Below are 65,752 nucleotides of genomic sequence, written 5' to 3' on the forward strand. Positions count from 1 at the left end.
AGAAATAGAGGACGTTGAGAGGAGAAAGTTTTGGGAGTTCACTTTTCTTCATAATATAAAATCATCTTCATTTGAGGAACTAAAAAATTGTATTGGAGAAAGGTTTGGGGTTTTTGTTTGGAGTGTTTACATGAATTCTTCAAAATAAATCTATGTAGTGATAATATTCTTAAAATTAAAAATATATTAATCATAAACATTAATTATCATTCTCTAAAAATTACTCTATCAAAAAATGTGAAAGATTTAACCATTTTTTCCTATATTTCCAACCTTCCATAGTCTTCCCCTCCCCTTCAAACTCTCAAACAAAACGTATGTAAACTTATTTTACAAGGCTGCACGTGAACTATGTTCACGAATACCCCTCCCACGTTGAAAAGAAAGGAACACTAAAAACTAGTGAAAAAATGGATCACAAAAAATGACCATGTAAAAATGAGTTTGAGTTTAAAAATAAAAGGAAGAAAAACACAGGAAGAAAAACATGAAAGGAATTGAGAGACAAAAAAGATGAAGAAGAGGGAGAAAGGGGTAACGGTAATGGTTGAAAATTTAAAATGACTCATGCAGGAGAAAGTTCATAAGTCTCATCCTAGAGATTTTTTTTTTCAAGGGAAGTCTCATCCTAGAGATGAAGACGTGTGACAAAGAAATGACACTTTAATTGGTGTATAATTTGAAAAATAGTATAGTTTGAATTTTTATTTTTGATAAAAGAGTAATTAAAATACTACGATGTTAAAATCAAACTTTCCTTTTATGTGTTAACCCTTTAATTTTGTAGGAGAAGGAGTCTTGATTATTCGTAGTTACACTAGAAGACAAGTAAAATTTGACAAAATAATTTGAAAAATAGTATAGTTTGAATTTTTATTTTTGATAAAAACGAGTAATTAAAATATTATGATGTTAAAATCAAACTTTCCTTTTATGTGTTAACCCTTTAATTTTGTAGGAGAAGGAGTCTTGATTATTCGTAGTTACACAGAAGACAAATAAAATTTGACAAAAAACTGTTCTCCTAAAAAATTCGTGATCACCTCACCACTTTAACAATTTGTTATAAATTCAAGCAATTCAAAGACAAAGCAAATTATAGTTTCTTATTTTATGGTATAATATAAGTTTTTCCTTTTTTTAGAGGTGGACTAATATTAATATATGTTCACTTGTGTTTATTTTGTTGTATTTTGAGAGGATTTTTTATTTTATATATCAAAAGTATCATCATCGTGTAATTCTTTTTTTTTTAACCAAAAGTAATGCAATCATCGTGTAATTCATGCAACTAATCCCTTCAAGATATTTGAAATCCATTTCAGGGGTTGACCTCAACAAACATATATTTTTTCATATGCATCGGTTACAGATTGAATCCTAAATCAAATAATTAAGAGGCTCAAGTATTTGTCATTTAATTTGTTAACTTTTATGTATTATTATGTGTTTAATTTCTTTGGATATGTGATGGAATGATAGCAGACTTGGGTTCAACAACCGGATGAGACTTCAATTTGGTTTGTAGTCTAATCTAGATCAAGTAAGGATGGTTGCTCAATGTGTTCATTAAATTGCTCAATCAATCGCATTGTAACTCCAGTCATTTTTTTGTTTTAAACCCGATCGAGTCGCAACTTTCGATCAATTTATTTTCAAAAATATAAAATAAAAAAATATTTTATTATTTCCTTTTATTTTTCAATCTTAAAAAAAATTGAGAAAAGGAAAATATTTTTACTTTCTACTATCGTATCATTAAAGACAGATTTAAATATCATTTTTAATATAAATTCAAAAAAGTAAATTAATTTTGAATCACATAATATAATATTAAAAAAATTGTGTAGTCGTCCTCATGAGCTTAACTCAGTTGGTATGGACAATGCATAAAATATGCAAGGTCCGAAGTTCAAACTCCGGTCATCACAAAAAAAAATTGTGTAGTCAATTCATTAGAAAAATGAAGTATTTAAGTTTTTTAAGAAATAATTTCTAAATTCGGATTTCTTTTTTTGAAAACTTAAATTCAGATTTCTTAAAAAGTGTCCTGGATACACTTATTAGCAAGTCTCAAAGGTTAAAAGTAAATTGATTGTTGAAACATAACTTTTTTCTCATATCTCAATTCAATTATGTTTAGTAGCATTTGGATGGACAATCCATGTCCATATATTTGCTCTTTTTATTGCATTAATGTGTGTGTGTATATATTACAAAATAGTAGTTTTTATAAAATTTTAATTTTATAAAACTATACTATTTTTCCAATGACTGCAACAACATAACAAATATAATGCAAAATTTTATCTTTTTGAATGATATAAACAATATAACATTATTATAAACAAAATCAAAATCATGAAATTTTTTCTAGAGGATGATACAAATATTTATTTGTTATTTTATATATACAAAAAGAAAAAACATTCAGTCATTAATATCGAGAGATTGAAAGACTGTTGTGTGTTGTTCATCCTTTGCGTGAATGAAACTCTTGACCGACTCGTTAAATTGGATGTTTTGTTTTTTCATAAGCTCATAATTATTCTTATTTGTCCATCTTCTTGCTTAGGTTCTTGTTTAGGTTGTTATTTAGTTTTTTTGGTGTTACAAGGCTAATCGAAACAAAAACAACAAAAAGAAAAGGACAAGAAAGAAACAACAACCAATCTCTAGAAAAGAAAGTTTCAGCAACATCAATCTTGAGGAGATGGAGCAGATCACAAGGAGGAGAAGCATGAAGTGAGAATTCAATGTTTGAAGAGGCTCCTAACTTGGCCATGAAATCTGCATATTGATTTCCCCCGCAAAGAGTGTGACAAACAGTGACATTTATTTACGCTATTAACTCCTTTATCTCTTGAATCAAAATCGCATAGACATGAAACTTCATGGAGGTACCTTGAATGAGATTGACGCAATGCAATGAATCAGAGTAACAAACGAGGTCAATAAAATTCAAGTATTTAGCAAGCAAAAGGCCCTTGTAAATAACATATAATTCAGCAAACAAGATGTCAGAAGAACCATGAATGTAGCTGAAAAAACCTAATAAGTAGAAACCTGCATCTTTACATAAATCTTCACTTTAACCAGCCCTAAACGAAGAGCAAGACAACTGCCATCAAAATTAAGAATGGGGCTAAAAAAATTATTATTGTTCCGCTTGATGAATCTCTCGGTTGTAGCACCTTGTCTCGTTGATGCTATGGGAACACGATTCCTTGTTATCACATCATAATGTTGGAAAGAATAAATTGAAAAAAGTTTTAAAGTTGTTTTTAAATTTATGATGAAATAAGACCCCGGTTTAAGAATAAGATAGGGTTGAGATTTTAAATTTTAGGATTATGCTAACAAGTGTCGGACACTTGTCAAAGAAACCAAAATGTCAGACACTTGTTAAGGAAACCAAAAGTAATATATTTGTATGAAATTCAACAATACTTTATCTTTTGTTTTTCTTCGAGGAAACAATATTTTAACTTTTTTTTAAGGTAATATTTTAACTTTTGAAATTCACTATTTTCCAATTCAACATTTCTATTTGTATTTTCTTAACTAATTTTACAATGAATGCCCAAAATCAAAGATTATAAAAAATAAAAAAAATAATAAACCGTAAATATCCTTTTCCTTCATTTTCGTCTACCCGTCTTCCCATAATCACACTCTAAGAATGTGTTTGGTTGGTGAGAAATAAAGAAGAGAGAAGTATTGAAGAGAGAAATAGGAGAGAAATGTCACATTTCTACTGTTTGGGAGACAGAAGAAATAGGGGAGAGAGGCTTATTTTGTGTGGGTCCCACGCTTTTTATCTTCTCTCCAAAATTGAGAAGAAAGACGAGAGAAGCTCTACTTTTCACTCTATTTCCTTTTCTACCCTTGCTTTCTTCATATGAATGGCATAGTATTCTCAAGCTCTTTGTTCACAACACTGTAGGCAATCATTTGTCCAAAAAAAGAAAAAACAAACTATAGGGAATCGTTTGGCCTCCGTGTCCGTTATACCATGAAAAGGAAGAAGACCAACCACACACTCTTGTCATGTCTATAAATTATTTCGGTGCTTGAAATTTAAGAGGGTCTCATAATTAGATATACAAAACTGCGCTTGCATGCATCAACGAGTGAGTTCAAGGAGGAGAGGTTATTTGATTTTTTAATTAAATAAAGTATATACCTGTGGTGGAGAAAGGAATGAATAATTATGGATTGAATTGGTGTTGTGTGGATGCGTCAACAGTGGTAATGGGAGTGCAATCAGCACTTTATGTTTCTTGTATTTTTTATATTATTTGGATCTAAACAAAATCAAGGGTATTTTAGTACTTTTATAAACAATCAACACTTCTTTCTCTTCAATTTCTCTCATCTCTCTCTTATACCAAACAATACATCAAATCTATTCTATTTCTCATCTATTTCTCTCTTCTCATACTCTCTCTCACCTATTTCTCTCTTCTCATTTTCTTCTCGCAACCAAACACACCCTAAAACGGAATTGGATCCATGTGCTGCCATCTATGCAGTTTCTAATCTAACGGCTGAGAAACAACATAGAAAATTAATAATAAAAGCGAGAGAGAGAACCCTCCAACCGAGTCACTCACTCGGTAACCATAACATCATCCATCGAAACTCACTCACTCCGACGAAGATGAAGACCAGCACAACCACATCCATCAAAACTTAACAAAACAACAATCTCCTCCTTCAACCACCACCACAATCCTTTACTGATTGTCCAAACTAGTTCTTCTCAAATCATAATTTCCTTGCCTCTTGCGCCAACAACAACTTGCTCTTTCATACCAAATTCATCACCGTTTTCATCGCTATTGCTGCAAAGTTGATGGCTGGTAATTGAGAAATTTGAGATTCAAAGTTGGTGATGGGTCTGTCAGTCTGCTACCTCTCATCTTAGCGTTTTTTTAATTAAGGTTAAATATGTTTTTGGTTCCTATAAATATGTTAACTTTTCGTTTTAGTCCCTCTAAAATTTTCCTTCAATATTAAGTCCCTATAAAATTTTCAATCACTACTTTTGGTCCCTATTTTTAATTTAATTTTTGTATTTTTTTAATGAAATTGTGCAGAAATGTGCAAAGTATTCTAAAAAAATTTCCTAAAAAAAATTAGAATTTTTTAACAAAACACAAATTAAATATGAATTTTTAACCGTAAAAAATATAAAAATTCATGTTTTGTTTAAAAATTCTGAATTTTTTTTTGGAGTGATCCTTGTAATATTTTGAATTTTTCTGGAAAATTTTATTAAATAATATGAATTCTACGTATGCGTTTACTTTAAAAGAGAGACCAAAAATGAAGATTGAAAATTTTATAGGGACTAAAAGTTGAAGGAAAATTTTAGAGAGACTAAAATAAAAAGTTGACATATTTATAGGGACCAAAAACATATTTAACCCTTTAATTAATTATTTACATTTGTTCTTTCCATCGTTGGATTAATCCAACGGTTTGTTTACATAGGCGCAGAACACCTCTCAAACTAGAGTAAATAGCCAAAGACCCCCCCCCCCCCCCCCCCCCCCCCCCCGAAATTGCAAGGTTCATCAATTACCCCCCTGTAGTTAACGAAACATCAATTACCCCCCGAAATTGTTAAACGTTAGTCAGTTACCCCCTCCGTTAATTTCCTCCATCCAACATGCTGATGTGGCAGTTAACTGCCCACGTGGCACTGTCACATGGTCAGAAAAGGCATGCCACGTCAAGGGGGATAATTGACTATATTTTTTAATTTTTTTTGAAAAAATTTAATTTTTTTTTTGAAAAAAAACTGATTTTTTTTTCTTTTCAAAATCAACATTTGTGCCACCCACGGACCTTGCAAATATCCCCCTGAAATTTAACATTAATGTGCAAATGCCCCCTTAAATTTAAAATTTATGTAGCAAATAGCCCATAAAATGTATAACTTATATGCTTATATCCTCTCCAAACTTAAAAATTATATGCAAATTACACCTTGAATCATAAAACTTTGATGGTAAATTAAAACTTATTCATAATCTATAATTTACTATATCTCTAATATAAAAAAAAATCACAACTTTAAAATAAAACTGACATGTGGATCATAACAGATCACCTATTAGGACTCTGGAGGCCAAGCACAACGTTTACTGTGCAATCATTGGGGAGAAAGTGTGCATGAAGATTGAAGATGGTTCATGGAGCCCAATTGGGAGGGAATGGACACTCAACAAGTGGCCATAACTATGTTGTGGACACTCAACATGCTGATGAGGAATTATGTGTTGCTTAATAGTATGCTTTTAATTATAACTCTAAACTCTAATACATGATGAAAATGCAGCTCCTTTTGTTTTGGCGGCTAGTAGGCTTTGTGGAAACAATAGCCGCTTGTTTCTCTAATGTGTAACAATAAAACAAACATGTTTGTTTTATTTTAAAGTTGTGATTTTCTCCTTTTTTATTGTAATTAGAGATATAATAAATTATATATTATGAATAAGTTTTACTTTACCATCAAAGTTTTATGATTCAAGGTGTAACTTACATATAAGTTTTAACTTTGGAGAGAATATTTGCATATAAGTTATAAATTTCATGGGGTATTTGCTACATAAATTTTAAATTTAAGGGGGTATTTCCACATTAATGTTAAATTTCAAGGGGATATTTGCAAGGTCCGTGGGTGACACAAATGTTGATTTTGAAAAGAAAAAAAAAATCAGATTTTTTTCAAAAAAAACAAAATCAGTTTTTTTTTCAAAAAAAAATCATATTTTTCAAAAAAAAAAATTAAATTTTTTCAAAAAAAATTAAAAAATATAGTCAATTACCCCCCTCTGACGTGGCATGCCTTTTCTGACCATGTGGCAGTGCCACGTGGGCAGTTAACTGTCACATCAGCATGTTGGATAGAGGAAATTAACGGAAGGGGGTAATTGACTAACGTTTAACAATTTCAGGAGGGTAATTGATGTTTCGTTAACGACAGGGGAGTAATTGATGAACCTTGCGATTTTGGGGGGTCTTTGACTATTTACTCCTCAAACTATCTCAAATTCTCAATCAAGATCTTCTTCACTCTCGCATCAATCATTCTCAAAACCCCAATTATCAAACCCTAGCGAATTCCAGGGTTTTAGCTTTTCCTAAAACCGATTAATTCATTCATCTATGGCGGCGATTTCATCTGACCTCTACCCATCAGAAGACGATCTCGTCTACGAAGAAGAACTTCTTCGCAACCCCTTCAGTCTCAAACTATGGTGGCGTTACCTAATCGCACGTTCCGATTCACCTTTCAAAAAGCGCTTCATCATCTACGAACGCGCTTTAAAAGCACTTCCTGGAAGCTATAAGCTCTGGCACGCTTACCTTCGTGAACGCCTCGAAATTGTTCGAAGTCTCCCAATCACACATTCCCAATTTGAAACGCTCAATAACACGTTTGAACGTGCTCTTGTTACTATGCATAAAATGCCTAGGGTTTGGATTATGTATCTTCAAACCCTAACTCAACAGAAGCTTGTTACGCGAACGCGAAGAACTTTTGATAGAGCTTTATGTGCACTTCCTGTGACACAGCATGATAGAATTTGGGAGTATTATTTGTTTTTCGTTAGTCAAAAGGGTATCCCGATTGAAACCTCGCTTAGGGTTTATCGTAGGTATTTGCAGTATGATCCGAATCATATTGAGGATTTTATTGAGTTTTTGATTAATTCCAGTCTTTGGCAAGAGTCTGCTGAGAGATTGGCGTCTGTTTTGAATGATGATAAATTTTATTCGATTAAGGGGAAGACGAAACATAGGCTTTGGTTGGAGTTGTGTGATTTGCTGACTAGGCATGCAAATGAGGTGTCAGGGTTGAATGTGGATGCCATTATTAGGGGTGGGATTAGGAAGTTTTCGGATGAGGTTGGTCGGTTGTGGACTTCGCTTGCTGAGTATTATATTAGGAGGGGTTTGCATGAGAAGGCTAGAGATGTGTTTGAGGAGGGTATGTCGACTGTTATTACTGTGAGGGATTTTAGTGTTATATTTGATTCGTACTTGCAATTTGAAGAGAGTATGCTTGCTTTTAAGATGGAGGATATGGATATGAGTGACGAAGAAGATGAAGAAAATGAAGATGGGATGAAGGAGAAGGAAGATGAGGAGGAGGATGTAGATGTTCGTTTCAAATTCGATGTGGATGTTGACAAGAAGGAATTTGTGAAGGAATTTAAGAAGAATGTTTTATCTGGGTTTTGGCTGAATGACAAGAATGACATTGACTTGAGATTGGCCCGGTTTGATTACCTAATGGAGAGGAGGCCTGAATTGGCTAATAGTGTGCTTTTGCGTCAAAACCCACATAATGTTGAACAGTGGCACCGGAGGGTGAAGCTTTTTGAGGGTAATCCGACTAAGCAGATTCTCACTTACACGGAGGCTGTGAGGACTGTTGATCCCATGAAGGCAGTGGGAAGACCTCATACGTTATGGGTGGCTTTTGCAAAGCTTTATGAGGAGCACAACGATCTTGCCAATGCTCGAGTTATTTTTGACAAGGCAGTGCAGGTGAACTACAAAACTGTGGACAATCTGGCTAGTGTTTGGTGTGAGTGGGCTGAAATAGAGTTGAAACATGAGAATTTCAAAGGAGCACTTGACCTAATGAGGCGGGCTACAGCAGAGCCATCAGTTGAGGTCAAACGAAAAGGTAATCTTAGTTCAACATGTTCCCATTTTATTTTTCACAATATGCTCTATTTTTTTTATTTTTTTTTGGTGTGTTTGTTGAATGGAGTTAACTGTTGAATTTATATTCTGCGTTACTTTTAGTGGCTGCTGATGGGAATCAACCAGTTCAGATGAAGTTGCATAAATCTTTGAGATTGTGGACCTTTTATGTTGATTTGGAGGAAAGTCTAGGGAGTTTGGAGTCTACTCGGGAAGTTTATGAACGGATTTTGGATTTACGAATAGCCACACCACAAATAATAATCAATTATGCATACTTTCTGGAGGTATGGAGCAACACAATTTTTTAAGTACAATATCTCTTTTGGATTTTACTCTGATGGTTTTGGCTCATTAACATATTGTTAAATGATTTTGATTTATGTAGGAACACAAATACTTTGAAGATGCTTTTAAGGTTTATGAAAGGGGAGTCAAGATATTCAAGTACCCACATGTTAAAGATATTTGGGTTACATATCTGTCTAAATTTGTGAAGAGATATGGAAGGACCAAATTGGAGAGAGCAAGAGAGCTGTTTGAGAACGCAGTTGAAACGGTATGTGCTTTTATTTTTCTTCTGTTGCTCATCTCTAAGCGTTCTTGAAGTTACTGTTTCTTTTTAAATTTTACATCGATGATCTTAGAGCTGGATTACGTTTGAAGTGCGTCAAATATAACAAATCTTATTCCTGTGATATTTTCTATATGACCCATCATCAATTTTCTGCTTTTCATTGTAATTATAATATTTTGTATGGTTGTAGTGTGCACTACTAAAGTTGATGAACCTGAAAACTTTAGTTATTTTAACATAAAGCATTGGATTAGATTGAATGAATTGATGTGGATTACATAGAGAAGTTGATGTAAGTTAATGCTGATACAGTGTCTTCTTTACTCTCCGGTTCATACAATTCAACATAATATTTTAAACGTGTTAAGCAGCATTTAGACAGTGAATATGGATGCTATCATTTTTCCTTCAACTATTCTTTGTAATTTCAATCTCACATCCTTTTTCTTATGTTAGAGCTTGAATTCTTGTGATACACATCACAACCGAGGCGAGCTCTAATCTTGATGAGTCACCATTTTGCATCACAAGCTCATTTTCCTTGGCCTTTGCATTCTGTTAGAGTAATTCCATTTTGACAGACTTCGCCATTTTACATTCATTTATAGATTCTCAATTCTGTTATAGGAAATTGACTCTAAAAGGACTAACACTGTCTCCTTTTTCACTATTCTATATGGAAATTGACTCTTGATTTCATCTTCACTACCCACATTAAATGATATAAAATCACCAAATTCAAAACTAGACAAAGCCTTGCCATTTTCAACTGCTCCATCATCAGAACTTGATAGCTCATAAACTAACAATCGCTGCTTTTCATCAGAACCTCCCATTTGATGTCCCAAATTTTCATTGTAAAACCTCAATGGATGGTGAGTTCTCATATGGTTTCCAAAAAAATCAATTTCTAAATCCTGCATATATCTTTGTGCTGCTGGTCTAAGGCATTATATTGATTTAATTATTTATGTTGACTAAGATCATGTTAAGGTATTATTAAAGGCAGTGAATTGTATTATGTAGAATTTATTGAATTGGTTTGAGAGTTAAGGGGTCTCTTTGTTCATTTCATTGTCTGTGGCATAGACATTAGACTTGATGAAATCTGGAAATAGTTATGCTTATCATAAGCTAGAAGTCTCAAGTGTCGATATACACCAGATTTCCATTAATATATTCACCTCATGATTATTTTCTTCATTTCAGTATATATTCTTTATCACAGTAAGCAGGTTTTCTCACCATACTTCTTCTATCTATATATACATATGTGGGTGTGTGTAAAAAATTAGCAAAGTATGTGCTGGTCATGCCAAAACTAAGTATAAATAACACAAGGATAGAAAGTAATAACATATATCATAACTCATCAAAACTAGTACTACTTTCTCCTGCACATTTGTTATCACCAAAATATAGGGTATAAAAACAGCATCTCTGTAAGGGTTTTGATCAAGATAATTTAATAACAAAATTGAGTTTTAAGAAGCAGATGATGGTGGTTGTTGATTATTCCTTAGGACTTGTAATGATCTATGCCCACTTGGCATATGATCCGTAAGATTAGGTAATGGAGGCTTTTATAAAGCCAAAGCTGGGTAATTGAATATATGCATAGAAACATATTGAACCAGGTTTCATCTTCTTTTTATTTGTTCTTTCTGGAGTTGCTATTACTTGAAAATAGCCTTTCTCCTTCATAGTCATATGATCATATCATAATGTTTGAGCTTGAATTCTAGCTCTAGAGAATGTTTCTCTGGTATGTTGGTATATGAATATGATGTTGAAACAATAGCAATTCGTATGATGCCTGAAATTATAGTTTCTCTTTTCTTATTTCATTCTTCATTTCACTAGATATATTGGTTAGAGTTAAAAGAAGCAAGCTTAAGAATTTCTTGGGGGTTAAAGCCATAGAGGGTTGATTGATCCCTTTGGAAGTCATAGTTCTAAGCAATATGTGATTGTGGAATCTCAATTCACTCTGTCTCTCCCCCCACGTAACATATCAATTTTTTTAAATGAGTTCTGTCTGCATTATTTTTTTCTATTAGCCAAACCTTTTCCCTCAAAAGATCTTGTCATAGAATAACTACGTGATATGTTTGATGTCTTAGCCAAGATAAAGAATTGTTCTTTGATGGGTTTTTATTTATTTGTTTATTCAAAGCTTGCCACTTGCATATTAAATACACAACTTATTCGGATGTTTGCAATCAGGTTTAGAAGCTTTGCTTGCAGTTCTGTTATTTTCAGAAGTATCCGTAGAGTTTGGTTCAATTCAGCATTTATAAGTATTCCCGTTCTTTAGTTTTAGAAGCGGTTCAGTTCCTTTAATTTTAGAAACAGTTCAATTTAGGAATATAAGATCCCATTATAGTGAGAACCAAAAGACATCACTTTGGTTTTCCTATCCGAACAGAACCATGAACAACACTTACATTAACTGTGGAACAACTTGTCTCTGTCATTGGCTATAGTAGTGGAAAACCAACATTGTCCTCTTTTGCTTTTGGTAATCCTAGAGTGTAATGTAAAATATATCATAACAGTCTTAGCATGATTATACAGCAAGTCAGAGACTTCAAAGTCTGAAATAGTAGCACTTCACACTGCTATGTTTGCAAAGCAATAAGTGCCGCACCTATTTTTGTTGTCAAAATGAAGTATTGTAGTATGACAGTAATGAAAATATTAGGAAAGATTTAGAGTTTAATGAGTTGGATCCCAATATAGATTATGATATAACATTATGGTATAATTTGATCCGTGTAGCCGACCCCACTTAGTGGGATAAGCCTTGGTTGTTGTTGTAGTATGACTATATTTGCTATTTGTGAACTAAAGTGACTTAGTCAAGTGATTGTACTGTACTGAACTTTTAATGTAATCAATAAGCATCTAGTTTGTCAAAGATCATAACTAGTATTTTCCTTGGTTCATCGTAGTATGTGAGGACATTCAACTGTTTGATAATGTGTTTGTTTGTATCTTGTAACACTTGAATTTTATTGTTGATAACGTATTATAATGCTAACACAATTTGCTTTTTGGATAATGCTTGCCAAAACAGGCCCCAGCTGATCAAGTGAAACCTCTCTATCTGCAATATGCTAAGCTGGAAGAGGACTATGGACTAGCAAAGCGAGCTATGAAGGTTTACGATCAAGCAACGAAAGCTGTTCCAAACAATGAAAAGTTAAGCATGTATGAAATATACATTGCTCGTGCTGCTGAGATATTTGGGGTACCCAAGACACGCGAGATCTATGAGCAGGCAATTGAATCTGGTCTTCCAGATAAGGATGTCAAAACTATGTGTTTGAAGTATGCTGAACTGGAAAGAAGCTTGGGAGAAATTGAACGTGCCCGTGGAGTATATGTATTTGCCTCCAAGTTTGCTGATCCGCGGTCTGATCCAGACTTTTGGAATGATTGGCATGAATTTGAGGTTCAACATGGAAATGAGGACACCTTTAGAGAAATGCTTCGAATTAAAAGGAGTGTCTCTGCAAGCTACAGCCAGGTTACTATAATGTTTCGATTTTCACTTCCTGAGCCTTATCATTGATTCGTTTGCATTTATTCTAATCTTAGTTTTATTATTTTACAGACACATTTTATACTGCCCGAGTATCTGATGCAGAAGGACCAAACAGTGAATCTTGAGGAGGCCAAAGACAAGTTAAAGGAGGCTGGGATCCCTGAGGACGAAATGGCTGCTTTGGAAAGGCAATTAGCCCCAGCAGTTGACAAAGCAGCGACAAAAGAGAGAAAAGTTGGGTTTGTAAGTGCTGGAGTGGAATCACAGTCCGATGGAGGGATAAAAACTAATGCGAACCATGAAGAAATTGAGTTACCAGAAGAAAATGACTCTGATGACGATGATATTGAGATTGCACAAAAAGATGTCCCTTCTGCTGTTTTTGGCGGTTTGGTTAGAAAAAGAGACGAGATTGAAAATAATGAAGTAGATGATGGTGCAAAAGAGAAGGATAATGAAAGTCGGCTTGGTGCCCTTGAGAGAATTAAGAAGCTGAAACGAAATTAAATGTTGGGTTAGAGTATTCCAGTTAAAAGTTTTGATAGCATGAAATTGATTTTGATGATTTCTGTTGTGTACTGTCAATCTAACCAGAGTGATTTAATTGTAATTTAACCTGTACATCTTACAGTAAATTGTAGCTCTTAAGTTGTACGCCTATTCCTTTCTATCATATTTATATTCAGCCTCGAGCTACAAAGCTGCAGCAAAATGTTTGTGCTTATTAAGTTATAGCAAGAGGAGTATATGTATTCTTATTGTTGATGCTGTCAGCTATCAAGCACAGAAGATATGTTGGATTTGGCAGTTATTAAATTAAAATTCTGCTGAAGCAAGTTAAGGTACTAGAGAATAAAACTTGTCCAATCTGATTATTTTTCTTCATTATGAAATTTGTGAAAATCGTTTTTTTTTTTTTTTTTTGTGAAAATCGTATTTTTTTTTTTTGAAGAAGCTAAATTAGCCCACCCAATTTTTTTTTTTTGAAGAAGCTAAATTAGTCCACCCAAATTGACACCGGAGAGAATTGAACCTGAGACCTCGAGGAGGAGCACACTCTCAAATCCCAAGCCAATACCACAAAATCGTATTTTTATTGTTTGAGAAGGTGCTCAATTTTATTACTTGAACAAGTCTTTAGCGCATCTTATTATTTTATTTCAGTTGATGAAATATCTTTTCCAACTACACTAACCTTCTTTTGATTCCTTCTGTGAATGTACTTGCTTCTCAAAAGCTAACACTCACACACACACGCTCACACTGATTTGCTGATATAGTCAATTGTGTGCCTGCTTCTAGTTCTACAGCTAACAAGGTCTAAAGTTGATTATGATCATAAGTTAGACAGATACATATTTTCTTTTATTACTACTAAACCGTATTGGACATCTACCTCATTAGCTTAGTGGCTGAGCCTTTACTAAACTATGTTGGTTATTTTATAAATTGTCAAAATAAGTGTTTACTAATGAGTGAATCTCTTTCAGAGTTGGTTTCTTTCTTTCAGAACTAAAATCTAAATAGATATGGATTGTCAGATGTTGTGGGAGATAAAGTTCAAAAGAGACACTGAAGGTGTTGGACACTAGAAACCAATTTCAGTTTTCTTTTTGTTCGGTTGCTTTTCATTTGTATATAATTTGAACATCATTGATGCTATTTAGAACTCTACCTTATGCTTATATGGTTTACAGAGCCTTAGCCACGGATCAATGGTACAACTTGTTGATTAATAGCTGGCTTCTATCCATGTTGAGGAAAAAGTTGGGGATTATGGAGCTGGAGCATTTGATTTATGTAGTTTGTGGTCAATAACTTTGCTTCATTGTTTGACTCATACATTTAGAGAACAAATGCTTTTATAAAGACCATTGTTTTTCTATTCCCAACGTATGAACTTCGCATAAATTTCATAATTTATTTGCTTGGACAAATGTTCATTGAAAATGGTTTGGTAATACATGTTTGGGTAATATTTAGTTGTTTTTACCTCGATAGTCCATCATGCCATTGAAATGGCTATATGGGGAATTAGGCATCTTTCAACTGTTTGTTGTACTAATTTCTTCTTTTGTTACAATTCTTAATTCTTGATCATCTGTGTGTACATTAAAACATGGCTATCTATGTTCTTGGTTGGTCTTTGGCTAGCAAAATTTAAATGTGTCAACACCTCCATCACATCCCAAATTTGCCAGAGCATATGTACATTTGTTTGCTTCACAATACGAATGATAAATTCTAACCTCTCAATCTGTTTCAAGTAACCAAAAAATTACTCTCCAACTTTTCAAAGAGTGTGCAACCACCCCGACTGAAATCTACATGTAGTTAAATATGTCTGAAACCATGAGCTCCAGCTAAATTTATACCTTCCAAAACATCCCAAAGTTCTGCCATGTAAGAATTAAGATACAAGCTCCAATAAATTTTGACAAACCACATATCCATTCTCATTCACTGCCTCTTATGAGACCACCATATATTTTAGGAGTTTCACTCACTTTTGTATTTGCAGAATTATAGTCCTTCACACCTTGAGCAATTAATAGCCATGGGTTATATGGCATGGACCACTCTTCGTTACGAGTCAACTTATTCTTCCAATACCAAAAGCTTATGACATTTCTCCATTCCACTTGATATTGGATTTTGCTGAGGTCACTGAATGCATAATCACTTTTTTCAGTTTCATTGGCATACTCATCTCTTGAAGGATCAAATTAATAAAGGAACAACTCAACATATCATAAGCCTCAGCCAAATCCACTTTGATTGCATACAAATCCATTTTGCCATTTAATCTATTCATGTTATACAACATTTCTCGAGCCACTACTATGTTTTCACGAATACTCTTCGCGGTATAAAATCAGTTTGAAAAGAGGAAACAATATGGCTAACAAACTCTTTCAATCTATTTACAATGACCTTACTCTCATAATCTTGTAGATAGAAAGTGTTACAAAGAGAGATAGGTCGGAATCGGTCCACAAATTCTGGAGAACTAACCTTCTGAATAAGATAAATGTATGTCAAATTAATCTTTGCTATTTCCTCCGGTGCATTCCAGATTTTCCGGATGAAGACTTGGCGCCTTCCACGGGTTCATGTGGAAAACTGCTTGCCTTATCTCTGTATCAGTGACCTGAACATCCATTTTAGTGATCATACAAAACACAATACATATATTCTCACTCTAAAATATCATAAATCAGAACCCGAAAATACATGAAAGATTTTTTCATTCTCAAAATAGCTCTTTTTTCTTTTTCTTTCAAAGATTAACTATGATTTAACTTAAAAAATGTTCTTAGATACTTGCAGTCGCTTCATGTTATGACTACTTTTACGACTAGTTTATATTACTATAGTTTATGTTAATGTTTAGGCATTAGCTATTAATTAATTCGTAGTATCTGGAAATTTGCTGTACGGTAAACTTAATTTCTTTTACTATACCATTTTTTGATCAAATAATTTTACAAATTAATTTTTAGACTTTATAATTTGAAATAAAATTTTCTAATTAAAACTATGAAGTGTTTTGAAAGACGGCAAGTCAAAGTTTAACTCTATTATATTCGGTGAGTTGGTCTTCTTTTTTTGAGAGATCGCAAGTCAAAGTTTAAATCTATTGTATTCGGTGAGTCGGTCTTCTTCCTTTAAGAGATGACAAGTGTAACGTCCTCCTTTTATTTAATTATTTTTTTATTAAGTTAGAATTTATTTATGTGATTTATTTATATATATGAGGTGTTAGTATTTTATTATGTGGCATTATTCTATTATTTATTAGAATATGAGAATTTTTAGTGTAAGTAGAATTGGAGGTTAGAATAGAAAGAAGAATAAGTTATTAGGCCTAAATAGATTTAGGAAGAGTGATTAGTATTATAAATAAGGAAGTTTAGGTTATAAAGAGTTTGGACGTTAAACCGCCTTTGGAAAAGAGGAGAACAAGAGAGAAGAGAAGAAAGAGAAGAACTCAGAGAGAGAACCCTAGGAACGAAGAACACTGCTTTTGATTTCAGAAAAACAATCTAATGTAAGGGTGAGACTATCTTTCACTAATATTAGGTCTGTGAATCATCAGATTGCATCTAACATGCTTTAGGATGAGTTTGTGAGATTATGAGAAATAAGGGCCGAATAAACATATGGGTAGTGAAAGGTTTTTGTTTTTCATTCTTTTTATGATCTTTTATTTAAGGAAAATGTTAACTTGTGCCCTTAAGGCACAAGTTTAGAAGCCAAATGTAAAAACTTATTTTTGAAAATTGTGCATTCAATGTCTTGAAAAGTTAAAAACTTATTTTTTCAATACAACACACATGTTTTAATTCTTTTTTTAGATCCTTAACTTGTGCCCTAAGGACACAAGTTAACATGACCCTTTATTTAATTCATGTTAAGTTCGTGCTGTAATTTGCTGATGTAATTTTGGGTATAAGATACTACACTTCATCGTGGAAAAAAAGAAGTGAAAATTGATTTCTGGCTTCGAGTTTTATAAGCTATACCAAACCGTCAAGTTGTTAAGTTGTTACGATGCTAAGATGATTTGAGATGTTAAGAGTTGCATAGTCGAGTTGAGTCACATTGTCGAGTTAAGTGAGGTTTGATTATGAAGTTTCAGATTTTATGAAGTTGAAATTGAGGGATAATTATTATTATCTATTTTATGATTTTCAAGAAGTATGTGACATTCCGTTTATGAATTAAATACTCTGATTTTAAATGAAATTTTTATGTTGGGAAAGCGGGATGCTACAACAAATCAAAGTTTAACTCTAAGTCATTTTAGGTGCTAATCTTGTTAAATGATGCAAGAAAATGCTTTACCCCGTTTGATTCAGTAATTGAAATCCTTTTTATATATAAAACTCATAAATACCATATATAAAAAGTAACACATTGATATTTTGATCATATTTTAAATATGGACTTTAGACACATGTTAAAGAACTCGATAGAATATTTTCTTTTTAAAACTCATATTTTTAATTTTTGTAATAGAGAAATATTATTTTTTTAACGTAAAATTTCTATTTTTTTCCCTTAGCATTTTACATGTATCATTATATAGTACTACCTCCGGTCCTAAATATAAGAGAAGAATCTTTTTTTAGGTTCATTGAATGATTAATGTATTTGGACTACAATGTAAACTAAATACATCATTTATTCAATGAAACTAAAAACAGAATCTTCTCTTATATTAAGGACCGGAGGAAGTATATGATACAAGTTAACAAAATCCTTTAAAATATTTGGTTAATTTTTAATTTAAGTGGTAAACCATCGATCTATACATAAAGGCTCTCCTTTATGTGTAAGTTTTTTTTTTCTTCTACTTTACACGGACCAATGTAAACATCATCATGTAACATATTTGGTTAACTTTTAATTTATGTGGTTAATCATCAATCTATACATAAATGCTCTCCATTACGTGTGTGTTTGTGTAAATTCATTCTCCATTTAGCTAATCATTATGTCTTTTAATTTTTCGAATGTGAAATGGAATTAGAAGCACTAGTTAGGCATATAATCATACAACAGTTAGTGCAATCATGAATATACACTCAAGACATTAGGACATGAAGAAAATATAATCATCACATTCTTCCATTCATTCTATTAATTTGAGACTAACACGAACACCAATGATCCTAAGTTTCTCAAGAGGCCTAAAGTTTCTATATGTATATGTTTCTTTACAAAATACATGCAGGAACTTGATCCACGTTTATCACACGTGCACCATAGGAAGTAAAAAAAAAAAAAACGTATAGCTATGACAACAGTCCTACCTTATTTTTTGGTAAAAGACAATAATCCAACCTTAACTTACATGTACAACAAAAAAATAATAAAAAAATACCTAATATGATGTAAATATACTCTCCAGCACACTATAGTATACTGTTAATTTTTTTTACACAATTTTGTTTCTGTTGTAATTTTGTAAATATATATGAACCTAAACTATGTACGGTTAACTTAACTAGCATCATGGTTAATCATATCCATGTAATGATTTAAGGATTCTTGTCTTTGCAACCTCATTTGTTGGTTGAACTTACGTATAAAAGCTTCAACGCGTTTGTTCAACTCGTCTTGACTCAACGACGGTTCTTTTCTCAGCTTCCATGTCTTGTTGTTGAAGTTGAAATCGTTTACACTGACGGTGGTAGAATCTTCTGGTTGATGTGGGCCATCATCATAACGGTTTTGCCACGTGTCAGACTTCTTCATGTGTCTACTTAACGGAATTGACCGACCCTCTGTTATTGCCTTCCACGTGTTTTCTAACGTCTCGTGCCGTTTTTGTTTCACCACCTTCAACGATTTCCCACCTATATAAGAACAAAGAAAACACCATGCAGTTAACAAACAAAACGACAACATTCTTTTATAATTCATATATAAGTTATTAACTATAGTAAAAAAAAAAAAAAACTATAGTCTACCATTATCCCTATTTTAAAAACCAAACAATTTAATTAATCGATGGAACAATCAAACTTTACTTACATTTCGACCAGCGGCGAAGCTCGCGAAAAATTTATGCAGGGGCCAACTATAAAGAAGAATTTTTTTTGAAAACAGACGTATTAAATTTAAGGATAAAATATATTTTTAGTCCCATAAATTATAATTTTTATTGTTGAAAAGGTTTCTCTATTGTTGTTATTGAGACCGAAAGTATCAAACCAATACAAATAAATCTATAAATTTTGTAGTAGTTTTTTTACTTTATTATTTATGCTAACTTTTGCAACTAAACTTGTTTGGGGTAGCTCAATATTTTTTATTTGGGGTAGCAAGATATAAATACATACCGACTAATTCAAGAATAATATTTTTTTTGGGGTAGCCAAGGCTACCCCTCCCATATGAAGGGCTACGCCCCTGATTTCGACTGAATACCATTGATTGTGATTCAGCGATGGGTCAAACTAGTGTAATTTTTTTAACATAAATTAAAGATTTAATTTTGTTCATAATGATTTTTTCAAACGAAATTTAATCATTAAGGTGAAATTAAGACATGAGATTTTTTCAAGGGTATAAATTGCTCAAAAAGAAAATTGGTTTTGTTTTTTTAAGAAATGAGTTGGTGTTTGGTGTAATAAGTCAAAATGAAATGAAAAAATGATATACCTTCTGGACCGAATTTAAGAGGTTTCCGGTGAGTGAACCTAGTAGAAAGGAGAGGTTTATCAACGGGCGAGTCCATCCTCTTCAGCGGAAAAATTCCAACGTCAATTTGTTTGGTCTCTTCTTCTTCTTCTTCTTTTGGCGGTGATTGCAAAATCCCAAGGTCGATTTGTTTAATATCTTCTTCTTGTTCTTCTGTTTTGGGAGGTGGTGAATTGTTAACAAGGACGGTGTTGGCGACGAAAACAGGAGGAGGAGTGGGGTCCACAATTGGGTGGGTGGGTTGAGTTTGAGAGTGGTGAAATCTGGAGGAAGCAACGATGGAGATGATGATGGTATTGACAGTGATGAAGAGGTATGGAGGAGTGAAGCATAAGAGGAAGAAGTTCCATAGGAGAGTGAGGTGAGTGGTGGCTGATGGAAGAGATGATTTCAATCCCAACGCCGTGAAAATAACGGCGGAGGAAATAAGAAGAAGTTTGAGAGAAAGCATAATAATTGTGTTTGTGTTTGTGTTTGTGTTGTTGAGTTTGAAGAGGCCGAAGAGTAATTGTGTAGCACAGTGATGAATGAATGATGGTTGGTTGGACTTGGAATGGATAGAAACAAAATTTATAGAGAGGGAGTGTAGGGACAAGACAAGAGTCTCAGTCTTCATTCAATGTCAGCCATTGGATTGCGCGTGGGACCCACTTCTTCTCTTAACTACATGCTGAGCTGAGCTGAGGTGGTCACTGCAAAAATATATGGTTGGTCACCACTCACCTCTAGTATAGTATGTGAAGTTCAGATATTAGTTCTTATATCTATAATTAAGAATTCGAACATTATTATATAAAAGAAGATATCTATATGACATATCAAAGAAAGATTTAAGAACATAATAAATAATCAATTCCGTGAATACAATGCTATCGATTCACCACATTTGAAGATTGCATTTCGTTCCCTCTTTCATGTATGGCGTAAAGCCTTAAACATTTCTGACCTAACAAAATCGGACATGGATGACATTATAATTATAATTGAGAAATGATATTTGTACAATTATTTTTTTTTTTTTACAGTCAAAAAACTTCATTCATTCAAAGGCAAAAAATAATACAATCGATTAAGAGTTGGGACATTCCCCACACCCATAAATTGAGATTAGACCTAACAATCAAGATAGTAGGATACATCCTAACGATACATCTATAAAGTTCAGAAAACAAAAGGGAAACAATACTCCAAAAACAATACCCTAACAACCAGACTAATTTCTTCCACCTATGGTCCAAGATCACCAAACTTTTGAGATCCATAGTCTTTGATGTCATCCAACTCCGGAAAAAAGATTGTGTTGTTGTTCGCGCATATTGACTATAATTGGTCTCTGTGATAACCAATACTACCATACGTTGAAAAGTCCTATGTGAGGCTGAGAGGATGTTGAGTTTGCTGATTGTCGCCATGAATTCCTTACTCATAACAAAATACCGATAAGACGAATCCTTCACTAGCATTTCAACAAACACATGGCATGCAAACTTGAAATAAACCAACAATAACAAAAAGCAAACAAAACAGTAAATAAAATAAGAGAGAATCAAATACATGGAGCCAAACCACACTCTCAAACGGGAAGATAACAGAGAAACCCAAATAAAACTTTTCCATGGTGGCTTTCGAGGGGGCCGTCTCGGGATCAAATCACTGGTTAATTTGTGACTTGGGGGAGGTTTAGGAAGTGGCCGGACAGCTAGCGATGAAATTGATACCCATCCTGTAGCTTGATATATGCTTGTTGGAGGGACTTTATGGGACTTGTTCCAGCAGAAGTGATGAGATACAATGACAGAAGGGTAAAGGGTCGTGGTGGTTTTCTGTGAAAAATTAAAGAGGAGCTTTGTCATGAAAAAGGATGAAAAGGGACGGAAAACTTCTCATAGAGGAGAGACAAAATATAACTTCCCACAAGGAGAGACTTAAATAATAAACATCTCACAAGGAGAGAATAAGAGAGGATACTTCTCACAAGGAGAGATTAAACAAAGACACTGACTTGGAGCAGCTAGATCATCAGTTGAAATTGATTTATGAGTTGTGTTGTTGAATCGATTTGTTATGGAGGAATCGCGATTCTGAACCCTGGAGAAAGAATCAGCGATCGTAGAAATCGCTTCTTGCTGTAGAAGGAGAAAGCAACTTTAGATCGTAAATAGCTTTTGATTTGTTATCGTGAGCTACTCAATCGCAAATCGCTTTTACCATAACCTTCCCGCAAATCGCAAATCGCTTTTTAGCAAATCGCAAATCCATTTGTACAATTATTTTGTAATAACTTTTGAACGAATTTTCTTTGTTTTTTTTTTCTCTCTATTGTTTTTAACCAATAAAAAGAAGAAAAAAAATAAGATTGTCACAAAAATTATCATCAAATAATTATACAAATTGCATTGCTCTTGTAAATTGAATGCAAAATAAGATCAGCGGAAGGAATAACATTGACTTTTGGTGAGGCAACAAGGCTTAGACACGTGGATATATTAAACTATAGCCATTAATATATGTTTGTTATGTACATGGCACTCAATATCATATTCTTATACTAACTATCTTAATCATGGGTGACATGTGGACCATCGATCTTTATAACAACATCACGTAAAAGAAATTAAAAAGAATCCTAACATGAACTTTTTAGTCTAGATACTAGAAAGAAAAGTATATATATAGTATATACTACTAGTAAAGTGCATGAATTACCAAATCTTAGCAAAGAAGATAAAGATAATACTGTACATACAATTATATTTAAGGTTAATTGTGCATAATATATCTACCCGAAAAGGACATTTTAACTGGTTGATAATGAGAGGCCAAAAATAAAATACAAGTTCTTTATATTTGGACTTTTCAAACCGTAATTTTAGGAGTTTCTGGATGAAGTATAAACACCACAAGAAGATCCGTTTGGATACCCACTTGTAAAGACACATATCTTAACTATACCATCTGGTCTTTCTAGCTAAGAGATAAAATTGTCGGTTCAATAAAAAACAAAAAGCTATTACAAACAAACTTAGAGTTTTATTAATTTTATCTATAACATTGTCTTGTCTTGTTGTTCTAGAGGACGTAATCGACTTGCAATTGCATGAAAAAGTCGAGACAAAAATTGAAGTGTGAACGGAGGAAATTAGCTCTTCTGGCAAGGAATAGGAAACTTTCAATAATAAGATCTTTGATATTCCAAATATTATAAATGTGATTTCATTTTCATATTTGAAACGATAATACACTTTTATGTAATATTAAAAAAAATATGTGACACTCATATTTTTGGTAATATTCATTTGTCGAATTTTCCTAAAATATATGAGAAGCGGAATTGATATTTAGTATCATACATCTGTCTTTAAATATAAGACATTTTTCCCCTAAAAAAAATATAAGACATTTTTTTAAAAAGTATTTATGTCCTTTTTATAACACTTTTTTTTTTTTTTTTTTAAATTTTCAACTCTACTATTTATTTTCTTATCAACTTACACCTGATCAAGGTTAAACTAGTAAAATAATATCAATATATAAGCATTGTCATAACATTCTTATTTCAATAGTTAAATGAATAACAATCTTTGTTTTTGTTTTGTTTTGTTTTGAAGAAGCTAAAATAGCCTACCTAAATCGGCACCGAAAATAATCAAACATGAAACATTGAGGATGAACAAACTCCAAAGTCTCAAGTCAACATCATCAAACCAACTTTAACAATAATCTTTGTTAGAACAATACACAAAAAAAGATTGATATATTGCTTCTTGATAAAAGTATCTTATCTTAAATTACTAATACTAGTTTATATGATGCTTTGTTTATTTCATTTTTTTTTCGTTATTGTATATTGCGGTCTCAAATATAAGCCAAAAAATCAAACAAAATCGATATATCATACCCAAATTTTTAATTAAATACATCAATTTTGTTTGACTTTTTATCTGTTCATATTTGTGATAAAAGTAACACCAATTTTTGTTTAAAAAAGATAAAGAAGATCTTACAAGTATTTGGTGGAAGATAGGTGAAATTCCAACTGTTATGTGTCGGCAATCAACCAACTCACTTTCAATTAATCGTATCCTTTGAATGCTTGACTTTTCGAAGTTCTAATCTAATTAACTTTAGTACACAATTAGGTTATGATATAACTATATACAAGAGTGTCACTTCTATGTTTGTAATTTATTTTTTGTCAATTCTATAACTCACAAAATGAAACAGATGTAGGAATTATTGAACGTCCACAAATAAGTAATATTATTCGACCACACACCCATACGCGGGTGGCACTTTGGTGACATTAATGTCACCATGCCATTGCATCTAGACCACACATTGCCATTGCCATTGCATCTGGACCACACAACACATCTAATGTCATCCAATGTGTGGTCCAGATTTAATGTCACCGTGACATTAATGTCACACAAGTATTTCCCCCCATACACAAAGGATAACGATAAGAAGTCAAACATTCATGAAGGTAATAGTCAAATATGGAAGTATATGGATAATAAAGTCTACTGTAGACCCCATGCATTTTGTTACTCAGCTCTATTATCTGGTTGGTAAATTAATGGTAGTTAGTAACGTTGTCGTACAGATAAAAAAACTTTATGTATACATCATAAATTCATTGTCATATCCAGAATATTAGTAGCAAGCAAGAACTTTCACTAAAGTGTTTGATTATTATTAAATAGATAATTATATGCTGTAAAGTCTTTGATTTGGTACTGGAAGAAATGTTACTTATTATTGATTATAAGAGAAATTTGGGAGGAAAAGGATAAGGAAGTTTAACGGTATTAACCGTATGGTTGAACACGTTTTAAAGTCAAAAAAGGATAATTACTCTTTAAACCGTTAGATTTGTTGTATGCACCGCCCATTGCTGAGGTGAAGAACAAATGTCAGGCTTAGGACTAGCAGTCTAGCAGGGCATGGGGATGGGATGTGGGTGCTCATCCAACGTTACCATGTACCATTGTCAAATAACCAATTAGGTTAACACCTAGATTTTTACTTCAATATCTTTAATATTCTTCCTTCTTATGCCTGTTCAAAAAAAAATATTCTTCCTTCTTACCATATTTTTAACAGTTGGAATCCGAAGAATTATCATGCATAGAGAAAGTTTGAAAAAGGTTTATGCTTACGAATATACATGAATGTTATTTTCTTTATACGATGGAGAAATTTGATTTTGATTGAAATGATTTTATAAAAAAAATTGATTAAATATATATGAGTTGAATGCAATAATTTATGTTTGGATAAATTTAAACAAAAGTGAGTTTGAACACTAATTTTATGTCCAAAAATCAATGAAAATCAAAAGCTTTAAATTTTACTTTTAAGTTAGAATCAAATTCTACACAAGAACAACCAAACATATTAAAACACAGTCCTACGCATCTAGAATCAATTGTACCACCTAAGTGCATACACTACTATAGATAAGATCCGCATATTGATATGTTTGTGACGTATGAATTGCATTAGTTGCATTAATCTTGTGACAAATGAATCAATTTTACCATTTTTCTTTTAAAATAATGATGAAAAAAAATGATTTTGATTGAAATGATTATGTAAATTTAATCGACTAAAAATGAATAGAATGTAATAATTTATCTTTGGATAAATTTAAACAAAAGTGAGTTGTTTACAATACTTATAAGTTTAAAAATCAATTAGAATAAAAAAATTTAAATTTTAACTTCAAGTTAAAATCAACTTCTACTCAAAAGCAACTAAACATGTCAAAACCAATTTTACACTTAAATCAATTTTACGTCCCAATACACTTCTATGGATAAGATCCTCATGTTCACATGTTTGTGACGTATGATTTGCATTAATTAATGGCAAATGTTAACTTGTGCCCTCAAGGGCATAAGTTAAGGAACTCATTATAGAAATATACGTATTAAAAGTCGTGCAGTCAACTTCTTAAAAGTTAAATTATCATGTTTTCCAATGCAAACTTGCTCATTTTAGGTTTCTTAACATGTGCCCTTAGGGCACAAGTTAACATGACCCTTAATTAATTGTATTAATCTTACCTGTTTTTTTTTTTTTGAGGGGGTAATCTTACCTCGTTTCATTAAATTCTAAGTGCGGCTAAACATTACTTTGTGTGTTGAACAATAAAACATTAGTACTTTGTTTAATGGTTGAATATAAGTTTCTAAGTAATGATGTCATGTCTTTTCAATTAGCGATTAAATTCTCCTTACACATCTTTAGTGTATGTATCAAATAAAATTAAAGCATTCTAAATTTAATATCCTTAAACTAAACGTAAATCAAATAGTATATTATATTTTTTTCAAATAAAAATATTGTGCTGGTAAAATTAGTACGAGAATATAGAAACAAAAAACCATATTTTTTAGTCTCGAATATGATTGTAAATCTTGTCCTTGTTGTAACATCTTAGTGGGTTTAATTCAGATGATATTTTATATGAAATTTCGAGTTAGAATTTGAGTCATCACGTTTTTCTCTTTTTCGTATGTGTCTATTTTAATATGTGTAGACAATGTAGTCCTTTAGCGGATAAAAAATATTAGCAAAATTTGTCGCCAATTTATTAAGGTTAATTGTTTAAACAATTCTTGAAATATATACGAAATCTAAAAATAACTCGTGTAAAATAAAAAAAACATATTCTACTTTTGTAATTTTAAATTCTTCATATTTTAACCCTACAACAGTCCAGTCATACATAAGACGTTGACATGACAAAGAATCTTGCAACATGTATTTTTTATGACGTGGCATATATATATATATATATATATATATATATATATATATATATATATATATATATATATATATATATTTGCCTTAGTTTTTTTTTCTTTCATAAAATATTATTATTAATTGTTTGGTTGAAATGAAGAAAAATAGATTTTTTTTTCTTTCATATGGACATAAAGTCTAGAAAGATGACCGAAAGATAAAAAAATTTCATTATATTTTGCAACTATATTTAGGATGTTAAAATAAGACCTCCCACAAAACATTATAACTTTCAGACAAGAGACAAGTTAATTGTAAATACTTAAAGCGCTAAAAACACAAAAACAAAATAATGGAAACTTCAACTTAGAAGTCAAATTTTGAGCTGATTTTTTGATTTGCAGAGACCTCTATACAATATATAGAAAGGATATCTAAAAAGTTTCATAGTTTTTCTACAACACTTTGATTTATTTTGAATTTTTGACCAAAACGTGCAAAATCGCAATATTGTTCCAAGTAAGCATGCATTCATAGGTTCAATTTAGTTATCTTATTTTATATACATGTTTAGAACATCAGAAGAACCTCTATCACGAAAATCTTTTTAGAGATTTTAAACGTAAGACGAATTAATTATGAATTTTGAAGCCCAAAAACTTAAGAAACTAAAATAACGGAAACCGATCCATAAATCAAATTTTTAGCTTATCCTTTACATAGACTACTATTACAATGCATAGAGAGGATCTACAAAATTTGCTGTAACTTGAAAATTTTGATTGTAAGTATATGTACCTTAGGTTAGTATGTAACTTTAATATGATTGAAAGTATATCCTTTGTTGATATGTAATTGTAGAAATTTTAATGCCTATTACTGAATTATCTTAAGATGTTGATGTTGTTTTCAAATATGAAGAGTTGGCTTGTACAGTATGTGTGTTGCTTGTTTACACATTTTCAATGTCTATTGTATCGAGTAGGCACTAATTAAGGGCAGTATGTAATATTGTCTGTGATTTCACAATGGGAAGGTATACTAGTTTTAAAAATGGTGTGCTCATACCATTATGTCTTTGTTGAAGAGTTAATCCACAACAAACAAATTTATCATTATGTAGAGTCGGACTTGGCTTAAGGTTTTTGTTGCCTTGAACCAACTAAAGTACTAGTGTCTTCCTTAATCATATTATGAGAATTGTTTTATATGTGTATAGTGGCTGAGCTTGAAAAAAAAAAACATAGAGTGCCGGAGTGAAGATGAAAAGGTTAAGTTACGAAGCTACAAAAGAAATATTAAAATGATTCTTTTTTTATGATCAATGAATTCATTCATGTAAAAAGAAAACAAAAAATTGAGGGGATATAAACCTAACATGTAGAGCAAAAAGAAATTTCATTGATGTATATCAACACTAGTAGGACAACATGTACAACCAGTAAAAATATGGAAGATTTCAATGCGTAGCCAAAAAATAAATCTAAGAAACGTCATAATAAACAACATATGATAATACCACAAACTATTTTTTTTCTTAACACAGACCAAACCTTAGTACCAATAAACAACTAAATGTAAACAACGTAAGTTCTGCTAAGAAACCAACCATTACAATTTTTTTGTGAACCGATTCATAACTTGTTTGAATCAACTAAAGAAAAGATAAAAACACAATTAATATATCATTAATCTTAAATTAAAAATCAATTTTTAATATTAGATAAATCACACAAAATTTATTTCTCTCATTCTCCTGAATTGAACATGACTTTGATGTCATACATTTTAATCACAAACAACAACACCAAATACATGCACAAACCACCAATACATCTTCTGAATAATACATATTTTCCTCATTTTTCATATATTAAGTATGACTCTGAGTCATATGTCATGTGAGAATGAATATTATATATGTTAGAATTACAAATTGATTGTAAATTTTAACTGTTGTTAGATTTATTTATCTATTATCTATCAAATAGCAAGTTTTTTAAAAAAATAATCGCAAATTATTTTGTGACATTTTATTATTTTACAGCCAAATTGTAAATCATGTTAGCTATCACTTTGAAAATAGACAAGTAATATCAATAACTTTAATTAGTTCAGATCATATGGTAGAAATGGTGAAAATTCATTCATGGTGGTGGCTTATTAAGGTGTATATAAGCATAACTCTTTCTGCGATTTCTATACTCTACCTGTCTCTATTGGTTATTCCACCATGTAATGTTGTTTGTCGACTTTCGGTTTTTTATTTTATGATTCCGTCGTATTATGAGAATGTTACTTTGATTCCTTCTTAGGCAAATTGAAAGGATATTTACAAATTTGTGCTTAACTTGGTATCCACTTTGTTTTTTTAATATTTTTTATTTGGCTTCTTAAAAAAAAAAACTTTAATTAAAAAAATTTCCTTTCTTTTTTCGTTTTTGCACACATATGTAAAATAGAGAACCTTTTTACGTCCCGCACGAGCTTGACTCATTTAACCTGCGTCCTGCACGGGCGGAAGACCAAATTTTTTGGTTCATCTATATTTTGATCCAAGTGGGTTGAATTGTTTTGAATGAGGGTTATGCGGGTAAATCCAATGGTTAGATCATAGTCCGTTTATTTTCTATATAATTAGATACACATTTCATCACTTAAATTTTTGCCCATGATCTAAATTTATGAGTGCATTGAGGACTATGTGCCCACTTGAGCAGCAGTGATCCAATATTAGTAGAAGTTTGTCTACGTGGATTGGAACATTTTTTGTTTGACGGAGAAACGATAAGTTTCGATACATGGGTAAACATATATGCTAAAATGGTTGAAAATTGCAATGGTTTACAAAAGATAACGTGCTTAGCAAGGAATGACAACACAGGCATTGCGCTGACTGAGCTGTGGAGATTTGGGAGAAATACTGACGTGAAGACTATTAATGAGTGAGGACAATTATTAGATTTTGTAAGCTTCTGGATTTCAGTTTTTTTAAGTTGTTACATGGTTTCAGAAAACCAACAAGGCATTAGTAATACTATGAGATTACTGATATATATGCAGTGACACCATAACTTTTTTGTTTAAATACATTTTTGACTCTCCAAATATCATTGTGTGATCTGTGCCTTTCGTTTTTTTAGCGATTTTAACCCATTGTTTTCAAAGGCTTAACAAAGAGGGGTCAACCATTGCAAGTGCATGGATTACATGCAAATGCATGGATTACATCAACACAACTGTGTTTTCAATAAGAATTCACATTCAAGAATTAAACAATTGAAAAAAAGAAGAGAACATAATAAATAATCACTTCCGTCTATACCATGCTATTGAGATGAAAGTTATTGATGAGACTTTATTATTGTGTATTTACGCAACGATTCACTCAACAAGATCCTTTACCAAACATCGATCAAGCATATCAACGAGTCGTACGATGAGAGGCTGTTGCGAGGAGAGTCTTCGAATCATGAGAATCGCGACAATGTCATGGCATTTCAAGTCACAACCGATGCGAAAGGTAAATCTAAATCCACAGAAGATTCTAACAAATTCTGCAATCATTGCAACAGAGATGGGCATGACGAGAGCTCGTGTTTTCAGAAGGATCCATCATACCATAAAATTTTATGGTATCTTAAATAAATCACAATGGTCCATCATGTCATGTAACTTACATTGTCCCGACAATTTTATTCGTTGTTACAGCTGAACTATCTCCTTCCAAGATACTCCCTCCGGTCCTATTTACAAGAGAAAGTTAGGTCAACAAAAGTTAATGTATCTGGACTAAATTTTTAACTAGATACATCAACTTTTGTTGACTCAAGTTTCTCTTATAAATAGGACCGGAGGGAGTATGTGACACACCAAAATCAAAAATCTTGGGATTCAATTCACTGTCAAGTAGAATATTACTAGTTTTCAGATCCCTATGAACGATTGTTGGCTTTGAATCTTGATGAAGATAAAGTAGTCCTCGAGCAACTCCCGTAATAATGTCATATCGTTTTCTCCACTGTAAAAATTTACCTTGTGTGGGATCTAAAGAAGGATAATGTATTAAGGATAGCTCACTTAGCCATTACAATACATGTTAGCTAAATGAAGAAAAAGCTCGAAGTGTTGCAAGTTTTGTATTTGTGGTCTTACCAAAAATGAAGTGGTTCAAACTACCATTAGGCATGTATTCATAGACTAACATTCTTTCATTTCCATAAGTGCACCCTCCCAAAACACTCACAAGATTGCGGTGTTGTAGCTTGGCTACCAATCCAACTTCATTCATGAACTCTGTGACTCGTTGTTTTGAAGTTTTTGATAGCCTTTTCACGGCTATTTCTTGCCCTTGAGCCAATATACCCTGAATTTTAGTGGAAATAGTCAGGTTGATAGAGGAATTCAAAATAGGTGTTCACGCCTAAATGGAAAAGAATAAGAGGAATTATAGTACCTTGTATACTGGACCAAAACCCCCTTGTCCAATCTTGTTCTCAATAGAAAAACTGTCTGTAGCAGCTAGAATGGTATCTATATCAAAAAGAGGCGACGCTTGTTCTTCATTCTGGTTTCTATGTCCTGCTACCAGAATAAACAATTGTCACATGGCTTGAGCTTAGAATGGAAATTTAAATCACAATATGTTGTATCTCGGACTAGCTATAACTAGTATTACTTTCATTTTTAATTTTTTTCTCAAGAGTATACATCTAGATAGATCAAACAAAGATGTGAAAATGCTTATGGATGAAAAAAAAATCAACTTCTTATTACCAATAATAATAAAATAAAAGTTGAATTGCTTAAGAATCTTACCCAAATCAGAAGAGGTCTTCTGTTTTCTTACTTTAGCATACTTCATACAAATGTAGAAAATGATACACAAAACAAACACAGCCAAGGATACTGAAATAATCAGTGCGATCTTTCTCCTTTTACTGGCACTAGCAGTGGACTCTTCACAAGAATCAAGCACACACAATAGATTTAGCATTATATTACTTTCATAGTATGCTGATATAATATAAAAGAGAAATTCTGATCAAGAATACAGTTTTACATTGTATTGAAATTCAATTAAATAAATAAGTTGTTATATGCTGTTTCTGTTTGTTCAGTGCAAAACATGTCACATCAAACAGTTCAGATTGATTTCATGATATTTGCATGACATTATGATCAGAAAGAGACCTCAAAGGGAGAACAAATTTCTGAAGTGTATGTTTCTCTCTCTTTCATTCCAAGACAAAAACAGAATTTAAGTTCACAAAACATGTCATATTTAAGTGCATACCTATTTCTGAAGCAGCTAACCTTACATAAAGATCAAGTTGTAAACTATCTTCACTTATAAACAACGTAATGTCAACCAAGTTCCCAAACCAAATCAAGCAGCCATGAGGCCCTTCATTTTTGAAAAAGTTTGCATATGCAGTGCATTGAGTGCAAGAACAACATTTCAAGCTCTCCGTGTCACATTCTATAAAATTCTTGCTACTATTTATCCAGAACTGCAACAATACAGATGATTTCACCCTGCTTAATTTCTGAAACCTGTCAGCTTGTGTGCAGTTCAAAGGTGTTTTACCTGATACACCCACAAGAGCGACTAAACGAATCCTATTCGTCTTGTGATCGAGGTTTGAAGCCTTTCAAACAATCACAATAAACAGGCACATCATCAATATTACAAACACTATTTACCCCACATGCTACATAATTATCACATAAATCTTTTCTTGCCTCATACAATTTAGTCCACTAAACAATATTGCTGTCCCATATATACCTTTCCAACAGTCCATCATCCCTCATCATAAACCTTGACAAATCTATCTCCAGGGACACTACCTCATCCCAATTCCCAATACACTGCCTCATTCTTGTTGTGGCCTAAAGGCTGTAATTCCTGTAAAAGATGTCCAATCATCGGAATTAAAACCGACGCCATTCCAAATCCCTTGGCGAATCACCAACTCCGGAAACTCTATATGATCAAATTTAAGACCAGAGGTTTTATCCCAACCCCGGTAACATTGTGTCTGTTGGATAATCAATCAAAGCTTTGCCATGTGCAATTAGAAGAATCATGTTGATCTCTCCATCCATCAAGACCAAGTTTCCAGAATCTAACAGCTTTGCAAGTGGCTCTTGAATTGATCTTGATGAATTTGTAGACCATATCATGTTACAAATATCCCCATCAGCACCAATGGCTAAGCACCAAGTAGTATTTTATGGAGCTTCCTGATCTGATATTTTATGAAGGATTGATTGACAAACACAAACAAACAAACAAAAATAACAATTAGCACTTTCATTATCTTCATAAAATTTGATAAACAGTTTTGATTGGAAGAACAAAGTTGCAATTGCAGTTTTTACATCCTAATACTATGTCTATTATAAAGAGAGAGGTATATGAGTTTCAAACAAATAAAAGGTTTCTAATGGTATAAACAACTAACAAGTCAATAAGTCAGGTTACTACCTCTTATTATAAATTCACTAATTTTAATTGTTGAGAGCAGTCTATTAGAATGTGACATTTGAAAACTTTATCAATTTGAAAAAAATTAAACTGTTCTCAGAATTTTTTTTATGGTTGCAAGTTGAAACTTAGAAAAAACCAAATTTATACAACATCCCTCAAAGCCAAACCCATTGCTTTTCTTTATTAGGTTACCTGATATATAATGTGGTCTTTCTAGAGTAAAGTGATAGGCGTTGAGACCAAGAAGGGAGGGAAGTTCGTGTATGGGTAACAGGGACCGAGGTGTTTCATGCTGTAATAAACCTCAGTCATTGATTTGAGATCAAACGATTCAAATTTTAAATTTGATTTTACATAGTAAAACAATCTCAGCCACAGATTCAAGATCGGACATACATGATCTTTTCTTGCATCATGCTAAACGGGTATGTTTAGTTTGTTTTTTAGAAGAGGAAAAATTCAAACCGATTAAAAATAGTTTGTTTGATTCGGTTTTTACAATATTTTCTCACAAAATCAACCAAACTACTGAAGAACAAGTTGGTTTAGTCAAATAAATTAAAAATTTGTTTTATAAAATCTAAAACAAATTAACTTGTTTCATATAAAAGTGATTAAGAGGTAAGAGTGAAGAGAGGAAGAGATCGGATCGAGCTAGATCTGATCACTACCGCTGCTAGTGCGGAAATTGTTTAACGATGCGGAAGTTCATTTTCAAAAAAAAAAAAATGCAAATGACTCCTGGAAAAACTAGTTACACTGCATTGCAAATATCCCCAAAACAATAAGACATTGGATTGAGCCTTAGTTTTTTGAATCCAATACACCCAGAAAGAATTACCAGGATAAGAAGTTTTTGTTAAACGTAGAAATTGGTTTTGCACCAATAACATTATTCTCAATCAAATTTGAACTTACCTAGAATCAATATAACAAAAAAAGTCTACAAAAATTCAAACTTCATCACCATTCCAATTACCCTTTTCCTTTGGACCCTCTCCCAAGGCTTCTTTTGGTAAACTCCTAATAATACTTTCAAAACCATCTCTTAACTTCCCAGGCAACGCCTTATCCACATTCTGCAATTCAATATCTAGATCAAAGTCAATATGTGGACCCCACTCCCTAAAATAATTCAACCATGCTGGCTCTTTAACTTCAGACCCTAAATATTCTGCAGAAACCAATACATATTTTCCCATATCCATAACATTTCTACCTTTATTAGTGTCATCTCTTGCACCTACTCACATTTTTCCCTAGTAGATTAAGGCCAGCATGTGGATATGATGCATGGCCATGCAAAGAAGCATAAACAATAGGTCTTTTTGTTGGAAAATCAAAACTACTAGCATCACTTTGGAACTCAAGTTGAGATGAATCAATCCATTTACCAGCATTGTGTTGAGAGAAGTAGATATGCCATAATTGACCATCGAAGTTACTTACCCTTAATGTCACATGCTCCCAATCACCAACATGTTCACCTGCTTTTCCTAATTTAATATCTATAAACTCTACTTTAGCTCTTCCAGGTCCATTGAAAGGATAAAAAACCCACATAGCAATATCAGTGAATGTTCCTCCATACATTGGTTTCACATGTACATATGATTCTGCACTTTGTAGATTACCTTTCTTGACTCTCTCTTTGTTTGCATTAACAAAAAACCAATAATGTTATTGGTTTTTGTTTAAATTTCCATTTTTCCGGAATCATCAGAATTAATTAACGACGGAGTAGTATAGAGCAGAAGTGTTGAGTGGTGGAATAGGAAGTTCTGTTGTAAAGATGACTACTTTACAGTAACCAAGGTGAGTTTATGGCGACAGCCTACTCCAGTACAATTATACAAATAATATTCTTTATCAAGGAACACACACCCACATAGCATAAAATCATTTCATGTATCCACGTGAGCATGAAGCATGATAAACATAATGTTAATGATCAGAAAAGACCACCATCTCTTAAACAAATCAACATATTCTGCATTGCTTCTTCAATATGGTCCACATCTAACTTCAAATGACTAACGCGTCCGACACCATTCCCTGTACGATGCAAAAGAAAGTTCATTATTATCCACAAAATCGCTCTAGCCAATGTTATGCTATCACATAATAACAATAATCTAAAAGGATGGTCCTGGAAAAAATGTAAGTAAGACACAAATGAATGAGTCAGACTATTTGAAGCACAAAGTTATGAAGCCAGTATAGGAATAATGCCATATCTGGAAGAAAAGAAAAAAAAAATCCATTTCAGATAAGTGAAGAACATATACACATATAGGAAGGAATAGAAGGTTCTGTCAGAGAGAGAAGTACAGAGGGGATATTCAACAAACTTGGGATATTCAACAAACTTCCCACCCTAATTCCTAAGCATCCGGATGATGAGCCTTTTGTCCTGACTCTGCTGCCAGATGGCCTGCTGCTTCAGAATTGGTTATTTGTTGACTTTGAAATTTTGAATCATAATATTACCACCCCCGTTACAAACAACCTTGTTCTCAAGGTTGAAGTTTGTTAGAATAAAGAAAATCTTTCTATAATCATTTAATTGTACAACCTCCTAGATTAATATTCCTAGAATATACAACTTCCTAGGTTAGTGTTTATTAAATAGGCATCCTAAAGCTAAAACAAAATTTGTCTCTACACTTTCAGACTAAAGATTTGGGGCCACCAAAATTTTTTTGCAGGCTGAAGTTGCTTAGTCTAAGACCAAGTGTGGCTATTACTCATCAAAAATATGCTCCTGACATTCTTGAGGAAATTGGTTTGCTTGATTGCCGACCTAGTGACACTCCAACGGATCTCAACGTCAAGCAACTATCAGGTCAGAGGGGGCCATTGAAAGGCCCTGGTAGATATCGACGTGTGGTTGGCAAACTTAATTACCTCACACTGACTAGACAAGACATTACTTGTGTTTTTACTGTGGTTAGCCAATTTTTAAATGTTCCGAGTGATAACCATTGAACATTGTGATTCACATTCTTAGGTATAGATAGTGTGTGGGTCGGGTGAAGGATTGCCTTATGAAAACAAGGGTAACACTAACTTTTAGGTGTTTTTTGAAATTCTCTAAATTCATCTTGGACAAAATGCTTAATAAATTTCCATCAGTTTGATAATTCTCAAAATTAATCATGCAAACAATGGAGTTCAGCTAGAAAGATTCGAGTTCCCTCAAAAAATTACATTACCTCAAAACATCCTCTCATTCAAACACACTCTTAGGCTATTATCATGCACAGATTGATAAGCAAATACACATATGTAAGTTGACATTAAAAAAAAAAAAAAAAATTCTAATGGAAGTAAATATCAAAACAAAGACATCTTACATTTCAAAGTTTAGACTTCAACAAACAACGCATCCTTGACGCAAGAAGAGTTTCCTCTCACTTTCACTAAAACGAAAATGAGATGGAACTGTTATCTTTCTCAATGATGGCCTTGAAAGTAGCATTGAGACAACGACATTGGTATGCACATTCAAACACTGCCATAAATTGATTTCTCTCAGCTGCGTGCAATTTTCTACCACATATTTCACTCCCTTCTCTGTGCATCCAAAACAATTATTTAATAACAATTGCAAAAGCCCACAACAACTCTTTGAGATCGCATGGAGTGATCTGTCATCAACTTTTGAAAATGACAAGTTCAACATCTTCAGCTTGGGAACTTCAAAGTCCATTACAAGTAGCTTCACTCTTGAACATAACGTTAAATTCAAAAGACTAATCTTACAACATCTTCTTAAAACTTGAACAATACCCCTTCTTCAGATATGCCTCTGCAAGATTCCAAATCAAGCAGGTGCAAATTGGGGAAAAAAGAAGCAAACCTTATGATGCTTTCATCACTTAACCATGAATTGGAAGTCAAATAGAGAGACTTTAATTGAGGGTAAACTCCAAAATCCATCAAATAATTGTAATTCTCTATGCTCTTACACCCAATTTTTTCCATTTTGATCTCACCAAGTGAAGGACATTTTCCAAGGAGTGCAAACAAGGCTGAACTTGTGACCATCCGACAACGACTAAGGTTTACCGACACCAAACTAACAAGAAATGAAGACAACTCTACAACATGGTGATCATTCAAAAATGCGACGCGTTGAAGATCCAAATGTTGGATAGATCATAGATTGACACTTGGATAACAAATTAAAGATTCCAGCATAACTATAGCCACCGCAATCACAAAGGACAATCCTTTTCAAAGGAAGACCTGCAATTGCAATAGTAGAGAGCAGCTCATCCGAGATAGGCCAAAACGACAAATCAATACAAGTCAAACCCTTCAAACTCACCAGTAAGGAGTGGATGGTTTGTGGAGTCATGGATATGGGAAGGGACAAAGACCTCAATGTTGTTTGTTTCTCACGGAAAGCAGAAGCAATGCCTCCTTTGGTTATTTCATAATGATGAAGCACGGTGACCTCTTCGAGAAGCTTGCAGTTGTTAAACAATTGAAGAATTGAATTGTTGTTGAGGTAGTAATGACGAGAGAGAGATTAACCTTTCGGAGTTTGAAAAGGGCCAATGAAAGAGCCTCAAGCCCATCGAGGAAGTTACTTCTGTTAAAGCTACAAAGGGTTGATGATTTGGGGTCACTGAGGTCAAGTTGTTGGAGTAAAGGAAAACAATCCGCAATGAGGAACAAGTAAGTGCTGTCAAAAGAATGTAAATTGGAACAAGTGAGAGAGGTCAAAGTTGTAATGTTTTGGGAGAAAGCTCGGAAGCCATTAGAGGGAATGGTGGGTTGATGGGAGAGATTGAGTGAGATAAGGCAGAGAAGTGCATCGAGGTCACCGTGGAAGTTGGTGAAGTCGAGGGAGGTAAGGTTTGTGAATCTATGAAAAAGGTGACAGAGGAAAGGGATTGTTGGAACAAATATAGTGAGAGAGAATCGGAGACGGTTGGTGATGAAGAAGAACTGTTTAGAGACGAGGGAGATAGACTTCAAGCAACAATTAAGATCATAGTCATCGCCTTCGTCGAGGAATTTGAAGACACATTCCCAGATTTCATCCGGTAAATATAAATATTTTACTGCTTCTGCCATTGTTTTACTTCTCTTCTTTTCCATTGTGAACTTTCAATGAACACAAACAAACAACTCAAGCTTGAATCTTTGAACCTACAGAAGAAAATTCAGTAATGATTGATTCGCTGGAGCTTAGTGGGTCATTCTAATTTCATTCGCTGCCAATACTGAAAAAGACAAGACAAGACAAGAACCTAGTTTGTGGAAAATAAGGATTGTTTGTTACAGTTCGGAAAAATTGAAAATTGATGATTACTAACAAAAAAGCAAAGAAGATTGAAACTGACCATTCACTGATTTACTTCTCTGTGAGGCGACGGAGATAGATTTCCAGTAAGAGCCGGCGGTGCACCTCCACAGTCCACACCACTGATTTCAGTCGTTAGGTAAAATTGGTTTTGATTTAGCTAGCTTGTATGATATAAAAATAATTTGTTACAGTAAATCATAAATATATTTGTTACATCGTAACAGTGTAGAATATCTTCCTTCAAAAAAAAAAAAAAAACAGTGTAGAATATCTATACTTATAATTTTATTTTTTTAAAATTTTTTTTATTTATAATTTTAATCAAAATGAAAATAATTTTAATCAAATTAAAAAATTATTATTCATATTTTATATAGACTAATATGGATTGTTCATCTAGGTAATTATATATATAGACATACAAGTATTTTTTTTTTAAAGATGTTTTTTTATTTTTTTCAATTATACCTAATTTTCTTATAATACTAATATTCTCTTGTTAATGTTAGTAAAAAAGATAAAAAAAAAATATATTATATTATATTTGCTATATTATTGATGTCATTGAAAATAATATACATATTTTTTTTAAAAAAATAAATATGGTTTATTGGATTTGTTACAGTTCAGAAATCACAAATATTTATACTTATAATTCTAATAAACATTTCATATAAAATATCATTCGTAATATAATATATAAAGAATGACGAACACATGAGTACTTGTCTTTGACTATATCACCCCTATCTGATAAGTGAAGGAGAATGAAAAACTTTATCTTTGACTATATCTCATTCAGTTTTCAAAATTGTTGGTAGAATGTGGTGATTTACTATCGATAAAAGTGCTTGAGAAACCACCATTTGTATTGAGTTTGTTAATGGTACCACAGTGCTTGAGAAACCACCATTTGTATTGAGTTTGTTAATGGTACCACCAATTTCTTGTTTAGAAGTGATAAAACCTTAGTAGTACTAGTACAAACAAACATACACGGCAGACAAAATCAACAGAGAAATATGCAATAACATAACTACGAGAATTACAAATTGTCCTCTGAGTTGGAAAATTGCTGAGGTTACCATTGTTAAATTTTTATATCAACACAAGATCCATACAAGCATGAAACACAAAAACTCCAAACACAACATGAACCCAAGTTGGAGTAAAAAGCATCGCTAACACTTTTATTCATCTATTGATAGATTATTCACTTGATTCAAACCATAAACACATGTAACAAAAATCACAAACAATATCATTCTAAGCAAAATGAAACAAACAAGATAGTAGATATCAAGTGATTAAATAAAAGCCAAGTTTATGTAGGTAGAGCTGGAAAATTACAGTCACCAATAAGGTGAGTTTATGGCGGTACAATTTTACAAATAATAACATTCTTTATCGAAAGAAACGCACAACATCAAATGTTTTTATGTTTCTAGGGGCACAATAAATAACTCTCGAATACATCTCTATGGCTTGAGTCTTCTATCTTTGATCATATCATTCATTTTTCTTGTTGTTTTGTTTAAGCATTTTTTCAACTTCCCCACTATATGGTGAAGCGTGATAAGCATACTGTTGAAGAACAGAAAATACCACCATCTCTATACAAACCAAAATGTTCTGCATTGCTTCCTCAATGTGTTCTACATCTAACTTCAAATGACGAGATTGAATCACGCCAACTGCTACTAAACCGTCCAGCACCAATCCCTGTTAGAGCCAAACAAAGCGATCACATATTAACAATAATAATCTAACAACATAGTTCAGGGCAAAAAAAATGTAATAAGACAGACACAAATGAATGAATCAAACAATTTGAAACACAAAGTTAAGAACCCGTTATAGGATTAGCAACAACTGCCATATCTGAAAATGTAAAGACCCTACCATCAGAAAAATCTTAATAGAATGTAACTAGTAGATTACCAACATTTAAATTCATAACTACTTGGGGTTTAAAATTGTTGAGTATGGCTCATAGTTACCGGCAAACCCCAATTTGGAATGTAGTATTTAAATACAAGTTGTACATCGTAATCCATAATCTTTTACTGATAATACAAGGGACCTATGTCGTCAGAGACATAGATAAAATTGGCCAAACTTTGTTGCCATACACCATGTGTTTATTGCCTGCTTATTATTGTTTCTTTACTCTTTTGAACCTGATTGCCTTTTCTATCAAAAATTTGAGACATAAGATATTTTATTTCTAACAAAATCTTTCATAACACTCAGAAAACAGTTACACTAAAACAGTTACACTTTTGGCTTGACATTACTGGCAGACAACTTCAGCAGTCTCAAAAGATTGTGTCACCATTAGTCTCAAGAAAAAGATTTTTAGACCATGCAGATTATGGGCCAGAATCACTAAAACGTTAAAGAAAACGAAGTTAAGAATCAATTGACAGGCTAATTAATTGGATTGATTCTGTGTATATCAGTAGTTTCTGCATTTGCTTTACTGTTTGTCCACTTAAATTCTATAGTTGTTTTTATCGGTTAGCAGTGCAGTTGCTAGCTAGTTAGGCAATCCAACCAACTTTTTGTACTATATAAACCTGAGTTTTCAAACTGAGATAATCAGAATAGCATTTTTCACATTTTCAATTCTAAACCTATTATTTCTCTCAAATTCTCCCTCATAAACTTCGTTAAATATGAAAATAAAAAACTCCACAGCAGTCGATATTGTATCTTCTGATTGTTCAAAATTTGGTTATTCAAAATTTAAATCTTATCTTCTTCTAACACAAAGTAATATGTGAAGATTTTTTCTTCTAACTTTTCTATATGTTGTCACTGTATTCAGCGTGTCCTATATACATTTATAAATGATAATAAATTTACCTGCCAAAAGCAGAAGAAAACTATTCCTTTGATGCAAAGAAATTTCGCTAGAGGTTTGTGTGGTTCCAGTTCTTTTGCAAAGACATGGTAAAATATCACCAGAGAATACAATGCCAAGGACACAGAAATATTGAGAATGATGGTAATTGTCCAGCTCAACCAATTTGGATAGAGCCCAACCAGCTGTAATGTAATCATCAAAATGGAGCACACTGGACGGATGACAACAAACTGCCATGTCCAGTATTTTAAAAGCTTCAGATTATGGTGGTTCAGCCGAACAGAGTGAGGCTGCAAAAGAGTCGATTTACATTAGTGTGAATATACCATAGTCTCAATAACATTTATATATTAACAACTAATGATCGAATACTCAATTTAGTCCTTGAAATTATAAGCGTTAAACAATTTGGTCCCTTGGTCCTTGAAATCAACAGTCCAAAATAATCCATAAAATTGAAATACTCACTCACATTAGTTCATCCAGGACAACTTCATGGTCTTAATTGACCAACCCAAAAGGACTAATGTGATCATTCAATAATATCAATGACTATTTTGAGACTTAAATAATTACAGAGACCAAATTGTCCGACACCTATAATTTTAAGGACCAAGGGTCTGTTTGGTTTGACTTATTTGAGTTTATCTGCTAACATAAACACTTATGAAACTGTTTGGGAGAGCTTATGACATATTCATAAGCTGTTTTCAGCTTATTTCCATAAACTCTCTAGCATAGCTTATGAAAACAACTTATAGTTTATTTGAAAATAGTTTGACTTTACTTTATCGTTTGTTACAAAAATAGCTTATACATAAGCACCAATATGATAAGTGCTTATGTTATGAGCACTTAATTAAGCTGTTTGTCCAAATAGAGTCTAAGTTGTTGATTATTCACTCGTTTGTACTAACTGAACATAGATACAAAAAATTTCACGAAGATTCATTCACTCCCAAAATTGTCAGTACAAAAAATCAAACCATACCTGAAAAAGTGTCATTGGAAAAGAGTGATGAATTTCCCTTCCTTTAATTTCATCAGGCACAATATTTCTAGTAATGGAAATATTCAAGTAACTATACATCAAGGACAAAAACTTAGCAATAACAAGAGCTTCATAACATTCTTTAATAGACTCCAAAAGAGTGAAAAACTCTTTGCTTCCTCTAATATCCAAGAGACCAACAAAGGAAACAATAGCATAAATAGGAGCCATGAGAATGATAATGATAATAGCTTTTTGTTCTTTTGGATTCTTCCAATAGAAAAGATGCTGAGACAATAATTGCAAAGTGAAATGCATAGAAAGCATGACACAAAATGCAGATCCATACACAGTAATCTGTGCAGGACTGAGTTGAGTTAGATCCATCACAACACAATAACTCAAGATTGAATCTTTGAACCTGAAAATGAAAATTGAGTGATGATTAATTCGTTTGAGCTTATTGGGTCACTGTAATTTCGTTTACCAATACAAAAAACACAATAACATAGTTCGTGAGAAATAAGGATTCGGAAAAAGTGATGATGATGATTAGTAACTAAAAAGCAAAGATTGTTGGATTGAATGAAACAAACCTTAATGTAATCGCCGGTGAGGTGAAGCAAGCTTGTTTGACTCACAAACGTTGTTTTGTTTCAATGGCACTGCCAAAGGAGTAGAGTGAAATGGTCAATGTTGGTGTTTAACGATAATAATAATCTAAGATATAATGAGTCACGTGTTGTTGTACCAATCAGATCTAAGCATCAATCAGTATACAGTAGAAACTCTTTAATTTAATACTCGGTAAATTAATAAACTCTCTAAAATAATAAATTTGTCCGGTCCCGACTTAGGCCAATGTAAAAAATTGAAAAACTCGATAAAATAATAAGATAATAATTTTTCGGGAGATCCCTTTATAATTTTCGGTCCCAAGAAAATCATAAATTAATAATTCATAGAAACTGAAAAAAAATATATTAAGAATACATTGAACACATTTGTTCATCTTGTTTATATTTACTGTACTTCAAAAGTCATTATTGATTTCCAATGCATATGAATACAGTAGTTACTAATTTACGTTGAGTCCCAAGGTTCGCTGCAACGTAATTCTAAGAGGCATAGACTAATTTGCCTTTTTGTTTGGTATGTACAGTATAATTACTTAAAAACTCTTTAAATTAATAATTATTAATTTATCCATAAATTAATAACTCTCTAAATTAATAAATTTCTCCGGTCCTGACATTATTAATTTATAGAGTTTTAACTGTATTTTACTATAAAGTTTTCTTTTAAGGAATTTAGTATAAAGTTTTGAATGGTTAAAATCTTTTAATCACATTATTTGACCACACAAACATATTGACAGAAAGTAAAAAGGAAACTTCTCAAAAAGATAAAAAGAAAAAAAAATTATATTTTAAAAAATAATTAAATTGTTTATATTTTCATGTGTATATGTCTAAATACTATGTTTAAATGATTCTGATCAGGGAAGTATATTAAGTTCTGGTGAAGCTCACATATTATATAATTGGAAATGTATCTGTATGTGATACATATTAGATAGTATAGTATCAGATACCGATACCTCGCATGAGATATCGATACATTAATTCGTGGATAGGCATCCAAGAAATATCAAAATTATTTATTTTAAAAAAAATATTTTATAAAAAACATGTTAGATGTTTCAAGGATGCTAAAGAACATTTGAATGAGATGATAATAGATCTCTTCTAGTTTAACTGGAGGTCGTGGAATCGAATCCACCTCGATTAAATCTCTTGGGAGAGAGTTTTGTTATCCATACATAGAGGTTCTACCCGACTCGAGAGATTAATATCTACAATTACGTGCGGAGCATATCTAGTTAAAAAAAAAAAAAAAAAGATACCTCAAATATACACGCATATACGTGCTTATAATACAAATTTAGGATACATGTAAGAAATTAGTGAAGATATACATGATTGATCTCAATGAGAGAAGAGACTTAATTAGTAAATCTTAAACAAACTTATTTTGAAAGTGTATAGCAATCTAATAAAAATATATTGAATTATTTATAGTTGCTTAAAATAAGTTCCTTCCAACTAGAAAAATTTCAGCCAATCATCTCTGAATTGACCCTCTCCAGAACCCCTCTCTCTCATTTCAATGATCTTTTTATCAATAAGTTCACCAACTTGAATTTAATTCTTGAACAAACATAGAAGAAGTTGATTTATAGCTAGCATGGTGAGAAACGACATGGACGGACTTGTAGCTTAAAAAGTGAGGGTGTCAACTCATATTTTTTTTTTTAGCAAATGTCTAAACTCTTTTATCATAGTATGAGAGCCGGATTAAAATTATAATATGTAAATTGGAATCCAGCACACATTAAATGCGAGGGTGAATATTAAAGTTGATTGTTTATTTGAAGTATAACATTACTTAAGTTCACGAATTATTAGATGTATATATCTGTTTGGACAAGGAATCTTTAAACTAACTTTCAAAATAAAATTCTAAGTTCATCTAACAAAAATTCATACCAAAGCGTAGGTGTGCGTTTGGGGTTTGGGTGTTAACTGTTGCATTGTATATCATAAATGATTTTGCTATCAAACATAGCTCAATAATAGAAAGCATGTCTTTTTCTTCAAAATAAAATAAAATAAAAAGCATGTCTTTGTTGAATAATGTCAGGCCAAAATTTATTGTGCCAACACATTATCAGTTTGAGTTGGATGCAATATATGAATATTGCTTTTAAAATTTACGACATAATACAGTTAAAGGCTAAAATATGGTATTGGTCCCTGCAAAATAGGCCAGTTTTGGTTTTAGTTCCTGTAAATTTTTTTTATAGTTTTTGGTCCCTGCAAAAATAGGTCAGTTTTGGTTTTAGTCTCTGCAATTTTTTTTATAGTTTTTGGTCCCTGCAAAAATTTTTGTTTTTGGAAATAGTCTCTGACCCCAGTTATGTGATGATTTGTCACTTTTATAAATTAAAAAATAATTATTGTATCTGTTTTATTATTATTTTTTAATTAAAAAATAATTATTGTTATATAAATTATAAAAAATAATATTCTTTTTATTAAGTAAGCACATATGCCACATATGCACAAAAGTGACAAATCATCACATAATTGGGGTCATGGACTATTACCAAAAACAAAAAATTTTGCAGGGACCAAAAACTATAAAAAAAATTTTGCAGGGACTAAAACCAAAACTGGCCTATTTTTGCAGGTACCAAAAACTATAAAAAAAAAATTTGCAGGGACTAAAACCAAAACTGACCTATTTTGCAGGGATCAATACCATATTTTAGCATACAGTTAAAATATGTTAACAATCTTTTTATAAATAAAACTTAATTATATTCGTGTAAAATATGTATTGATCATTTTTCATTTATATATAATTTTAATGTTCACAATTTTAAAAAATAATAATAATACTTGTGATCAAAACCACACCACTATAACTACCACCAACCACCACACTATAACTTACACCACCACTACCTCCACCAACCTTCTCGCAGCACAGCTACCACCACCACAACAACAACCAAGTAAAACCAACACTATTTGTGACCATCCTGTGAGCCGTAATCACGTCCACCTAGCCACCACACAACCACCACGAAAAGCTAACGTGACAACCACGAAAACAGTCAGAGAAAACGGCAAACCTCCAACAACCACCTTTCACCACCAATCCACAACAAATCACTGCACCAACAACCTTGTGCACCACCATTACCGCTGTCACCGCTGACGACACTCTATCATCACCTGCAAACCACTACTGCATCACCACCACCACACAAAGACCTCCACCCGAACCACCACCACATCACCACGAAATTCTTGAACAACACCTCCACCACCAAAGCAAACCACCACAACATTGCCACATCCACCTCCTTTCACCGTCAAAACCGTGACTTACACTACCACAACACATCAACAGGAAACTACCAGATCCGGATTGAGTAGGACCACAGAAAACCTAAAACGAAACAACAACAAAACATGAACAAAAAGGAACAAAAAATACAATGGCTGAACACAAAAATGCCGCCGTCATTGCGAAGACAAGAAAAACCACCAGCAAAACACACAAGACCATCAGAAACCAGCAACCTAAACACCGGCGCCGACAGATCTGACGAAAAGAGGTGGTGCGGAGGACAGGAGTCACTCGTCGCACCACCACATCTGACCGGCTACATCTTGAAAAATGACGGATTGGCTTGGATTGGGGTGGAAGAAGGTGACGGTTGGGTTCTTTAAGGTTGTTAAAGAGCGTCTGGGTTCTTTAGGATTTCTTTTTGAAGCCCTCTCAGAATCTTGTCTCACGATTTTTATACCCTTAATTTTTTTTGGATATGTGCATGTGAAGTTCTTAACTTCTTATAAATATTAGATAAAATATCATTAGAATTAAAAAAAAATTGTGATAATTTTTTTTTTTAATATGAGAGTATATGTGGACTATTAATATATGATATGATATGATATGGATAACCTCTATTTTTTTATACGGATATTTTCTATTTTGTGGTATTTAGACTTCATAGGATTACACTAATAAGTGTCAAAACAACTTAAAGAAATATAACCAAGTGATTGTGCTCAAGTGGTTAATGATCTCTTTATAGAATAAATTGTTCGAGAGAAGTCGAGTTCGACTTACGATTCAAAACCAAAACCACATTTAATCAAATTTTTTGTTGTTAACCGTTTAGCAGAGAGATACTGAGATTGATTTGATCTTAGCATCCCTCTCACTCAAAATAGAAGCAAGTAAATATCAAAGATTTTCACAAACCACAAACCCTAAAAAATAAAGAAAAGGAAGGGTAAGTAAATCCCAAAAAATAATTAAAAAAATAGATGATAACGTAAAACTTAGAAGAAGAAAAAGAATCATTGACTAGGTCATGAAACAACAAAATAAGAAGGTAAAAAAATAATATCAAAGATGAATCAGTTTGGAGAAGAAATAATGTTTAAGAGAAGAAAACAATATCGCATCCTCTTACCTTGGGACTTTGCTAAAGGATTTCTTCAGATCCTTGCAACAGAACAATCTAAGACTAAGTTTCCTATTTTTAGTTAGTTGCAACTGTTATGTGCATATAAATAAGACTCTAATGTGTTGTTCAAAGTGTGATTTCAATATACTTTCATTCAATAAAATATGATAGACCACTTTTCTAAGTCCTAAAACAATTTGATTCTCTAATCCTCTCTTGTGAGTGATAGTATAATCCGTGTGTTACCCCTACGTAGTGATTTTTCCCAAACCACCTGGGTATAATGGCCCCACACGTTACCAGCAGCACATGAGTTACTATTAGAATCATAGTTGGCTTTCTCATTCACCCACAAACCCACTGCATCTGTGCCACTCATGTCGCCGGAGCTCCACGCTATATTCTCCCCGTAACGGCCACCGGAGTGGATCAGTTTACAATCACCCTTGCGTTGATTAGCATAGTTTTGGGCAAAAGTAGCAACAGTTTTGTTCCAAACAATATTTGGAACACCAACCTCGGATCTTGCTGCGTTGTGGGCGTTCACATAGTCTGCTGGTGAGTTTTGGGCATGTGCTACATGACCAATAATGAGTAATAAGGCCAATAGAGAAAATGAACTCATTTTTGTTACTATATAAATGGTATATATATAGTAGGTGTGTGATGAAAAATGTCAGGGCTCTTGTAGTGTATTTTTATTTTTATAGGGATTTTATTACATAAAAACTTCCATATGAGCAGGTTATTATGTAAGAAAGAAAAATGCCAAGAAGGGTAATGAAATTTTCCAAAATGAAATTTGGCTCCTCGCTCTCCACTCACTTGTAAGGTAATCCTCACGGGTGGATTAGATTACAAGGCACATTGACATTGACTTTGACTTTTAGTGTTGGTTGATTAAGAAATTGCTGTTTTTTAATTGTTCATTGATATGGACTATTGAGTAAAAAAAAAAAATTTGTTATGGACTATTCAACAAAAAGGAAATGTCTCCTAAAGAAACAAAAAAAAAGGTGTCTTGATTTGTTACTATGTATTTGAATTGAATTTACAGTGGAAAGTTTATATGGTATGATCTTATAATCAACATAGAGTTGTTTGTTAAAAAATTTCTCGGGAGTTTATAACATTTTTTGATAGGCTGCTTGAGCTTAGGATTATCATTTTTTTCTTCTTCTCAATTTTTTCCATATTATCTTCATAAAAAAAACTTTATAACTAAATAAAATATTCTTTTTACATCATTTCATATTTATTAGCTAATTTAATCTCTTATTTTTGCCTATCCCTTTACTTACATTAATAAGCTTATCATGTAACCAAAAACACTAAAAATTGTAATAAGAGAAAATCTTATCTAACATTTTTCGGCCACCCCAAAGTTGTTGTGCTTGAGTTTATCTCTTTTAGAAGCCATATTTGTTTTAGAGGAATTTTATTTACTTTATACCGCCACTCACTATACCTATAGCCCAAACATACGATATTCCAAATGAAATCTTAGGGGGTGTATTGGATTAAGATTTTAAAAGACTATTTTAATAAAAAAAAAGTCTTTAAGATTTTAAAAGACTGTGTGAGATTGTATTGATTCTGTGAGATTTTAAAAGACTTTTTATGTAAAAGACTTTATACACTCAAGATTTTAATGAATTTATCACACTGACTTTTAAGGATTTCAAAGGATTTTATGGGATTTTAAAATTTTAAAGGATTCAATGAATTTTAGGGGAAAAAAGAACAAACTTACAAGCGTGAATGATAACAATAATGAACAAATAAATTCTAGCGTTTGAATAAAGAAAAATAAAACCAATAAAAAATTCTTTTACTATTGATTTTAAAATTTTAAGGATTTTATGGATTTTATAAGATTTTAAGGGACTAAAAAACACTCTTAACACATTATTCTCCATACACATTTTTTATTTGTTAAAAATGTTATTCCCACAAAATTCAATTGTACATATTTAAAATTATGACAGCCCTTACAAATTTTTCAAAAAAAAATATTGTGTCAGCCCTCATTTTGCGTTTGAAATTAGAGAAGTCGTTTGAGTTTTTCTAAGAGAGGTGAGAGAGAGAGAGAGAGAGAGAGAGAGAGAGAGAGAGAAGAGAGGAGGGAGAGGGAGAGAGAGAGAGAGAGAGAGAGAGAGAGAGAGAGAGAGAGAGAGAGAAAATGGAGAGATAGAGATATGAAGAGAGAAAGGAGAGAGGGGGGATGGGAGAGAGAAAGGAGAAGAAAGAGATAGTAACTTTTAAATGAAAAACAATCCCAAGAAATCTCATCTTTTCATGAAAGACTTTTTCTTGTTAAAATTACACTACAAAATCCCACAAAATCCATCAAAATCCAATTTATTAAACAATCCTTCGAAATTTGAATGATTTTGAATACCATGAGACTTTTTTTAAGTGATGAAAAGTCTTGATTGAATACCTCAAGACTTTTTTAAAATGACAGAGTCTTGATTGAATACCACAAAACTTTTTTTAAGTTGCAAAAAGTCTTGATTGAATACCACAAGACTTTTTCATAATTAAAAAGTCTTTTAAAATCTCATAGAATCCTAATCCAATACATCTCCCTTAATTTTAAAATACTGAACGATTTTTTCCCCCTTTAAAAATCAAACACTATTAGGTGTTTCCATATCAAGTATGATCATATTTGATTTTGTAATAAATTAGAAGAGAAATGATATTTGTACAACCATTTTGGCACAACTTTTCTACAACTTTCTCTTTCATACTCACATTATGTTTTCATTCTCTCTCTTCATTTTTCTCTCTCTATTGTTTTTGACTAGAGTAATGATATTTTGACATCCATTTGATGACAACTTTGTTGACAACCTTGTTTTTCTTACTTCTTATAGGTCAAAAACAATGGAGAGAGAAAAATGAAGAGAGAGAATAACAACATCATGTGAGTATGATAGAGAAAGTTGTCCAAAAGTTGTCAAAAAGTGGTTGTCAAAATATCATTTCTCTTTTGACTAATGAGAAGAGAGAACAACAAAGTTGTCTCAAAGGTTGTACCAAAATGGTTGTTAAAATATCACTACTCAAATTAGAATTATATGTCCACTCCTTTCATTGCATAATAACCCCCTCTTAGACTTGAACTGAAAGAAAAAAAACTGAGTGTGTTAAAATTTTCAGATGATTTGAATTTTGAATGATTCGGGCATGTTTTGGTTTTCCTTTTGTTCCAAACATGCTACACATTGAAGCCTAAATTTTGTTGCAATTTAGTTCACGTAGAAGCACTTTTGTTTATTTATGATCCTAGCTTTTTTCTCAAACAACTAAGAAAATGACTTTTTTATTCTTCCCAGTTTAAACATATATGATATATCTAAACAATATGTGAAATTCTACTTCCCATTTTCATTCTTTCATTTCCTCTCACTCAATTTGCTACCAAAACATTCAAGTTTCAAGTAGGTAGTGAGAGTTTGAACAGAAGAAAGAAGTTAAAATATGATCCCTAGTACAGAATTAATAACACATTTAGATGTAATTGTAAACCACAAATTATTTAAGGTTAGAACACACACAAGTCCAAACTCAAATTATTCAAAAGTACGTTGTGTCGCATGCATTGATCAAGTATTTACCACGGTTTTCATGCCACAACAAGCAATATCTTTCCAATATGCTGACTGCTTTCCATAAGCCGGTGAGCCTCCGCAGCTTCAGAAAGAGGGAATGATTTGTAAACCACAGGCTTAACCTTTCCTTCTGCAATTGCAGGCCAAACATTCTTCTCTACTTCAGCAACGATCACAGCTTTATTTTCAGGACTTCTACTTCGCAAGCCAGCCGCTGAACATAACCCACAATCAAATATTAAAAAATGATAGGTACATACCATAACCACACTAATAAAAAGAACTTCCCATTTCAATTGTGGAAAAGCTGGTTCTCTAATCTATCCTCATACAAAACTTGTTATAAAGATGAAATTCAAAAGCAGATGCCTAAAAATGATGTGTCTACAGAAGGTGCCACAAAGGTGATTGGTATTTATAAAGGTCAAAGAACTCTTGATCCCTGTAACTGATTTGACTCAATTAGTTATAGATCTCTAGTTAGTTACACCGAGTATAACAGTTCGTGAAAGTTGTCATTCTATAGGTGCCACACAGTAAGCTATTGTGGACTGTAGTGAGCTTATACGCTATATTCTAATATGACCAACTTTAATCGGTAGTTAATGTATTGTTTTCATTTGACAGCACACTACAGGAACAAGGCTTACTACAAGAATTTTATTTATGCGTAGCAGCCAATGTTGCAAAATATCTACTAAGGCGGACAAAAATGGTTACTCAAGCTGCCTTATATAGTCATCATCAATACATTGTGAGATTCATTATTGTAGGCTTTTTTTTCATGGAGCTATAAGTGATATTAAAATGTGCACAAAAAACCAGAAGACGCTTCAATGCAAAATGGAAAAAGATATATCACAAGTATACAAAACAAAATTTGTAACAAGTCAGTCGACTATTTTAAGCAGTTTCATTCCTCTCCGCGCCCAACCTTAGGTGAAATTTCATAAAGTATGTTGTATTGTTTAAATTGCTAATGTAAGTGACTGGCTATTTACTTTTATTTCTTCATCTTCTAATATATAGAATGTCGAGCCGTGTTTTTACTTGTACAAGCAAATACTTACATGCAGAAAACTAAACTTGAAGAGGAGCGACTGAGTGAGTATCTAATATACAAAAGGGTATAATCCGAATCTGCATTACCTTGTACAGTGAGACGCTTGCCAAATAAAGCACGTAGATCTACCACTGTAGAAACACCCCCTTGAAAGCCGATAATAAAAAGCCTTCCATCAAAATTTAAGCTATCAAGATTTCTTTGATAGTAGGATGCTCCCATACAATCAAGAATAACATCAACACCTGCCACCACATCAATGATAATATTACCTAACACAACTCTAAGCAACCAATTAAAAAACAAGATATGAATTGGTACAATATAGATCATATAATGTTGAGGAATGCTTGGAATTCACATCATGATTCATATAGGTAATACCTTGTCCGCCAGTTTCTTCCTTTACCCTTGCCACAAAGTCCTCTGTTTTGTAATTGATACCAACATCAGCTCCAATACTCTTGCAAAAAGCTAGCTTCTCTTCACTACCTGCTAAGAAATATCTGGAATAAAATATCTGCCAACATCGCTTGGAATTTCAAGATGTGAGAAACAAGAAATAGCGTCAGTTTCACATTAAACATACGGAAACTGACTTCAACAACATGAAAAGCGGTACTGAACCTGCAGTAACAAATACTCTTGATCCTCGGTACTTAGCTATCTGAATTGCAAATGTTCCGATTCCACTTGAACCTCCATGAACCTGAGAATTGATGAAGTTAATACATCAACTATTAGGCTACACTTACTACGAAATAATAAAATAGACCAGGAAGATAGTTATACAGTGAGATCAAAAGCATGTCAACAAAAAACGACAAAATACCCAATAACCATGCTTGCAAAGAGTATGCTATGTATTTTACAGAAAAGTTGTCGGTTGATTACAATCATACAACTTACCAATAAGGTTTCCCCCTTAGATAGCCGGCTTGTCATAAAAATCGTCGACCACACAGTACATGCAACCTCAGTAAAACTAGCTGCATCCTTCAGAGAAATCCCGGGTGGAACCGGAAGAACTTGTCCCTCAGGAACTGCTACTTTTTCAGCATAACCACCTCCAGCTAGAAGAGCACATACCTGTGAAGCCACACACCTCGTATCATAATATCCATTCATAATCACAAGATAACACACTCATAAAGCTGTTTGGACTTTGGATTGGATTTTTAAGTTTATCTACTGACATAAGCACTTCTGAGACCGTTCGGCAGAGCTTATGATATGTATATAAGCTGTTTTTAGCTTATTTTCATAAGCTCTCTAAGATAGCTTATGAAAACAGTTTAATATATTTTATCTATTAATATAAAAATAGCTTATACCAAAACACTTATCATCACTTAATCAAGTTGTTTATCCAAACAGAACCTTATTCTAGTTCTAGTTTTAGTAATAAAGACTGAAACTTTAGAGATTGTAATTATTCTAATGTTTAATAATCAAGCTGAGTAGGTAATTCAAATCAAAGGTATATACTATATATATGATGTTCTGGTTATTATAGAACTGGAAAAGCTTAAAACTTTTTAGTGACCCACAATTCAATTATTGAATATAAAGAAAAACCCAATTGGAAAAAATGAATGAAAAAGCTATATGTCTACCTGATCACCGATTTTCCAGTTGGAAACGTTTATACCAACGGATTCAATAGTTCCAGAACATTCAAGACCTGGATAGGGGCTTGCACCTTGAGGGATAGGGTAAAAGCCTTTCCTTTGAACGGTATCGGCACTGTTAAGGGCAGTGGCATGGGCTCTGATGAGTACTTCATTGTCTTTAGGTTGAGGGTCATCAACCTCTTGAAGTTGTAGAACTTCAGGTCCACCTGGTGTTGTAATTACAACTGCCTTCATTTTCTTTTGATTTTACTTTCCTTCACTTCTCTTCTCTGTATAAAACAACAAAGATGTTTGTTTGTTTCACAAGTCAACTTATTTATTGTCCCGGTTCGGAAAAGTTGATAACTGAAACAAATAACACTCAATTTAGCCTCTAAACTATTATTACTCTCACCCAACTATTTAGTTTTTAAGTTAATTATTACTCCGTTAGTGATCCCTAAACTTCAATTTAGATAGATATCAAACTATCATGAAAAAACTATTAAGAATGTCTATAAAGTGAACAGAACATTCTTCCATCACTTATATCATCATCATTTTCAGCATGAGAGAATCTCTAGATGATAAAGAGTATTGAGCATAAACACAATTGTCGGTTGTGACGTCACCCAACTCATCACTTTCAACCATATATATAATATAAACATAATATAGGAGTATTCAATAATGAATAATCAATAGCATAAACTAAATAAAAGAAATAAACAAGTAAAAGGGGCCACAAAAAGCATAAACAATATCATGCAATTGGGTTTTTTTTTTTTTTTTTTTTTTTTTTTGAAAGATCATGCAATTGGGTTTGTAAGGCAGGACTTCTATTTTACCTTCATCATGTAAAAAATAATTACTATTTAAGGGAAGTCTGAAAACAAAGGGTGAAATCTGAGTTTAGATTTTTGACAGGACTATTTTCTGGTTTGGTTCAAATTACAAAGGCTATTTGACTTGATTATACATGTAAAAAAGCTATGTCTTTAAATATTATTTTTTTGTAAGAATTGTTTCATTTTGAAAATAATGTAGTCATTAGAATTTATAATAAATTTATTCAAAAAAATCATTGTGCAAAAAAAATAAAAATTATAATAAAAAAGAATTTTATTAGAATTTACCATCAAACAAATTTTGTTAAAAAAAAAAAAACTTTTTTTAGAAGATAAAACATAATTTTAACTAAACAACTTTAACTTCTTTTTCTTTCTAAAGCTAATTTAAGTTTAAAATATCTTTTAATTCGGAGGGTATACATATTGTAAACTAACAAGGTAAAATTGTAAAATCGTAAAGCACACGAAAAATGGACGATAAGAAAGTCTCGTAATTAACTTCCTTCTTAGCTTTATCAGTCACTAGGTTTTGGTTTTAGTTTTGACTTTTGACCCAACACACATTCAGGACTTCTACTACACATAATCCACCATAAAATATTAAAGAATGATAGTTATATACCATAAAACCACTTAAAATAAACTTCTCATTTCAATAGTGAAATTGAAAATCTGGTTCTATAATGTATCCTCATACAAAACTTATTTTTATGAAACTCAAAAGTAAATGCCTAAAAATGACGATAAGGTGATTTGGTGATTTGCTGATGAACATATAGTTGGAGAGACAAAGCGATGTGGGCTCGAGTTACCTATTGACAATACTAACAAGTAACAACTAATTACTAATAATTAAGAAAGGATGTGTCTACTCTTTGGCAGGTACAGTATATAAAAGCAAAAATATGTATACTCTAAGTTGGAAAGTTCTTATAAGCTAGAAAATCATTCAAACATGGCCACAGTCTCTTGCTTTGTTTGTTGTTAGTCCAGTATGCATAATGGACAACTGCTATCTTCCAGTTTAAAAATTCAAACTTGTACTACTACTACTACTATCTCCTGGTCATGATGTAGTACTGACCATGGCGCCCTTGAATCTTGATGCAGGTTCACTGTTGCCTCCTAACATTTATGATTTGTAGCTGTTGGATATAGAAAGGTTTAACGTGGAAAAGAATATGTTATGTGAACAGCATGAAAGAGATATTTTTATTGAATGATAACCATCATATTTATACATAAAGAAAAGCCTAAAATAATGCATAAAGAAACTACTATTTGAAAACTAAATGCCTAAAAACTGGTAACAAATAGAGCATATCAGAGAGTTCCTAACAATAACATAAAAAGATAATGGATCCTAAAAATTAGGATCTTAAAACAGTAGTTTCATAGTCATCCAGTCAACACTCCTCCTTGACTCTGAAACTGCATACACCAAGCATTTGTGTTAAGAATTCATATCTAACTTTGTCATATCCTTCTGGTTCCATGACAGCAACGTTGCACCTTTGGTAGATGTCTGAAAGTGATCTAGTTCCTCTAACAGTTTCATCATCAACATCTTCATTCTCCTCCTGAAATTCAAACTTCTCACAATCTTCCCAATTCCAACTATTTGACTCAAGAAATTTGACATCTCTGCTAACAATTACTTTGTTGCTTTGTGGAAGATAGATTCTATAGACTTTTGAAGATGAGCTATAGCCTACAAAAAATTCAGGTTCTGCTTTCTTCTTGATTTGTTCAAGGACAGCATCTGTAACACCCCGTTCTCCCAACAACGTAATATTAATTATTATAATCAGAGTAAACTATACAACGGAGTGTCACACTGCTAATCAAAATTTCATAAATAGAAATATCTATTTATTTAAATTCAACATTTAGAATATCTTAATAAACTGCAGCGGAATAATTCTTTAAAAAAAATATAATTTCAACCAAAATTCAACATCAATGAAAACCTTGGCACAAAGGCCCCAACATAATTCAACTTTATTTTCAACAACGATAAACTCTAATAGCAAGTCTTTTCCCAAAATATGTGATACATAAAAGAAATGAGAAGACATTCGCAACGATTTCCCCATCCTAGTATGTATCAGAGCCCTAAACACTGAGCCGACCAAACCTACAAGTCATCAGTACCTGCACATTACCCACGGTCGAGGCAACATATACGCAGAAGGGGTGAGAAACTTATCCAATAATAATAATATATAATTCATCAAATTAATGAAAACAACAAGCATATCACAATAGACATCATTAATAATGTATATAAATAAACACATAAGCAACGACATAATTATTTTCAGCAACAAGGTACAACAACAACAACAACAACAACAACGTTATCACAACGACACCGACAACTCGACAATGCGACAACGACAACAACTCGACAATGCTACAACGACAACAACAACTCGACAATGCTACGACAACAACAACAAATGCATCATGCAGGTGGTACTAATCTACGCGCGTTGAATGCTAAGCATTCCAGGGCATAAGCCCCCAACAAATTGGATGGTTAAAGCATCCCAGGGCATAAGCCCCCAACAGGTGAATGATAAACATTCCAGGGCATAAGCCCCCAACGGGTGAATGATAAACATTCCAGGGCATGAGCCCCCAACAGATGTGAGTATGCAAATGGACTCAACTTGTGTATATCAACATACAACTCCAACAACGACTACAACAACAACATATGTGCCTACAACAATTATGACACACTCCCCAACTTAGACATTAGATGATACAACAACGTCAACAACGGAGGACAACAACATAACATATATATAAAATCAATTACATTCATCTCAAGGTTCAAAACATCCTTCAAAAGCAATTAAGTTTTGATCAATATCACATAATCCAAATACTCATAAAACATCTCAACTAAAGCCCTAACACTTAAGTTTGAAGTTGGGAAACCAACCATAAGTTTTTGGACTAACTTGGGATTAGTTATGCTAAGTTTTCTTAAATTTTGCTAAAGACCCACTTGGACTATTTTTATCATAACTCAAAATCTACAAATCTTTTCCACTCCAAACCAAGGCCATTAGAAAGCTAACTCAATTATCTACAACTTTTATGTTTACACCGAAAGCTAATTCAAAACAGAAACGGGCGAAAAAGTGAGTGTTTTCCAGTTTTGACTGACAGGAAATTGGGGCCCGATTTCGGCAGTTCGGGGCCCGATTTTTGTCGAACCAAAGCTGAAAAATCAGCTCAGAATTCGGGGCCCGATTTTGGCAGTTCGGGGCCCGATTTTGGACATTCACAGCTTACGGGAAAGACCAGTTTTCACTCCAAAAACCCAATTTTTGATCCCCCAATCACCCAAAATGAATTAGAACAATGTTTACAGGTTTAGTATACATCATAGGGGTAAAACAACCTATATTCATACAATTAAACAACATGTTTTATCATAAATTATCATCTAACATAACCTCTCAAACCCTAAACTCAAGAACAACAATTTCATCAATTTTCAAATTATATATCAAGATTATTGAAAGGAATCCCACCCTTACCTTAATTCAGCAACACCAAACGACAAGCTACCGCAATCGATTCCTTCCTAGCTCTCTCTTTGCCTCTTCTAGGTTTTCTCTCCAAAAGCAGGTTTTCTTCTAATGTTTTCACGTGAAAATGTTTCTCTCCCTTTTTCTTTCTTTTTACTTCAAAAATATCTCTCTTTTCTTTTCTCACCCAACTCCCTTAATTTCTATTAATTTCCACTTAATTCCCATTAACCAAAAATAAATACTATTTCTATAATATTTCTATTTCTCATATTATTTCTATCAAATAATAACAACATTCATTTAAATAATACACAACCCCAGTATTCATATAATAAAATTGCATCATAACATATTTCATATAAAAATCATATAAAACATATATTTCAAATAAAATCATTTATATAGCAATTAAAGTCATATATAAAATATTCACACATCTACTAAAATATTAGAATAAAAATGGGGCGTTACAACTCTCCCCAACTTATAGAATTTCGTCCTCGAAATATTACCTCAAGTAAACAACTCAGGATAAGACTCCTGCATCTTACTCTCCAACTCCCAAGTAAGACTTTCACCAGCTGCTCCCCCCCCAAACAACTCTCACTAGAGGTATCTCCTTGCCTCTCAACGTCTTCACCTTGCGATCATCAATCCTCAAAGGTAAAGTTTCTACCGTAAGGTTGTCTCTAACTTGCACATCATCTCTAGGAATGACATGTGAAGGATCCGCTACATACTTCCGAAGTTGCGACACATGAAACACATCATGCAAGTTCGAAAGATGTGGTGGCAAACCAACTCTATAAGCCACTGTGCCAATTCTCTCAGATATTTGATAAGGACCAATAAACTTCGGAGTCAACTTCTTGGACTTCAATGCACGACCCACACCGGTCATAGGAGTGACTCTCAAGAACACATGGTCACCCTCTTGAAACTCAAGGTCCTTCCTACGCTTGTCATGATAGCTCTTCTGTCGACTCTGCGACGCTTTCATATGCTCTCTTATCATCTTGACCTTTTCCGTAGTCTGCTGAACTATTTCAGGCCCCAACACAATACTTTCACCCGACTCAAACCAACATAAAGGAGTCCTACACCTTCGACCATATAAAGCTTCGAAAGGTGCCATACTAATACTCGAGTGGTAACTATTGTTGTACGTGAACTCTATCAATGGTAGGTGACTGTCCCAAGCTCCACCTTGCTCAAGTACACACACCCTCAACAAGTCTTCTAATGATTGAATCGTTCTTTCTGACTGACCATCTGTTTGCGGATGATACGCTGAACTCAACTTCAACTGAGAGCCCAAAGCTTCTTGCAAGCTCTTCCAAAATCTCGAAGTGAACCTCGGATCCCTATCCGACACAATACTCGATGGAACACCATGCAACTTCACAATATTATGAATATAGATCTCCGCCAACTGAGCTACTGAATAGGTGATATTAATCGGAATGAAGTGTGCCGACTTCGTCAATCTATCGACAATAACCCAAATGGCATCATGCCCTCTTTGCGTGTTTGGTAAACTCGTCACAAAGTCCATGGAGATGCTATCCCATTTCCATTCCGGCACATCTAATGGTGTCAACAAACCAGCAGGCTTCTGATGTTCAACTTTCGATTTCTGACAAGTCAAACATGCATAAACAAATTGTGCGACATCACGCTTCAATCCAGACCACCAAAACAGTTTCTTCAAGTCATGATACATCTTTGTAGCTCCCGGATGGATACTCAAGCTACTTCTGTGACTCTCTTCTAAAATCAACTTTTTCAATTCATCGTTATCAGGGATACAAATCCTGCCTCGGAATCTCAACACTCCTTGATCATCAACCTGAAAATCACCATCTGCATTCTGATTGCTAGCAACCATCAAGTCTACAAATTTCACATCAACCTCCTGGGCTTCTTTGATACTCTTCAAGAAATCATTATTAATTTTCAACATACCCAACTGCACACTCTGAGGTGCCAATTCACAAACAAGGCTTAAGTCTCTAAACTGTTCCAGCAATTCAAATTCTTTCACCATCATAGCCGACATGTGCAATGTTTTCCTACTCAAGGCATCTGCAACCACATTGGCTTTACCCGGATGATAATTCAAGCCAAAATCATAATCTTTTAACAACTCAAGCCACCTTCTCTGCCTCATATTCAACTCTTTTTGATCAAATAAATATTTCAGACTCTTGTGATCACTAAACACTTCAAATCTGGAACCGTACAAATAGTGTCTCCAAATTTTCAACACAAAAACCACAGCAGCCAACTCTAAATCATGTGTAGGATAGTTCTTCTCATGTATTCTCAATTGTCTCGAAGCATAAGCCACTACCTTGCCATCTTGCATAAGCACACCACCTAAGCCCAACTTGGACGCATCACAATATACAACAAAAGGTTTATCTGGCTCTGGTAAAATCAAAATTGGAGCCGTCGTCAATCTTCGCTTCAACTCATTGAAATTACTCTCACACTGAGCATCCCACACAAATGCTTTACCTTTACAGGTCAACTGAGTCAATGGAAGTGCCAACTTCGAAAATCCTTCGATAAATCTTCTGTAATAACCAGCAAACCAAGAAAACTTCTAATCTCTGTAACTGACTGAGGAGTCTCCCACTGTGATACCGCTTCAACCTTCGACGGGTCTACAGCAATACCACTACCAGAAATAATATGGCCGAGGAAACTTACTTCACTTAACCAGAACTCGCACTTTGACAGTTTTGCATACAACTTCTTTTCTTTCAGCACCTGTAAAACAATCTTCAAATGTTCTGCATGCTCTTCTTCAGTCTTAGAATAAATCAAAATATCGTCAATAAACACAACAACAAATTTATCTAGAGAAGCATGAAAAATTCTGTTCATATACTCCATGAACACTCCAGGCGCATTAGTAACACCGAAAGGCATCACTTTATATTCATAGTGTCCATACCGTGTCCTAAATGCCGTCTTTTGCATATCTTCATCCTTCACCTTAATCTGATGGTAACCTGACCTCAAATCAATTTTACTAAACACACGAGCACCCACTAATTGATCCATCAAGTCGTCAATTCTCGGAAGTGGATACCTGTTCTTTATCGTCACTTTATTCAGCTGACGGTAATCTATGCACAATCTCATGCTACCATCCTTCTTCTTCACCAACAATACCGGCGCTCCCCAAGGTGAGACACTCGGTCTTACAAACTTCTTATCAAGCAATTCTTCCAACTGCTTCTTCAATTCTACCAACTCGGAGGCTGACATACGGTAAGGAGCCATCGACACAGGCTTCGTACCCGGCACAAGATCAATCGAAAATTCAACCTCCCTCTCTGGTGGCACATCTGGAATCTCATCAGGAAAAACTTCAGGAAATTCATTTACAACCGACAACCTATCAATCACAGCCTGATTCTCCACAGACAAATACGCCATTAAAGAGAACATCAAGTTTCCATCATGCTCTAACTGCTTCAGCTGCTTAGTAGATAACAATTCTGCTCCACTCTCTTCTTCGGCAGAAGAAAAACACACCGACTTACTAAAACAATTAATATGGACATGGTTGTACTCCAACCAGTCCATACAAAGGGTTACACAACAAACAACAAACAGGACAACAAGGACAATACAAAATTGTCACACAACACTACTAGGCTCGACACGACTCTACTAATTGGCCGGACGGACCGACCTGCTCTGATACCAATTGTAACACCCCGTTCTTCCAACAACGTAATATTAATTATTATAATCAGAGTAAACTATACAACGGAGTGTCACACTGCTAATCAAAATTTCATAAATAGAAATATCTATTTATTTAAATTCAACATTTAGAATATCTTAATAAACTGCAGCGGAATAATTCTTTAAAAAAAATATAATTTCAACCAAAATTCAACATCAATGAAAACCTTGGCACAAAGGCCCCAACATAATTCAACTTTATTTTCAACAACGATAAACTCTAATAGCAAGTCTTTTCCCAAAATATGTGATACATAAAAGAAATGAGAAGACATTCGCAACGATTTCCCCATCCTAGTATGTATCAAAGCCCTAAACACTGAGCCGACCAAACCTACAAGTCATCAGTACCTGCACATTACCCACGGTCGAGGCAACATATACGCAGAAGGGGTGAGAAACTTATCCAATAATAATAATATATAATTCATCAAATTAATGAAAACAACAAGCATATCACAATAGACATCATTAATAATGTATATAAATAAACACATAAGCAACGACATAATTATTTTCAGCAACAAGGTACAGCAACAACAACAACAACAACAACGTTATCACAACGACACCGACAACTCGACAATGCGACAACGACAACAACTCGACAATGCTACAACGACAACAACAACTCGACAATGCTACGACAACAACAACAAATGCATCATGCTGGTGGTACCAATCTACGCGCGTTGAATGCTAAGCATTCCAGGGCATAAGCCCCCAACAAATTGGATGGTTAAAGCATCCCAGGGCATAAGCCCCCAACAGGTGAATGATAAACATTCCAGGGCATAAGCCCCCAACGGGTGAATGATAAACATTCCAGGGCATGAGCCCCCAACAGATGTGAGTATGCAAATGGACTCAACTTGTGTATATCAACATACAACTCCAACAACGACTACAACAACAACATATGTGCCTACAACAATTATGACACACTCCCCAACTTAGACATTAGATGATACAACAACGTCAACAACGGAGGACAACAACATAACATATATATAAAATCAATTACATTCATCTCAAGGTTCAAAACATCCTTCAAAAGCAATTAAGTTTTGATCAATATCACATAATCCAAATACTCATAAAACATCTCAACTAAAGCCCTAACACTTAAGTTTGAAGTTGGGAAACCAACCATAAGTTTTTGGACTAACTTGGGATTAGTTATGCTAAGTTTTCTTAAATTTTGCTAAAGACCCACTTGGACTATTTTTATCATAACTCAAAATCTACAAATCTTTTCCACTCCAAACCAAGGCCATTAGAAAGCTAACTCAATTATCTACAACTTTTATGTTTACACCGAAAGCTAATTCAAAACAGAAACGGGCGAAAAAGTGAGTGTTTTCCAGTTTTGACTGACAGGAAATCGGGGCCCGATTTCGGCAGTTCGGGGCCCGATTTTTGTCGAACCAAAGCTGAAAAATCAGCTCAGAATTCGGGGCCCGATTTTGGCAGTTCGGGGCCCGATTTTGGACATTCACAGCTTACGGGAAAGACCAGTTTTCACTCCAAAAACCCAATTTTTGATCCCCCAATCACCCAAAATGAATTAGAACAATGTTTACAGGTTTAGTATACATCATAGGGGTAAAACAACCTATATTCATACAATTAAACAACATGTTTTATCATAAATTATCATCTAACATAACCTCTCAAACCCTAAACTCAAGAACAACAATTTCATCAATTTTCAAATTATATATCAAGATTATTGAAAGGAACCCCACCCTTACCTTAATTCAGCAACACCAAACGACAAGCTACCGCAATCGATTCCTTCCTAGCTCTCTCTTTGCCTCTTCTAGGTTTTCTCTCCAAAAGCAGGTTTTCTTCTAATGTTTTCACGTGAAAATGTTTCTCTCCCTTTTTCTTTCTTTTTACTTCAAAAATATCTCTCTTTTCTTTTCTCACCCAACTCCCTGAATTTCTATTAATTTCCACTTAATTCCCATTAACCAAAAATAAATATTATTTCTATAATATTTCTATTTCTCATATTATTTCTATCAAATAATAACAACATTCATTTAAATAATACACAACCCCAGTATTCATATAATAAAATTGCATCATAACATATTTCATATAAAAATCATATAAAACATATATTTCACATAAAATCATTTATATAGCAATTAAAGTCATATATAAAATATTCACACATCTACTAAAATATTAGAATAAAAATGGGGCGTTACAGCATCCAAGTTTAAAGATTTCTTCTTTGTCGTAGTTTTTGCAGTAGAGTTAGGCTTGCTTTTAAAACTGCTAATAACGTTATTGGACACTCCTTTATTCATTTGTTCCCATATGGCATCAACTTGTGCTTTTACTTCAGTAACATCCTGTTTTGGTTCCAGGCTTTCCCCTGGAACAGGTTCTTTGACAGATTTTGCAGAGTTTCCATTGATTGTATCGACGGAACTCATCACTCCCGCAGAGTTCACGATAGATGGATGGTGGAGGAACGCAACACCAACCTGAATCCTTCCTTCCTTGTTTACAGCAGCATGTTGTTCCTCATTTATCAAATCCAAGGCAAAGCTCTTGCCTTTCATTTGAACATTGACCATTTCTATGTTGTTTGCATCTTTAATCACACATTTTTTATCCTCAAACAACACCTTATAACCATTCTCTAGCAGTTGAGTAACACTCAAAAGGTTTTGATTAATTTTAGGAACATATAAGACATCAGAAATTAGTTTCAAACCTGAAAGGCTTTCAATTGCAACCGTTCCCTTGCCTTTTACTTCGATAAGTGCGCCATTTCCAATTCTGACTTTGGAAATAGTTGTCTCGTCCAGATCATTAAAGAGCACACGATCATAAGTCATGTGGGTTGTGCAACCACTATCTATAAGCCAACTCTCTCGAGTGGTGTTGGTGGCAAAGCATGATGCTACAAAGAGTTGCTCCTCCAAAGTTTGATCTTCAACAGCCTTAGCTTCTCCCTGATGTTGAGCCTTACATATTCTTTCCACATGTCCTAACTGACCACACTTGTGACATTTTACGTCTGGTCTCCACCAACATCTGTCTGGTGTATGGTTATTTTTTTTGCAGTATGGACATGGTGAAAAGAGACTTGTATTGCTGCTCTGGTTTCTTTTCTCATTCCTTCCACCATTGTAGTTCTTTAATTTAGCTTGTAATGCTCCTTCTACTGAACATTCAGACCTTATCATTCTTCTTTGTTCTTGGGCTTGCATAACATTTACAAGCTCTGCCACGGTAAGCTTTAACATGTCCTTGGTGTTTTCCAAGGAAGTGATAGTTGCTTCAAATCTTTCCGGGACAGTCACGAGAATTTTCTGAACTATTCTTGAATCAGATAATTCAGAACCAAGCAATCTTACTTTGTTAGCGATGCTAATAAGTTTATTTGCATACTCTTTAATTGTTTCAGACTCCTTCATCTTTTGCATCTCAAATTCTCGGATCAAATTAAGTGCTTGCATCCCCCTAATTCTTTCATCTCCTTCATATTCAGTTTTGAGGAAATTCCATATTTCAAATGCTGATTTGATGGTCATAATTCTGGTGAAGATTTCTTCTGAGACAGCAGCAAACAAAGTAGCCCTTGCTTTTGACTTTCTTGTTTTCCTTTCCTTGTGATTTTTTATCTGAGCCATTGTTGGATTGTTTGACAAAGGAAGAACTTCGTAGTCCTCCTCAACAGCTTCCCAGAGGTCATTTGCCTCTAAATACGCCTCC

The 65,752-nt window shown here is 33.2% G+C and overlaps 5 protein-coding genes and 2 pseudogenes across 7 annotated transcripts; 1 reads left to right on the forward strand and 6 right to left on the reverse strand.

Annotated features, from left to right (window-relative positions):
- The first annotated feature begins 7,085 nt into the window (after positions 1–7,085).
- On the forward strand, positions 7,086–13,569 carry LOC146943822 (uncharacterized). The gene is made up of 5 exons (XM_085742090.1): positions 7,086–8,710; positions 8,833–9,017; positions 9,119–9,289; positions 12,387–12,839; positions 12,927–13,569. Exons 1-5 carry the CDS (start codon positions 7,180–7,182, stop codon positions 13,362–13,364), a joined length of 2,778 nt encoding a protein of 925 aa, XP_085598216.1. The 5' UTR covers positions 7,086–7,179; the 3' UTR covers positions 13,365–13,569.
- Positions 13,570–18,464: 4,895 nt separating this feature from the next.
- LOC146943823 (uncharacterized) lies at positions 18,465–20,613 on the reverse strand. The gene is made up of 2 exons (XM_085742091.1): positions 20,031–20,613; positions 18,465–19,222 (listed from the first exon to the last, which is right to left on the reverse strand). The coding sequence occupies exons 1-2, from the start codon at positions 20,518–20,520 to the stop codon at positions 18,867–18,869; spliced, it is 846 nt and encodes a 281-aa protein (XP_085598217.1). The 5' UTR covers positions 20,521–20,613; the 3' UTR covers positions 18,465–18,866.
- An 8,638-nt stretch (positions 20,614–29,251) lies between these two features.
- On the reverse strand, positions 29,252–34,914 carry LOC146943824 (G-type lectin S-receptor-like serine/threonine-protein kinase At4g27290; annotated as a pseudogene). The gene is made up of 7 exons (XR_015027990.1): positions 34,569–34,914; positions 34,281–34,495; positions 32,122–33,215; positions 31,644–31,784; positions 31,282–31,406; positions 30,981–31,191; positions 29,252–30,872 (listed from the first exon to the last, which is right to left on the reverse strand). The product of XR_015027990.1 is annotated as a G-type lectin S-receptor-like serine/threonine-protein kinase At4g27290 (transcript).
- LOC146943825 (uncharacterized) lies at positions 34,064–38,785 on the reverse strand (annotated as a pseudogene). Its single transcript, XR_015025756.1, has 3 exons — positions 38,679–38,785; positions 36,678–38,585; positions 34,064–35,376 (listed from the first exon to the last, which is right to left on the reverse strand). The product of XR_015025756.1 is annotated as an uncharacterized LOC146943825 (transcript).
- Positions 38,786–39,948: 1,163 nt separating this feature from the next.
- Positions 39,949–43,199, reverse strand: LOC146943826 (uncharacterized). The gene is made up of 4 exons (XM_085742098.1): positions 43,098–43,199; positions 42,502–42,922; positions 41,510–41,800; positions 39,949–40,363 (listed from the first exon to the last, which is right to left on the reverse strand). Exons 2-4 carry the CDS (start codon positions 42,886–42,888, stop codon positions 40,151–40,153), a joined length of 891 nt encoding a protein of 296 aa, XP_085598224.1. The 5' UTR covers positions 42,889–42,922; positions 43,098–43,199; the 3' UTR covers positions 39,949–40,150.
- A 4,472-nt stretch (positions 43,200–47,671) lies between these two features.
- Positions 47,672–48,282, reverse strand: LOC146943827 (pathogenesis-related protein 1C-like). Its single transcript, XM_085742099.1, has one exon. It carries the CDS (start codon positions 48,174–48,176, stop codon positions 47,757–47,759), a length of 420 nt encoding a protein of 139 aa, XP_085598225.1. The 5' UTR covers positions 48,177–48,282; the 3' UTR covers positions 47,672–47,756.
- Positions 48,283–51,048: 2,766 nt separating this feature from the next.
- Positions 51,049–54,157, reverse strand: LOC146943828 (uncharacterized). The gene is made up of 6 exons (XM_085742097.1): positions 53,851–54,157; positions 53,144–53,323; positions 52,862–52,943; positions 52,619–52,726; positions 52,321–52,479; positions 51,049–51,385 (listed from the first exon to the last, which is right to left on the reverse strand). Exons 1-6 carry the CDS (start codon positions 54,100–54,102, stop codon positions 51,186–51,188), a joined length of 981 nt encoding a protein of 326 aa, XP_085598223.1. The 5' UTR covers positions 54,103–54,157; the 3' UTR covers positions 51,049–51,185.
- Positions 54,158–65,752: the final 11,595 nt, after the last annotated feature.

The sequence above is a fragment of the Medicago sativa genome, chromosome 2 (assembly GCF_051527215.1).
Source record: "Medicago sativa cultivar Bolivia chromosome 2, Bolivia_mono, whole genome shotgun sequence".
NCBI lineage: Eukaryota > Viridiplantae > Streptophyta > Magnoliopsida > Fabales > Fabaceae > Medicago > Medicago sativa.

What these genes read in the sequence shown, in the direction of transcription:
- LOC146943822 (XM_085742090.1), top strand. Translation starts at nt 7,180, where the DNA reads ATGGCGGCGATTTCATCTGACCTCTACCCATCAGAAGACGATCTCGTC. An exon ending in AGTTGAGGTCAAACGAAAAG is followed by an intron (nt 8,711 to 8,832) that starts GTAATCTTAGTT and finishes CGTTACTTTTAG; the next exon opens with TGGCTGCTGATGGGAATCAA. An exon ending in ATTATGCATACTTTCTGGAG is followed by an intron (nt 9,018 to 9,118) that starts GTATGGAGCAAC and finishes TGATTTATGTAG; the next exon opens with GAACACAAATACTTTGAAGA.
- LOC146943823 (XM_085742091.1), bottom strand. Translation starts at nt 20,520, where the DNA reads ATGCTTTCTCTCAAACTTCTTCTTATTTCCTCCGCCGTTATTTTCACG. An exon ending in TCTTAAATTCGGTCCAGAAG is followed by an intron (nt 19,223 to 20,030) that starts GTATATCATTTT and finishes GTTCTTATATAG; the next exon opens with GTGGGAAATCGTTGAAGGTG.
- LOC146943826 (XM_085742098.1), bottom strand. Translation starts at nt 42,888, where the DNA reads ATGGATCTAACTCAACTCAGTCCTGCACAGATTACTGTGTATGGATCT. An exon ending in TTCCAATGACACTTTTTCAG is followed by an intron (nt 41,801 to 42,501) that starts GTATGGTTTGAT and finishes ACTCTTTTGCAG; the next exon opens with CCTCACTCTGTTCGGCTGAA. An exon ending in TTTTCTTCTGCTTTTGGCAG is followed by an intron (nt 40,364 to 41,509) that starts GTAAATTTATTA and finishes TGGCTCTAACAG; the next exon opens with GGATTGGTGCTGGACGGTTT.
- LOC146943827 (XM_085742099.1), bottom strand. Translation starts at nt 48,176, where the DNA reads ATGAGTTCATTTTCTCTATTGGCCTTATTACTCATTATTGGTCATGTA.
- LOC146943828 (XM_085742097.1), bottom strand. Translation starts at nt 54,102, where the DNA reads ATGAAGGCAGTTGTAATTACAACACCAGGTGGACCTGAAGTTCTACAA. An exon ending in CTAAGGGGGAAACCTTATTG is followed by an intron (nt 52,944 to 53,143) that starts GTAAGTTGTATG and finishes ATCAATTCTCAG; the next exon opens with GTTCATGGAGGTTCAAGTGG. An exon ending in CAAGCGTCTCACTGTACAAG is followed by an intron (nt 51,386 to 52,320) that starts GTAATGCAGATT and finishes GGTTATGTTCAG; the next exon opens with CGGCTGGCTTGCGAAGTAGA.